We start from the raw sequence: 72089 nt of genomic DNA, 5'->3' as shown, positions 1-72089 counted from the left end.
TGTTGCACTAGTTCTTTTATCGTATCGCGGGTTGTTGTATTTGTCCGGCCGGTGCTGGTCAAATCAATTATGCAAACCAAACACAATTATAAAAGCTCTATTTTTTTGTAAAAATTACGTATAAAGTTGGTCAACTCACATCTTTTTGTCTAAGATTGCTTTTTTTTTTTCATGAGGTTAAGCGGTCCAAGGTTTAGGACCTCGGAGTGGTAGTTCTGTACCTTATTACCACTGTATAACAGTCCGAGGTCTTCAACCTTGGAACACTCACTGGATCAAGTGGTCCAAGCTTTGGGACATCGGATTGTCCCCAGAGAAAAGATAAATAAATAAAATTCAAAACCGATTCGATATTAGAAAAAAATATGCAAAGAGACTATTTACCTTGGGTACAGTAGATTGCAATGACTTTTATCTGTTTGATTTCAAATCAGATGTTCTTAAGAGCATCATTGGCTATACTTAGTTCAAAAAAAAAAACTTGAATTTCATTACACAACCCAAGCCATCCAATTTGACATTAATGGCTAGGAGTAATTATGACCTATAAAAAAAATAAAAAGCCCCATAATACATAATCCCATATTAGATACCAAATTGAATGGTTTGGGATGAGTCATGAAGTCCCAATTTTTTTTTTATAACTTTGGGTCTATTCAATGACACTCTTACAACTACCTATTTTGAAATTTAAGGGACAAGAATGATTGTGACGTCCGTATATAAAACATAAATAGTCTCTTTGTAGACAATCCTTTTTGAGAAATGTATAGAATGAGGCCATTTACTTTTGATACAATAAGGCCACAATCATTATTGATCATTTGATTTGAAATCTGGTAGTTGAGAATGTATCATTGTTTAAGTACAAAGTCCAAAACAAAATTTCTTGAATATTGTGACACATTTTTATCTATTAGATTTCACATCCAATGGGTAAAAATAATTTTATTCTCCTTGTACTATACTAATAAAAGTTACCCCTATGTACCAAAATCTATGATGCAACTTTCATTCGTATAGTGGATTTCTGTTTGCCTTATTTATGGATGTAGTCGCATCTATGACAAACCGCGTAAATTTTGGTGTTCTTTTTGCTGTTATTTCTTTCCTGTTTTATTTTTCTTGCTTGTTGTTTCTTCTATTTTTCTCCTACTTTATTTGTAAAAAATAGCCTATCGGGTTTAGAACTTCCGCGCAAAACTAGTTATATCAAAACCTAGTTTAGGGTTGTCGGTATGACGGTAAATGTCTCGAATGCAAAGTTCGAGGTAAAGAAATTTAATAGAAAACATTGTCTTTCAATAAGAAGTTGACAAAAGATGAAAAAATTATAAAGTTATCCAATAAATGTTGGCATGGTGAGGAGGGGATTTTGATGTCAAAGTGGAGATTGTTTGATATGTTGATATCCAAAATCACCTATATGAGGAAATCTCATATTATGTGGATTGAGATTAATATTGACAAGTTTCCTAAAGGAAATAGAAATTTGAAAAGATCAGCACTTTTGGATATATCTCGTAGTTTTTAGATATATGTAACATATATTAGAAGTTTCACATTTATTACGGATTACTAACCTTATATATATATACATATATATATATATAGGATGAAAGAGGAAAGAATATGTGTGTCCTATCTGGGTCACCATATGGGAAATGCCACTTCCTCTAAAGAAAGGGGCAAGGCTTGCTGTGAATGATAGTAAGGGCCTCACCCTGAAGAGAAGAGAGCTTCTTATGGAGCCTCAAAAGGCTGGTTTCTTGTGCCTCCTCTTAGAGAGAAGAGAGCTTCTTATGGAGCCTCAAGAGACTTGTTTCAAGTAGAGAAGTGGTTTTTATGGAGATTTTGGATAGTTTATCTTGGTTTCTTGTGCCTCCTCTTAGAGTGAAGTGAGCTTCTTATGGAGCCTCAAGATACTTGTTTCATGTAGAGAAGTGGCTTCCATGGAGATTTTGGATAGTTTACCTTTTAGTCAGAGAGAAAGTCAGTTTCTCATTGCTTTCGTGTATCTTGTGTTGTTGGTAATGGTTTTCAAAAATAAAGAGAAAAAAGAACAACATGTGGTATTAGCCAATGAAATGCCATATGATAATTAATAAATATCATACTATTAGGTATCTCCATTTCCTTACCAAAGTCGCCCTTTTACACATGTTACAATTCTTCAAGTTACCACAAAGAATGACTGGTGCTTCGTTTTTTTTATGGGGCATGTGGTCAAATATGGATCCCCATCCCCTTCCCACTTGAGGTTGGTTCACATTGTTTTCGAATTTGGACCCCGTGGGAAAGAAATTTGAAAAGATACCGTGTTGTTACATCTCTTTTTCTCAAGCGAAACTTCGAGGAGAAAACAGTATTCAAAAAATAAAAAATTTGTTTGTAATATATTTTGGGATAGGTTTCTATGTTCTTTCTACAACATAGAAGTTCTATCCTCCCCCTACCATCCAGTCATCTATTTTTTATCAGAAGAGCTACTCACCGTTTGATCTTAGATCCGACGTCTCAAAGTATTTTATGTTTAATTTTTTTTAATATAAATTTTTTGAATATGAAATTTGGTATGTGTCATCTTCTCATTGGGACGTACCTATAAAAAGAATTAACAATAATTTTTTGATAAAAAATAATGATCAAAATACCCCTTGAAACTTTCAAAGGTATTTTGATCATTTTATTTTATCGAGAATATTTTTTTTTATATTTTTCATTAATGCGAGTTTAATATGGGAATGGACATACAAATTTGGTGTCAAAATAGTTTATAAAAAAAATTAAAAATAAAATAGTGTAGAGACGTGACATTGTGATTGGAGCAATCTTGCCCTCCATTAAAAATAGACGGTTGGATAAGGGGAGGATAGAACGTCTATGTTATAGGGGGAACATAAAAAGCTTTCCCATATATTTTTTCATGCGTTTCTATCATTTTTGTAAGGAAAATTGTTTGGTGCGGCCAAGCCCTCACTTGCTACTATGCGGGCTTGGAGATCTACATCATCCACCAAAAAGAGTGTAGATCTACACCATCCACCAAAAAAAGTGTAGATCTACCCCACAAATAATAGTCCTCCAAAAAAAATGTAAAATCAACCGTTCAAATATTTTCTCTAAAAAATGTTATTTCTAGTTTTAAAATTTATTTATTTTTGCATATTAATAATCCACATGTTAAAGATTATATATTCCCTAAAAATTATGATTAAATTCTATTTTAAAAATAAATTATTAAGGGGCCTGCATTTCTACATGTGATTACGTGAACTCATAGAAACCATGTCTTTTTAATAAAGATTGGTGGTTCTAAATGCTTTTTTTATATTTTCTATTATTTTTAGATTATTTTCAAAAGGGTACGGTTTGCATGAGGTTGCAACCTTAAACTATCAAATTAGAGCGCACTTCTAAATTTTATCACAAGATGTGATTTTCGTGTCGAAAGTTCTTAGGATGATTTGAAAATTCATTTTTATCTCTAAACATAAAATTTTAAACTTCAAAAATAGTTGAAACTAAGCAGATTTATAAACTCATGAAAATCTTGAAATCCAAATAATGTATTGTAAGATGCACTATGTTTGAGACTCAAAATCTTTTTATTTTTTATTTTTTTATATCCATACATTTAGATGTTGAGATGATCAAAGGCTAACATAAAAAAAGACCTTTCCGATGGATTTTTCAGGTGCACCTTAATTCTACATTTTAAAGTTGCAACTTTATATAAACTTTTTTTTTTTTAAAATAACTCTAGTTACAAGTTGGTTTTTTTCAAAATTTATTTATTTTTACTGTTTTTAAACTTCATTTAGATGTGTTTTGTTTAATTTACTTTAAATATATATATTTCCTATTTTATTTTTTGTATTTTTTTGTTTTTTTAATACTTTGTAGCTTGAACCGTACTCGACGCAACTCTAGCTGAGTTACTTAGACACGGACCGAGTACTCCGCATTGGTTTAATCAAACACTAAAAAAATGGAAAATTCAAAATTTTTTTATAAGTATTATAAAATGCAAAATTTAATTATTTCTTTAAGTAATTGTACACGTGATAAAGGATTCTTGGCATTGCTAGTCTCCCTCTTACACTAGGTTTCTTTTTTCCATGCATGAGGATGAAAAGAGAGAGGCGAATGAAGCAAACCAAAACTAGGAAGAAGCAAAGGAATTCAAGCAAGGGAGAGAGAAATGGCATTACGCAGACACGAAGAGCAAGAAAAAAGTGTCATGTAGGCGTACAAACTGCCGTCTCCTTTGTTTTTGGGTAATTCAGAGGGGAAGACATGCCCCTGTTGTTTCAAATAATTTAGGAGTTAATTTTTTCAAGGTGTTAACGGGGTGGTCTCAATGGGAGTAAAAGCCACAACATGATGACTAAGTGGGGTGCTACCACTAACAATCCCAGTCCCTTTTTCAATATGAGGTCTCATGACACTAATATTTATTTTTTGATGAAGTTTCCATAAGGCTTAGATTTTATAAAAATAAAATAAAGCGTTATCTCAAATCTTTGTCCAGAAAGCACTTTTGGTACAGAAATCTCCACGATGGCTCAAAAATCAATTTCCAACACTAATAATAAAATTTGAAAGTAAGGGATCTTTATTTTTTAGGGTTTACAATGTACACGATTTTTAGAACTTGAAATCCTAATTTTTTTCACAATCATAATTTTCAACCAAGATGATCGATGATAATGTTTTCCAATGCTTGACCTAAAATTTTCTATGAGTTATATGGTGAGGCTTTACTTATTTTGATAGAGCTGCAGCCCTATCAAATTAAGTAAAGCCTCACCTCATATCTCATCAAAAATTGCAATTCAAGCATTGAAAAGCCTTTAAATCGATCATTTCAGCTTGAACATTATGATTGTGAAAAACAATTAGGATTTTAAGTTTTAAAAATAGTTTATATTGCAACAAATCATTTAGACCATCCATTTCCTCCTAAAAATAAGTGTTAACAAATCCACAAGATCGATACCATTTTTTGAGTTTCAAGTTTATTTGTTGGTGTTGGAAATTGATTTTAGAGCCATCATGAAGATTTCTGATGTTCAAAGTGCTTTCCAGATGAGGATTTTGAGGTGAGGCTTTATTTTTTCATAGAGCCTAAGCCCTGTAAAAACTTTATCATTTTTAGTATGAAAAAAGTCTATATAAGGTTGCAACCTTAAAATGTAGAAATACAGATGCACCCCAAAAACCTATCGAAAAATATTATTTTAATATCGAAAAACCCTCTAAATGATCATCTCGACATCAAGATGTATGAATATATATATATATATATATATATATATATATATATATATATATATATAAAGATTTTGAATCCTAGAAATAGTGCATTTTGCAACACATTATCTAAACGGTCCATTTTCAAGATTTTCCTATATTTATAGATCTACTTGATTTTAACCATTTTTAGAGTTTAAAATTTTATAATTAGATATGAAAATAGATTTTCCGGTAATCCTTAGAAAGTTTTACACCAAAATTACATCTTATAATAAAATCTGGAAGTGCGCCTTAATTGGATTGTTTAAAGTTGCAACCTCATAGAAACTGGCTGCCCTCGTTTGATTGTAATTTCAAACAGAGAAACTGTCTGCCCTCGTTTCCCATTTTTCAACAGAGCCTGTGCACCGTTTGATTTAATGAATGGTGGATAGGGGTTGAGGAAGTAGTCGTGCAGAGTTCTATTGTGGAAACATGCTATACATGACCATTTTAAATAGAAATAATAGTATAAAACATAGGCCTATCACCAAATCAAGAATCGGTAGCCACATAGATTTCAATTCCCCGGGTACTCGTATTTCCTTATTACACCACCGAATGTCATTCAACAAATCCCTTCAACAATATAGGGAAAATCCCCAAATTATAGGAATGAAGGATCTTCAATCCTTGTAAAATAGCTACCATTTCTGCAAAATTAGCCGTTCCTTCCTCAACAGGTCCTGCAAAGGTGATAAGGATAACACTATTGGGGTCTCGAAACACACCCCCAATCCTTGCGATCCTTGTATTACCAAACGAGCGTCTATCAAAATTTAGCTTAATCATCCCTTGAGGGGTTGGAGACCAAACTCTTCTAGGCCTTAACCGAGTTGAACCCATAACCATTAAGTTGTCTAGATGAAGCACGACATCTATTTCCGATAAACCCCACCCCTCCTTTGAAGCAGGCAACTAGGGTGTGCTTGATCTTTACTAGAACTTGCTCTACGGACAGAGCCTCTCCTTCAAAAGTGTGTCCATTACGTTCCAGCCATATTTCCCATACAATAACTCTACGAGTGATCTTCCAAATGGTAGAACCAATCTTAGGCAGATTAAGAAAAGAAAGATAGGTAATAATACCCAGCATACTCTAAATCAGCGGAGTACTAATACCCAAAACATTGAAAAACCAGTGCCATATTCTAAATACAAAGGGGCTGTTTGGGAATCTAGAAATCTATTACATGAAAATAGATTACACGAAAATATGACATTTCCATTGTTTGGGTAGACTTTAATGGTAAGGATAGTTACTAGAGATTTCCCAAAAAATCAGAAAATCTATTAGCGATGAAGGGTAAAAAATCTATTACGGGTAATTCGGGGAAATCTTTTGGGCGCGTCTCTATTTTAGCTACCCAAAAATCCCGTTACTAACCTCCTAATAAAACACAAGAAAAAAGTTGGGTTGGCTTTCTCTCCATGTGAAGGATGGCTCAAAGTTCATCCTTTTTAAGGTGAAGCCCGTATGGAGTAAATCCCATATAGAGTAAGGGCATTTCAGTTATTTTTTCCATTATAGTTAAATAAGGATTTTCCTCATTCGTTTTTAACATGTGAGATTAAAAGAGAGAGAAAAGGGGAGAGGAGAAAATTCTGGGTTTTTTGAGGCATTGTGTAGTCATCATCAAGAGTTCGATCGGATGATCATTCATGGTCCGATCAACCTGAAATTTTGACAGCATGTTCGTAACTCATGGTTCTTCATTCTGAACAGTGTGATTGATGTTTAGAGTCCTTTAACTTAGTTTTGCAAAGCCGTCTTTGCTGCCTCTGTTTTGGTGACATCTCTTTAATTTTCTCTTTTTTGGAGTTCATCTTGTTTATGATATGTGCCAAGAATATATTGTTCTTGATGATTGGTATTGTTGTATGCCTCTAGTTTTAACTAGATAAGACTCTTATCTATTCCCATTATTTGTTGATAGTGGAAGCTTTGGGTGGACTACGGTCCCGTGGTTTTTACTCCTTACTTTGGAGAGGTTTTCCATGTAAAAATTGATGGTGTTTATGTGTGTGTTTATGATGCATTTGATTGTTGATTTGGAAGCTTAATAATTGCCTTTAATGTATTTGATATATTGCTGTCTACTTAATTACTTCCTATTAGGTTCACTTAAGAGGGGAAGAATTGTTTTGTTCCGTTGTGCTTGTTGATTGGGTATCACCTGATTTGTCTTTCTCCCCAACAAAGTGGTATTAGAGCATTGTGGTTGCTGAATTTAAGCTTTGTGATTGCTGAATTGTTTATCTTGGGTTTAACAATGGAAACTAATACAAGTAGAATGGTTACTTTAAATAGTTTAAATTATCATGTTTGGAAAGGAAAAATGGCGAACCTTCTTTATGTGAAAGATTATTATCTACCGGTTTTTGCTAGTGAGAAACCCGCCAATAAAACAGATGGGGAATAGAATATATTTCATCGGCAAGTGTGTGGGTGCATTAAACAGTGGGTGGATGATAATGTGTTGAACCATATTAGTAGAAAGACACATGCACACACTATATAGTCCAAGCTCGAGCAATTGTATGCTCTAAAGACTGGGAATAATAAACTATTTTTTATCAAACAGATGATGGCTTTGAGATACCAAGATGGAACTCTGTTGACAGATCATTTGAATTCATTTCAAGGAATCATTAATCAGTTGGCCGCGATGAGTATCAAGTTTGAAGATGAGATATATAGATTATGGCTTCTTGGTACTTTGTTGGACTCGTGGGAGACGTTTAGGACGTCATTATCTAACTCAGCTCCTGATTGTATAATTTCGATGGATTTGGCTAAGAGTACTGTTCTGAATGAAGAGATGAGAAGAAAGTCACATGGTTCATCTTCACAATCAGATGCTTTAGTCACCGAGAACAGGGAGAAGAGTAAGAGCCAAGGTTCGAAGAATAGAGACAAGAGCAGAGGTAAGTCCAACAAATGTGCAAATGTTGAGTGTTATCATTATGGTCTAAAGGGCCATATCAAGAAGTATTGTCGAAAGTTGAAGAGAGAGAATAAAAAAGAAAAAATTAAAGAAAAGAAGAAGGATGATGACAGTGATGACGATCGAGTTGCCATCACTATCAGGGATTTTCTCATTATATGATACTGATGTTGTTAACCTTGCATGCTATGAGACAACTTGGGTGATTGACAATGGTGCTTCCATTCATGCTACATCTCGGAAGGGCGTCTTCACATCTTATACACCCGGTGACTTTGGGGTGGGCAATGATGGTTTGGCCAAAGTTGTTGGCATATGAGATGTTTGTTTGGAAACGAATACTGGAACAAGGTTACTTCTCAAGGATGTGAAATATGTTCTTGATATCCGTTTGATTTTAATTTTTGTAGGTAGACTATAATGAGGGCTTCTGTAATACCTTAAGTGATGGCTAATGGAAGCTCACCAAGGGTGCTATAATTATGGCAAAATGCAAAAAGTGTTCAATATTATACTTATTGCAGGCAAAGATCTCCAAAGGCATTAAAAATGCAGTGGAGAATGAGGGTACAATTGAGTTGTGGCACAAGAGACTTGGTCACATCAGTGAGAAGGGAATGATGGTGTTGTCCAAGAAGAAGCTCCTATCTAGAATGAATGATACACATTTGAATGCTCATTGCTTGACAGGGAAGCATAACAAAGTTTCCTTCAAGAGTTCTCCTCCCTCAAGGAAGTCAAGTGTACTTAATTTGGTACATTCCGATGTGTGCGGTTCTATGAAGATAAGAACACTTGGTGGCTCTCTCTATTTTGTAACCTTCATTGATGATCATTCAAGGAAGTTATGGATTTGTACCTTGAAGAGAAAAGATCAGGTGCTAGATGTATTCAAGCATTTTCAGGCTTCAGTTGAGAGACAGATTGGAAAGAAGTTGAAATGCATTGACACAGATAATGGAGGAGAGTATTCAAGACCGTTTCACGATTATTGCAGAGAATATGGTATTCGGCATCAAAAGACACCTCTAAAGACTCCTTAGTTGAATGGTTTAGCTGAGAGAATAAAAAGGACCCTGGTGGAGAGAGTCAGATGTTTGCTTTCAAAAGCAGGGTTGCCTAGATCCTTTTGGGGTGAGGCTTTGAGTACAGTTGTACACGTGTTGAATTTGACACTATGTGTTCCATTACAGTTTGATGTGCCAAATAGAGTTTGGACAGGTAGGGATGTTCTTATGATCATTTGTGTGTCTTTGGAAGCAAGGCATTAGTGCATATTCCCAAAGACGAGAGGCCTAAACTTGATGTCAAGACACGATAGTGTGTATTTGTGAGTTATGGTCAGGACGAATTTGGCTACAGGTTATATGATCCTATTGAGAAGAAAATTATTAGAAGCCAAGATGTTGTATTTATGGAAGGTCAGACCTTACAAAATATTGAGAAGATAGAGAAGATAGTGCCTCAACATAGTGATGATTAGGTTGACTTGAATCCAGTTCCTCCAACACCGATGCTAGAACAGGTTGGAGATGAAGTTCAAAATGACCAGCAGGGTACAGGTGATGTAGGTGCTCCCATACAGGTTGAGACAGATGATGGTTCTTATGAGCAGTTGCCAGTAACAGAAGTTCCACCACATGTTCCATTCAGGAGGTCTACTAGAGACCGACAGCCTTCCACACGATATTCTACAGATGAGTATATATTATTAACTGACAGGGGAGAACCCGAGTGTTTTGAAGAAGCCATGGAAGATGAACACAAGAATGAGTGGGTTGAAGCCATGTAAGATGAGATGATGTCATTGCATAAGAATCACACTTTTGAGTTGGTGAAGTTGCCTAAGGGCAAAAGAGCTTTGAAGAATAGGTGGGTGCAATGGTTTAAAAAGCAGATCGATGAACCGGATCGAGCACCTCAAAAACTGATTCGGATCGGTCAATCGGCGATTCTGATTGGGAATCGGCTGAATCGGTCGGATTACAACTTAAAAAAAATCTGAAAAAGTTATTAAAATTCATTATAAATGTTGTTTTTTAGGAATCCAATAAGAAATGAGGGTACTTCATTATTAACTTTCATTGTTTTCATCAATTTATAAATATTGAGATGTTCTTTCCCTGTATGAACTTATGTTGACCATTAAATTTAGATCACACAAAATAAATCATAGAATTATCATGGATTAAGTATATAATCATATATGGACTACAATAAAGAGTTGACTAAATCGATGAAAAATTTACCACTAAAATCTCAAATTGGCAGAAAACCCTAATCTGCTAAAAAAACCCAAATTATTACAACCAAACTAACTATAATATTATATACCAACAATATTTTATAATTATTTTATTATATAAATAATAACAAACCCAAAATATTTTATAATATCATCTAATTTAAAATGTATTATTGACAACTATAAGAAAAATAGACACTACATGATTTATAATACAAAAAGTAATAAATAAAATAAAAGATTTGGTTATCAATGTAGAAATTATTAGAATGCGTACCAATTTTTTTTAATTTTTTAGGTTTCTAGAATAAATTAGTGGAAGAGATTGTTAGTAGAAAGAGAGAGATTTCAAATGGCCTCATTATATGAATCCTATCTTTAAATTAATATCACTAAATTTATGTTAAAGACCATCATGTTATAAAAATAAAAAATATAATTAGACTATTTATTCCTAGGTTGTATTGAGAAATACCTTTTATTTTTTTGACAAGAAATACTTATTGTGTTATCTTTTTTTTTTTTTTAACAAGAAAAATATGATACTTGTTGATTATCTTTTTTTTTTTTTGACAAAAGAAGAAGATGTTGTACTACTTTTTTTTTTGCTTGTTGTATTACTTTTTATTTTTTTTATCCTATGAACTAGTACTAATTTTTTAATCCTAATTAACTAATTAAATAATTATTACTCATATAATGAAATAATACCATGATATAGTAGCTTAATAGAGTTTTTATGTTTTTTTGGTAAAAGATAGGGGTGATGGGCACCTAATTATTATTTTTAATAAATTTTTTCTTTTGTTAGCATCAAATTTCATTGCCACATTCGGACATACAACTTTCTTATTCATGACGGGCATACACCGTCGTGCGTACACCATCGCGCGTACACTCTCTCGCTGCTTTATCCCAAGCTAATAACATTTGCGAGCGATTTTTCAACTCACAGGTATATCAAACATCGAAGGGATGTGAGAAGGGTGAGTACTATAAAAAACCCAACGAGCTGCTTTATGGTATGCGCTCTTGGCCATGTGAAGCTTGAGACTTTTTAAGCTGGGGTCAAGTGAAATGCAAGGTGTCAATCACGTGAGGGGTTGAGTGCAAGGTGTCAATCATGTGAGGTCAAGTGAAGTGCAAGGTGTCAATCACGTGGGGAGTTGAGTGTAACGTGTCAAGTGAAGTACAAGGTGTCAATCACGTGGGGGGTTGAGTGCAACGTGTCAATCACGTGGGGGGTTGAGTGCAACGTGTTAATCTCGTGGGGGGTTGAGTGCAACGTGTTAATCACGTGGGGGGTTGAGTGCAACGTGTTAATCACGTGGGGGGTTGAGTGCAACGTGTCAATCACCTGGGGGGGTGAAAACGTGGGGGGTTGAGTGCAACGTGTCAATCACCTGGGGGGGTGAAAACGTGGGGGGGTAAAAAGTGAAGTGTCACGTGGGGGGTTGAGTGCAACGTGTCAATCACGTGGGGGGGGGGGGGGGGGAAGTGGAGTGCAAGGTGTCACGCGTGGGGGGAGGGTAAGTGGGGAGGGAGTGCAAGGTATCAATCACGTAGGGGGTTGAGTGCAACGTGTCAATCACGTGGGGGTCACGTGTGGGGGGTGAAAAGTGGACTGCAAGGTGTCACGCGTGGGGAGGGAGTGCAAGGAGGTAAAACAATCACGTGGCAAGGGGGGGGGGGGGGGGGGGGGGGTAAAGTGGTATAAATCACATTTCAAAAAAACCAAGGTGGGTTCTTAAAAAAAAAATCGGATTGAAAAATAAAAAAATTAGGAATCGCCCGGTTTTACCGATAGTGTATTTGGATCGGTTATAACCGATACCCGATCCGGATCGCCCAATTTCGGAGCGGATCAACGATTTTTGAAACACTGAGTGGGTGTATAGGGTGAAGCAAGAACACACCTCACGTCCACGGTACAAAGCTAGATTGGTTGTCAAGGGGTGTATAGGGTGAAGCAAGAAGAACACACCTCACGTCCACGATACAAAGCTAGATTGGTTGTAAAGGGATTCAGTCAGAAAAAAGGCATTGATTTTGATGAGATCTTCTCTCTAGTTGTAAAGATGTCATCCATTCGTGTGGTCCTTAGTTTAGCAACTAGTCTTGACTTAAAGGTTGAGCATATGGATATGAAGACATCTTTCCTTCATGGTGATTTGGAAGAAGAGATTTACATGGAGCAACCAGAGGGTTTCAAGGTAAAAGAAAAAGAGGATTATGTGTGTAGATTGAAGAAAAGTCTTCATGGCTTAAAACAGGCACCGAGACAGTGGTATAGGAAGTTTGAGTCAATTATGGGGAAGCAAGACAACAAGAAAACTACTTCTGATTATTGTGTTTTTGTTCAGAAATTATCTGATGATGACTTTATTATCTTTTTTCTCTATGTAGATGACATGTTGATTGTTGGCAGGAATGCTTCGAGGATTAACAGGTTAATCAAGCAGTTGAGCAAGTCTTTTGCCATGAAAGACTTGGGGCCAGCAAAACAGATTCTTAGCATAAGAAGTATATCAAAAAAATGCTTCAAAGATTCAAGATGGACAAAGCTAAAGTGGTTAGCTCTCCTCTTACTACTCACTTTAGACTGAGCACCAAGTAGAGCCCTTCTACTAATGAAGAGAAGAAAAATATGGAAAGAGTTCCATTTACCTCAGCAGTGGGAAGTTTGATGTATGTCATGGTTTTCACAAGGCCAGACATAGCTCACACAGTTGGTATAGTTAGCCGTTTTCTCTCAAATCTAGGAAGAGAGCATTGAAATGCAGTCAAGTGGATTATGAGGTATCTTCGAGGCACTTCCAATTTGAGACTTTGTTTTGGATTTGAAAAACCTTTGTTAGTTGGCTACACAGATGCAGATATGGCCGGGGATGTAGATTCTCGTAAGTCTACTTCAGGTTACTTGATCACTTTCTCAGGTGGAGCCGTAACTTGGCAATCGAGATTACAGAAATTTGTTGCACTTTCTACCACTGAAGCAGAGTTCATTGCAGCAACAGAATCTTGATGAAGAGGCTTGTGTAGGAGCATAGCTTCAAACAAAAGCGGTATGTGTTGTTTTGTGATAGTCAAAGTGCTATCCACCTTAGTAAGAATTCCACTTTTCATGTTAAATCAAAGCATATTGACGTGAGGTATCATTGGATAAGAGATGTTTTAAATTTCAAGTCGCTAGAAATTGAAAAAATCCATACTGATCATAATGGCTCTGATATGTTGACAAATGCTTTACTAAGGGAGAAGCTTGAGGTTTGTCGTTTGATCACTGGGATGGCAAATCCCTCCACATAGTCGGGAGGGAGAAATTTGTTGGGTTGGGTTTCCCTCCATGTGGAGGATGGCTCAAAGTTCATCCTTTTTTTGGTGAAGTCCATACGGCGTAAATCTCATATGGAGTATGGGCATTTCAGTCATTTTGCCCATTATATGTTAAATGAGGGTTTTCCTCATTTGTTTTCAACATGTGAGATTAGAAGAAAGAAGAGGGGAGAGGAGAAAATTCTGGGTTTTTGGAGACATTGTGCAGTCATCATCAATAACTCGATCGGATGGTCATTCATGGTCCGATCAACCTAAAATTTTGACAGCAGGTTTGCAACATATGGTTCTTCATTCTGAACAGTGTGATTGACGTTTGGAGTCCTCTAACTCAGTTTTGCAAAGCCGTCTTTGCTGCCTTTGTTTTGGTGAGATCTCTTCAATATTCTCTTTTTTAGAGTTCATCTTGTTTATGATATTTGCCAAGAATATAGTGTTCTTGATGATTGGTATTATTGTATACCTATAGTTTTAGCTAGAGAAGACTCTTGTGTATTCCCATTATTTGTTGATAGTGGAAGCTTTGGGTGGACTACAGTCCCGTGGTTTTTCCTCCTCACTTTGGGGAGGTTTTCCACGTAAAAATTGATGGTGTTTATGTGTGTGTTTGTGGTGCATTTAGTTGCTGATTTGGGAGCTTAATAATGTGTTTGATATATTGCTATCTACTTGATTACTTCTTCTTAGGTTCACTTAATAGGGGAAGAATTGTTTTGTTCTATTGTGCTTGTTGATTGGGTATCACCCAGTTTGTCTTTCTCCCCAATACAAAAAAAAAGGTCTTTAACTAGCAACTAAAATGCGGTAGCCCTTTCTTCTGTAACTAATAGCTCCCTCACCTCATAAATCACACAACAACCCCATCTTCTTCAACTAGCAGCTAAAACCTGAAAATCACACAGCAGCGCCATTTTCTTTAACTAGCAGCTATAACCCGACAGCCCCAGCCCCATCTTTTGCAACCACAGTTGTAGCTATTGTTTATTTCCAGATATCCAAGATTTATTTTTTGGGTTCTGCAACCACAGTTGTAGTTATTGTTTCAAAAAAATAAAGGGATTTGGGTTCTCTGCTAAGATCATTTTTTCGGCTTTATTTATTTTTTTTTGTTGCTATTGTTTGTTGATAAATTCGAAATACTTAAGTTCACTCACAAAGAATCGTCAAATCAGTGTGCTTGAATTGTTTTTTTTTTTTTTTTTAAATTAATTTACATCTGCAATCTCCTCCAATGCCCCAACATAATTTCTCCTCTACATCTCATTTAGTCATAAGCCTTCTAGATTACTAGCCAAATGGAAGTTTTCTGGATAGAGATGATCGAAAGGCTTTAGCACAAGAAAAGAAAACATAAAAAATATGATGGCTTATCATAAGAAAAGTATGTTCCAAATTGTGAACATCTTGAAAGCATGTGATTCCAAGTCAAGACGCAAAGGCATACAAAAAGTGTGGCTAATTCTTATGCCTGATGCAATTATAAATTTTAAGCTACATATTAATAGGGATTGTATGCTCAACCATGTTTTGGATATAAAGCCAAACAAGAAAAAAAAATTGTTGGTAATGCATTTTTCATATTTCTTCTAGACATAGCCAAACAGTAACAATGTATTTCCCAGGCTGCATCTAATTACTACCCAAACAGTGACAATCCATTTGCAGGCAATGTATTACGCAGTATTGTATTACGCCAGTAATATATTTCACAGACAATATATTTCCAGGTATCCAAACGGCCCCAAATTGACAATGGATAAAGATATGGGATCCAGATTCTGTAGCATCCTTATATAACAAACAAATATTAGGGAGAATCTTCCTCTGTGTAACAAGATTATCTATAGTTAGGATTTTATCTTGTGCCGCCAGCCAAATAAAAATCTAAACTTTATGAGGACATGCCATTTCCATAGTTGAGTGATCTGAGGTAAAGATCATCTCCACCAGTCATGGAAGAGCAATCTATAGTAGGATTTAACCAAGAACACGCCATCTTTCTCCACTTTCCAAATTATCTCATTTTCCGCATTATGTGGTAAGAATATCCAATAATGAGCTCGGGTCACAAATTAAAGCATCCCTAACTCTGTTGTAAGGTAAGAGGACATTCCAGAAAGCTTTGATCTCCCACCCCTTTCAAAATCTCATCAACTCTAGCATTTTGGTTGGACACCCTTTAAAAATGGCCGGAAACTGGTGTTTCAAGGACCAATTCCCTACTCATCTGTGATGCCAAAAAGAGATTTGACTCCCATTACCAATCACCCATCTAATGTTTCTATCAACAAAAGGTTTACATGGAGCTATGAGCTTCCAAAAAGTAGATGCCACACCCCCACGACCAACTCCTAACCATAAACCTTGTCTATCTATTCCATACTTCGCAACTAGAACTTGATACCACAAATGATCCTTATAGAGTAAGCTATGCCACCACCATTTTCTCAACAAAGCCTGATTAACCTGTTTTATTGTTATAATCCCAAGTCCACCTTCGCTTTTTGGGGTACATACCTTATCTCATCTAAGTAAATGATACTTTCTATCATCTCCATATGAACCCCATAGGAAGTCCCTCATCATTTTTTCAATCTTCTTAACAACAGCTAAAGTCATATGTAGGACAAACATCTGGTAAATGGGCAGGTTAGCCAAGCATGATTGAAGCGAAGTAGTCCTTCCCCCCCCAGAGACAGACACTTTAGTTTCCAAAGGTCGAGCTTAGTTTGAACTCGATTCAAAACAGTGTCCTGAGCTAAAACAGATAATCGTTTTTCCGATATTGGTAACCCTAGATAGGTGATTGGAAATTTATCCACCCTACAACTCAATACATCTGCAATTCTTTGAACCTCCTCATCTTCACAATTGATCCCAATCACAGAGGTTTTATGAAAGTTAACTTTCAAGCCCAAGGCAACCTCACAAACATTTTAAAAAAAGTAGTAATGTTGCTAACCTGAAGATGATTTGCTTCACAAAAAATTAGACTATCATCTGCATATTGTAAATGAGATACACACTCCAACATTCCCAATTTTAAAACTATTAAAATGTCTCTTTCCCTCAATATTCTTATGCATTAAAATGAAACATCCAACATACAGAGTAAAAAGAAATGGAGAGCGAGGGTCACTTTGCCTAGGGCATCTAGAAGCTCGATAGAAGCCAATGGGCCTACCCTTGAAAAACACTATGAAATGAGCCGAGGAAAGACATCCAAAAATCCACCTCCTCTATTTATCTCCAAACCCTATTCCTTTCATAATCTTCATAATAATCCCCCATTTCACTCTGTCATATGCTTTTTCCATATCTAACTTTATGACTACCCCTAGCTCTAAGGTCAAAAGTCTTGAATGGATTCATTCTTGGGCTATTAAGGCATTATTCGTGATAAGTCTATCCTGAATGAAAGATGATTAAAGACCCAAGATAATAAAAAGCAGCACTACCTTTAACCTCTCTACCTGAATCTTTACCACAATTTTATACAGGCTTGTAAGTAATCTAATGGGTCTGATATCAGTAAGTTCCACAATAAATGATTTCTTAGGGATTAAAGCAATGTAAGTAGACTTCACCCCTTAGAAAAGCTCATCACGACTCATGAAATATTTTACCATCTCCAACGAACCCAACTTAGTTAGATCTCAAAATTTATGAAAAAAGATAAGTGGAAACCCATTTGGACCCGGAGCCTTATTACTTGGTAGCGCAAAGACTGCCCTTTTAAGCTCTTCCAGAGAGATATCTGATTCCAACTGGGCTACATGGGCATCCGATAAGTACTTAAAAAGGACATTATTCAGCTTAGGAGTAAACTCAACTTCAGTGGTACAAGCCCACTCAATGTAATTTACCACCGCACATTCCATCGCATTATGATCATCTAGATCAATACCAAGGATAGTAATGCCCGAGATATCATTTTGCCTCTTGTGAGCACTAGCAATAATGTGAAAGTATTTAGTATCGCGGTTCCCTTCTTTTAGCCATTTACTCCTAGAGCATTGTCTCCAATAAATCTCTTCCACTCTCTTGAGATCATTCAAGGACTTAAGCAAAGCATTCCTATCGACTACCCTCTCTATATATAAAACACTTTCTTGCTGAATATGAAGATCCAAAATCTCTAGTAGAGTCTCCTCAATCTTGGTATTTATAAGGTATCTACTCTCTTTTTTCCATACCAGCAATTTCTTCTTAACTTCAACTAGCTTCTTATGCATATGAAAGTCAATAGACCCGACCAATATAGTATTTTCCCATATATGATGAATGAGGCCTACAACTTCTTTTGCCTCCAACCACCCAATTTCAAGTCTAAAAGGTTTCGGTCCACTACGGACAACTTTTGAACTCAACAGAATTGGGGAATGATCAAGGATAATCTCGGTTATGCCCTCATAGAGGTCAGAGGGAAGACTTCCGACCAATCAGTGGATACTAAGAATCTATCCAGTTTAAACATTGAAAGGTGAGTACCATTATTTGACCACGTGAAAATAGTTCGAGATAGGTAGGTCTAATAAAGAATGTCTCGAAAAAAAACTATTAAATAACTATATTGAAGAGTTAAGCCTAAGCATAGAAGCAAACTCATACGGGCAACAAATAAGGTTGAAATCATCTCCCAAAAAAATAGAAAAAGGAAACTCATTCAAAAGAAGAGATAAATCATTAAGAAATTCTTATTTCAAAGTAGGTAAGTTCGGGTCATACACTTTCAAAAGCCCCCAAGAAAAACCCAACTGTGGTCCAATAAAGCCGACAAGCAAAAACCTATCTTTAATAATAGGGTTCCACAACAGCCATAAACCCCTTGAAGCACCAATCGAGCTCACCCCCAAACAACTAACTGCCCATAAGCCCCAAATTTCCCTAACTCTAGAGATAGTAGGGTTGGGCAATTTGATCTCTTGCAAAATCAAAATGTCAAGCCTATACTTAGCAACAATAAACAAAACATCACGCTTTTGTCTGAGGTCCCCCATACCTCTTATATTCCAAGAAGTTATAAGCATTAAAAGAAGGATTTAGAGGTAGAACTATGACCATCCACACAATATCTGAAGTATACCTCTTCCACCATTAGGGTTCCTTCAAGGTTGACGACTCCGAGACATCACTATCAGAGCATGAGACGTCACTACTAAGCTCCACCATAGTCTGATCTGAAGCCGCAATCACCTTCGGTTTGGGTACACTCGTGATGATACCCCTTGCTTCCATTCGAGCAGACGAACGAAAGCACAACACAACTTTCTTGTCCTTAATCTTTTTGTTTAATTTCTTAACTGGAGTATGAAGATCCTTATTATTTCCCTGAGCATCTGACTTCGCTGGCTGCTTGCCTTTATTATCACGAGCTTTCTTTCTAGCCCTAATCTCATTCACAATGATTCCCAAAAGCACGTCACTATCCATTCCCATATCTTCCATCAGAGCCCCCACCTTAGCTTCATCAGCAGTATCCATAGCATCAATTGACTCAGCTAGCAAAGGAGGTAGAGCCAACATATGCACCGGCTTTGACTGAAGGACCGAGGCCAGGGGCAATGCATCACCCTCAACCAAAGCTAGTTCCGGGTCAAAAAAGGCATCTTCATTCTCACTAGTTGTAGGAGCATTTTCAATAGCAAGTTACTCATCAAGAGTAGGAACAAAAACCTCATTCTCTAGATCTAATACCTCATCCTCTGGATTAAGAACCACAATAGCGAGAGGGTCAATGACAAGGGGGTCAAAATGAGACCGAGAATGATTGCATTGCCCTTTCACAGCTGCAAGACGGAAAGGCGAAGGGTGCATCTCTAGGTTTGTAGAGAAAACCAACACCAAACTATCCAGGCAGAGCAACTGAAAGGGAAGAACACCAAGCCTCACAAAAGTAATCCACCAAATGAAAATGGCAGCAAAGGTGAGCTTAGAAAAAGACTTGGGCATGGGAAACTTGCAATCAGGTTAGGGAATAAAAAGGAAGGCCACTTAGGACATGGATCCCTTTCCAAGATTTTCCCATCATTGACAACTGATGCAACAGGCATACTTGACAAATCAAGGTCATCGCCTTTAGAGGAAGAAACTTTTCTATTTTGTGTACCCAGAGGTCTACTAGGATTAAAGTGCACCTTTAAAGAAACCAAGGAATCCATTTGATTAGTTACCCTGACCCCACAAGATCCTCTGGAGGGATACCCCTTATCCAAACAAGGAGTCATTGGTGTCCTCATCCCGGTCAACGATTTATGCGCCTCTAAGAAGGAAACTTCTTTCTCCTAAAAAATAGGCTTGGGACTAGGAAATCTAACAATAGGGACCCGCATCTGTTTCATTTTTGAATTCTAAAATTGAATGCTTTAGCGTTACTCCTCCAATTACGGTTTTGTTGTTTCTGTCTGTTCCTATCGGAATCCTCTACCCTTTCACGGCCCTGGAGATGAGATTTCCAAGAGGTTACCCGCTTCCATTCAGAAGACCTTTGATTTTCAACTTGATAAACATTCTTCCCTTTATCAATCATTCTTATATCTGTGTTCTAGTGAGCAATACCTCTACCCTTATCACTAGAACGAGCATTGGAATCTTCAACTACCACTGAGATCTCAAAGGGTATATGGTCCACTTACAAGCAAATTTTCTTGAGAATAGTAATACTCTAAATTCTCTATATTTTCACTCTAACGGAACGAAAATCCTTTCCAATAAGAGAGTCTCAGTCGACATCAAAGTAGTCCCCACATAAGCTTGCAATTTTCTGAATAATAGCTAAGCTTCTAGCATGTAAAGAAATACCCTTTAAAGTGATTCAGACTGCTTCTCTATGAAAGTGGAACCTGTGGGCAGTGGGGCTCCATCAATCTAAAGACAGAAGAAGACCCCTAACTCTGACAAATCTATGATGTAAAGCTCTGCACATATCATCCTCAGATCTAAGAATGAAGACCACTTTGTTATCTCCAATAATCTTCAATACTGGTACATAGTCTAGACCCCATCGTCACATGGCCCAATCATCAAGACCAAAAATATCACACGAAGGTGGGGAAAAGGATCCCACCACATAAAGTTTAGACTTAAAAATTAACCCATCAACCAAAGATCGGTCAACAACAAGGAGAGGGTAGAAATCTCCATCCTCACCATCTTCCTCCATTTCCAATAGGATGACCAAATTTTAATAACCCATGAACCAAAGATCAACAACAAGGAGAGGGTAGGAATCTCCATCCTCACCATCTTCCTCCAATTGCCAGTCTCTCACATTTGGGCAACAAAAACAAAAGCAAAAACAAAAAGCCATTAATTTCAATTGTTTTTAGATGGACCCCCTATCACAAATGTGAAACGCGATCCCCATTGCATGAAACAATTTTCCTATATATTATCGGATGGACAACTGTAATGGTTAGTCCTTGGGCTGACCAACTATGGTTTGAGTTTTAAAATATATGCGTAAAACTATCGAATTCTAATTGGAAAATTACTTTATTTATAAATTTGGCCAAATGTGTTTTTTTAATAAAGGAGAAAGTTTATAAAAGGTGGCAACTTTTTACTTATAGTAATTTACACCATCTATTTTATTTTAATAGTCTGGATATCAGATTTTCTTAAAAGATATATAAAATTTATACCATCCAGCTAAAACGAAAAGTATACAATACGGACATTATAAGTAAGGTTGCAACCTTATGTAAATCTTACTCTTAAAAAATTGCCCACTCTAGTTCTATACTACATAGAATGTAGAATAAATTTCTCATGAGGCATTGTATATAGTCAAATTCGGGAAAATCTTGGCAAGAAATCAATTATTTATTTTTGTTTAAAACTTAAACATTTAATAATTGATATAGAATGTGGAATCCATCAGTGTATGAGAAATGGAACTGCAGAAATCGATATTCTCCTCTCACACTATTAGCAAAGCCAACTTGAAATCACTCAAAATCCACAAAGAAACAAAAAAAACAGAAAAGAACAAAAAAGAAGAAGAGAAAGACAATAAACTGAAAATTAAATAAAAAATTTATCTAGACAGGCCCGGGATGCCCCGAACATGGAGTTGGGGCTCATATAGGGTTGTGGGTTGATTTGCTCCATTCTCCCTCCTTTCTTTTTGTCTTGAAACATTTGTTCAATTATACCAATGAAATGCTTTTCCTAGGGGTTTAATTTCCTAGGGGTTTAGTAGGCTCTAGGTTTTCTCTAGGTTTTCTAACCTATGGGTTTAGGTTATGGGATTGCAACTATTCCAACTCAAGATCATGTATTTTTAAGAAAACCTATGGGTTTAAGGTTATGGGATTGCAACTATTCCAACTCAAGATCATATATTTTTTTATGGGTGGTTTGAAATCAAATAAGAAGATATGGATAAGATGTTAAATTGTTCATCTATCACAAGTAACTTGACAATTTTCCTTTTTCTTTTTTAATTTGTTGGTCTTCAAATTGTGACGTTCTAAGTAAGGTGAATATAATGTACTTCAGCAAGAGCAAATTATATGCTTGCTTCGTCAAGCAAGTCACCCATGAGGGAGATTTTAGATCATTGAAAACATTTAAGGCCAAATAAATATAAAAAAATATGAGTTTGAGTTTCTATCTAATTGAATCTTCCTGTCCATAAAATGGACTCTCTTGGAGGATAAGATCTCGAATTGGGTGGTTTTAAGTTCTAATTTAAACTTCTCTTTGTTTTCTATTCTTTCATTGTTTTGGCTAGGATGAGTAAAATATATTTAGGGCTAGTTATGGGCCAAACCAACCTTGGCCTGGTCCGGTTCCTTAGAGGACCGACACATACTGGGCTAAAGGGCCCCTGGCCCCTAGCAAGTGGTTAGGTGGCTCAGCCCTGGCCCAGTTAGAGTCAGGCAAGGCCTATATATAATTCTAAAAATTAGCAAAAATTATTAAAACCTGGCCTGGTGAGCTATGGTCTGCTTCTCTGGTCAACTTTTGTGACCCTTTCCTGGTTTTTCTGCGCTGGGCCAAGCTGTTAGGCCCATTGCTACCCCTAATTATATCATAAATTTTGTTGAGAAAGATATCCTTTAGGTAAATTTTCTCATGAGGGAGCAAGTTGGTGGATCATTAAACAAGAAGAAAATTCCAGTTAACTTCAGTAAATTAGCTTGAACATATATGCACATACACAACAGATTGCTCACAATATCTGACAATCTACGGGGTTAGGCAATAGGCTAGCTAGCCTAGCATGATCCGGTCGGCCCAACTTTCTATAGCTTGGGCCCGAAACCTAACATTGGCCTTTTGGCAAGACCCAAGCCTAATGGCCAGGCCGGTTCGTGCGTAATCCATGGGCCAATTGCTCGCCTAGCTGATTTTGGTTTAAACAAAATTTCCCCTTTTTCTCTAAACCAAGAGCATCGTGTAAATTGAAAGAGAGAGCATTCAGTCACACAACTAAAGATCAAACTAGGAATTAGGTGTAAAATTCAAAAATTTTGGTTTTGCCTACGTATATTGCTTAGTAAAAGTAAGCATTCTCTCTAGATATAAAAAGTTGTATTAATTTCAACTTTTAAGGTTTATTTCATTTGTGCACAGAGCAAAAACATTTAAATGAATCACTATTTTACATTTTAGATTTTTGTTGATTATAATCTTACACTTAATTTTTTTTTTTTTTTTTACTTGAAAACAATCCAATATACCAAGTTGTTATTTGTGTTATTTGTTAATGTAATTGTTGTGTCCAGTGTTGTTGTTGCTTCATTCTATGCTCCTAATAAAATCATTATATGTTTTCTATCTTGGTAGAGAAGGAAGCATACCGTGTTGCTGTGTTTAATAAAAAATGAGACAAATAAGAGAATCTTTATGCTACCAAGTCATGACATGAAATTATTGTTCCATGACCTCATTGTATCTTCAAAATAACTACAAACTGTGATTTAACTTTATATCATCTATACATATCTAACTTTTTCACTCCTTTTATTTGACACATCCAAAATATTCATGACAATTTAACTTACCTTATTTTAGCAAGCCATATTCTGCATCGACTTTTTTCCTCTGATTTAACTGATTTATTAATGATGTTTGGTTTGTTTATGTATTATTATTTGCAAACCTGCTAACTGAAACCTCCTCAATCCATCTCCAAGATGGTTGGTTGTGATCTCAATCAATCCATCGACAAGATGGTTGTTTTTTTTTTTTGGATAATTCAGTGAGGAAGACAAGCCCTACCTGTTTTTTTAGATAGATTTGGGAGTTAGCCTTTTTTAAGGTCTAAATGAGTGGTGTCGGCAGGATGTGATAACTGGGTATAAGGGTGCTACCACTACAACTCAGCCCCTTTCCTAGAAGATGATTGTTTGGGGTGCTACCTCCAAATTCATCAAATACCTATTCCAATAAGTTTTATAGTGCATTTAAGAAGGACGATATTTCTGCAATATCAAAAGTTGTTCCATTATGGATGGCGAAGAGCTAGTTGTTTTGCCCAAATAATTAAAAAACACAACCCATAGCTCAATTTGTATAGGGAATCGGTTAGGATCCACCTACAAGTATCATAACTGGTCAACCCCCCCTAAAACCGTCGTTGCTTTTTTACGACTTTTTTTTTGTTCTTTTATGATTTCTATGTGTATTCTAGTATTTAAAGCTCCCACAAGCCTTCTTTTATCATGTCTTAATTTTTTATTGATTTATTTTTTAATATATTCTTGAATCAGGGACGAAAATCCAAACTAAGATTGATTGGGGGGTGATCCCGCTCACCAATCTGGTTTCTAAACACTGGTTTAGTCCAATGCAATAGAAAAGAAAATTCCTGCTAATTTTGTAAAAAATGGAAAATGGTTGTGAGATTCTTTTTTCTTATTGTGATTCATTTACTTTTGGTACAAGAAGATCATAAATGTGAAATTAGATAGCTTGAAGCATGTCGCAAAGTTCTTAAAAATTATTCCCAAGCAAAATATTATTGTATGCTTTTTTGACCATATGAAGCGAAACATACTTGCTAAATTAAAACAAAATAAGGTAGATTCATTAAATCTCGGCATATTCTTGCCGATTCTTTTCTATGCCTTCCATCCATAACCAATAACCATGATGATTTCCCAATGGTAGCAATTGTACAATTTTCCCTAGAAGCAGCATGAAATCCTTTCCTAATTTGAAAGTATTTAGAGGAAAATTAATTTAAAATAAATTTATCAAAATGTATATAATAGACGAATTATCCAGAATTTTACTTTTTTATTTTTCAGAAATCCCATGAAAATATATATGATCATGAGTTGTATAGGTAAAAATGGGTTTCTTTTTTAGTCTCTAATAGGAAGTGCCTTTGGAGGCTCATTCACTTACATATTTCTCAATCTCCTTGTATACAAGTTTTTGAATATTTGTCTCTGATATTAGTGTCTATCTCTTTGAATATAGGAGTAAAGTATTAGCTACTAAAAAGTTTTTTTGGTTAAGACATAAGCAATATGATTTATATAAGTATTATAATTATATAAAGAAAATATACAAAAGATACCATTTACTTTTTGGATAATGAAGTCACAATCATTTTTGTCCATTAGATTTCAAATCGGGTGGTTGTAAGAGAGTTATTGACTAGACTTACAGTTCAGATTTTTTTTTTCTTTCGAACTTCATAACACACCTTAAGCCATCCAATTTGATATTAATGAGTAGAAATAATTGTGACCTCCTTGTAACAAAGATAAATGGTATCATGATATAAATCCCATTACATTGTTATGAGAGAGAAATAACATGATACTTTTTTTTAAATTATGAGAAATAATAGAACATTTTTCCATTAGAGTATGCTTAATAAACCCAAAAGAAAATTTTTATAAAAGGCATCAATCTTATATAAAAGGCATCAATCTATGCTATAAAAGTAAGCCACAACTCATAAGCCTTTAAAAAAATATCGCTTTGATGCTAAAAAACCCTCCAATTGATTATCTCAACCTCGAAATTTATAGATGTCCAAAAAAAAGAAAAAAGGGAGGAGATTTTCAAGTTTTAAAATATTGCATCTTATAAAATATTGTTTGCACCGTTTATTTTCAAGATTTCCAAGTGGTTATAGATACGTTTGATCCGCACCATTTTTGGAACTTTAAGTTTCATAAATAGGAGTAAAAATAGAAGTTTTAAGCCATGGTAGAGGCTTTCAACAATAGAATTATATCTTGCTTTACAATTGATGCCTTGTATATATCACAAGCAATTAAAAACAAATCAAAGGAGCAATGATTTTCTAATTGTTAAGATATTACATTTGGTATGCAATGATCACAAACACCTCAAGTCATCACAAGCCAGAATTGATGGTTGAGGTATATTATTCCTCCACACAAAACAAAGAAGAGAATCAGATTTTTTTTTTTTTTTTGATTTCTTAGATGAGTAAGTGGGGAGAAGTAGTCTACCCTTGGTAAGAATTGAGTCTTGAATGGAGCGTTTCAAATCGTCAAGCACTAACCCATTAAGCCCAGGTTCTTTTCCTAAAAAATTAGATTTTCTTGACGTTTATTGATATCCACCTGATTTTGTATATAAGGTTAGCAATGATTTAATTTCTTTCATGATTTATAATGTTTTTTATACCAAAGTAAATTAATTTATTGTACACTCTCCTGAAAAAATAAAGTATTTAATGCATCGAGGGAGACAATTCTACAGCTATGCCCCCGGCCCATCAAATATCCATCTTAAAGATGGATGTGAAAAAATTGTGGCCCACCAAAAACTAAAATGGATGGTGCTCAATATAGATCTAGAAATATTACTTCTCGTTTTAAATTTATATTCTTCTCATTTTCATCATGGTTGAGATTCTCAACCTTAAAAATGTGAAAAGAAAGTATATATTGCCTATCAAGTTAATATAGAAGGTGTATATAGTAATCTATATATTTGGGAAGGTGTATATTGTAATAAATATATATGGGAATAGTAGGTACAATAACTTGTATTTTATGGTGACTCTGGGTATGGTATAGGATTTATTTCTATTATTGTCATCTATAATTTGTCTATAAAGGCAAGTTTGTATATTTGTTTGATTAATAAACACTGAGTCTCTTTAGAGAAACCTGAGACTCTTCACATGGTATCAGAGCCATTTTTCGTCTTAGTTATGTCCATTCTTCTTCCCTGGAGCTATGCATTGTCGCCAATTTTCAAGACGAGTTTGTTGCTCACCTAGTCGGTGCAACTTATGTCGAGTCGTGTTTCAACTATCTGCTGAGTTGCATTTCGACTATCTGATCTGTCTTCTCTATCGAGTCGTATTTCGATTATCTGATCTGTTTCTCTGCCGCGTCGTTTTCAATTTTTTGATCTATTTTTCTTTCTAGGATTTTTTTTCTCAATAATTTTCCAGATCCGCTATCTCTTTGGGATTGTCCGACTGATTTGTAAGAGATAGGTGGTGCACATTCTTTTGTCTCCAACTCAAAGCTCGACGTACTATTGAAGATCCATGCACGTTTCTACAACTTAGTGTTCAAACTCCAGCTACTCTCTCAAAACATATTGAGTTTGAGGGGCACTGTGAAAGGAAAATATATCTTACGTATTAGGTTAATATGGAAAGTATATATTATAATCAATATATATGGCAAGGTTTAGTAGAGTATATGTACTTTATGGTAAGTCTGGGTATGGTTTAGGTATATGTGATTTAATTTTTATAATTTCTCATATGTAATTTATCTATAAAAGACAAGCCTGTATATTCATACGATTGATGGATATTGAGTTTCTTCAGATAAACTTGAGACTCTTCACATGCTATTAAAGCCAAATTTATCTTAGTTATATCCATTCATTGTCCCTGAAGCATTTTCGTTGATTTTCAAGACGAGTCTGTTGCTGGTCGAGTCGTGTTTCGACTCTCTACTGAGTTGTATTTTGACTCTTGGATCTCTCTCTACCGAGTCATTTTCGACTCTCTGATCTATTTTTCTCTCTGGGATTGTCTGCATTTTCTGGCTTGTTGATCTACTGCTGCTCCGTCGTTGATTTCTGTGCTTGTTGATCAAGCAATCTAAGTATGCATCTGAAGATCCAACTGCTCGTTTCCACAATTAGTATTCAAACTTCAACCACCCACTCTCATAGCATGTTGAGTTTAAGGGAAAGTGTGAAAGGAAAATATATATTGCCTATTAGGTTAATATAGAAAGTGTATATAATAATCTGTATATTTGGGAAGGTTTACATTGTAATAAGTATATATAAGAAGGGTAAATACAATATCTTATATTTTATGGTGAGTTTGGGTATAGTATAGGATTTCTTTCTATTATTGTGAGATTTTACACATAATATTTGGGATTCAAAATCCATTTAAAGATGGTTTTGGAGAGAGGACATACTTAAAATAAATGAGTATGCGGACTCACAGAAAAACGTCATCCGTTAAAAAACTCTTGATTCCCCTTCATAGAGACTAGGGAGATGTGGAATCTGTGTAAAAAGGGGCCATCAATTATGCAATTATTGGAATAAATTCACTCCAATAAGCAACCTACTTTGACATTAAAGTGGGCCCCCTTCTTCGCAAGTCACCACAATACCTTGAAAACAACTCAATTGTTGTTTTTAGTGCGGCTGCCATAAATCCTCTCTCAAAATAGGAATAGGGCGAGGGCGAGGGCCAGGGCGAGGGCGAAATTGAATTGAAAGAAGAATCTGTATGGCCTCATCATCAAAGTGCCCGCCTTTGGGATTTGCAGGTGAATACTATACTACGAATTCGGGGAGTGAGGCGGGTTGTGTGAGGCACAGCAGTTTCTTCAATGACGAGACCGTCCTCAACCAAGCCGTGGGCTACTCTGTCATCTTAGGTTTTGGGGCTTTCTTCGCTGTCTTCACATCTTTCTTGGTACTCTCTCTCTCTCTCTTTTCTACGCTTTCGCTTTTTTCTCGATTGTTTGAAGGTAGGGCTGACCTACTCCCTATAGGTATGCCCTGGCCTGGCCTTAGCCTATCACGCTAGGCCAAGCCAGGGCAGCTCGAGAAAAAAAAAGAAAAATAAAGCCCTGCCCTCGAGTCGTACTTAGCCGGTCCTCACGCCACTCTATTGTACTTTTTCTCTTAGGCTCATACAACTTTCTCCCTCTATAAGTGAATTCAGTGTATTGCACTTTTTTTCTTAGCCTCATACAACTTTCTCCCTCTATAAGTGAATTCAGTGAGTTGGGGCTTCAGGGAAAAACATATCCACTTGTCGCCTCCCATCTTTCTCTCAAGGAAAAAAGTTTATATAAGTATGCTACCTTATAATGTAGAACTATGGATGTCCCTCAAAATTCCATCAGAAAATATAGTTTTAATGTTGAAAAACCCTTTGATTGATCATCTCAACATCGAGATGTTTGATTATAAAAAATAAAAAGATTTTAATTCTAAAAAATAATGCATTTTACAACATATTATCTACACCGTCCATTTTCAAGATTTTCGTATGTTTATAGATCTACTTTATTTTAATCATTTTTTAAATTTAAAATTTTATAATTAAAAATAAAAATAAATTTTGAAATAATCTTAATAACATTTTACACCAAAATTATATATTATGATAAAATTTGAAGGGCACCGTACCTCTGTGCACCTACTTATGCGTACGTATGCCACTGCACCCCTCTCTCAAAGCCGATGCTTTTGGAGAATGGACCATAGAGCTTGAGTTCATATTGGAAAGCTTCATACTGAATGGTAGCTTACCTGTGATTGGCGCATCAGGACCGTCCATTTTCATGGATAGTCCAATCAAGCTATGCATGGGACGTGAGGCCCACATGACATACACACCTTTTGACGACTTGTACATAAACTAGAATATTCAGTTTTGTGTTTGGACTTTAGTGCCCTTTAGGGCTGGTAATAAAAAGGGTAGAAGAAAAATTAAAGAAAATTTGGGCAGGTCTAGGGCTGGTGCCATTATGGCCCTAGCCCTGACCCGTGATGCCTTTATCGGACCACATTTCATAGCTCAAGCCCTAATTTTTTAAGGTCGGGCCCCTGCCACCAGCCTATTACCTCCCTTACTCTCGGTTTACGATATGATGATTAACGCGTGGTAGCTTACTAGGGTCCTCGCGTAGATTGCTCTATAATAAATAAAGGACTTGGTTTCTATGCGGCTGAGCCCGCATAGGTAGAAATGCTGGCCTCTTAATGAATCTATTTTTGAGATGGATTGTAAGACTTAAATTTTAAAGACGTGTAATCTCTAACATGGAGATCATGAATATGAATAAATAAATAAATTTTAAAAACTAAAAATAACAATTCTAGCAAGAAAACATTGGATAGTTAGTTTCCATAGTTTTTAGATGGAACACCTACTTGCATCCATCTTTAAGATGGATGCTTTACACTTTTCTAGACCGTACATGTAGAAATGTGATCTAGCTCGCATGAAACAATTTTACACAAGTAAAAAGGAAAAGTTTATATAAAGCAGATGCTCTAAACAAGCAAATTAGAGCCCACGTCAAAATCTCACTCAAAGAGGTTGTTTTGATGCCCGAATATCATCAAATTGATCATCTTGACATCAAGATGCATGGACATGAGAAAAAATGGATTTCAAATTTTGAAAATAGTGCATCTTGTAACACATTTTTTGACCGTCAATTTTCAAGATTTTCAAGTTCTCATAGATCTACACTAAGTTTGAAGGTTTAAATTTTATATTTAAAGATGAAAATATATTTTAAGGCTATCACAAAGATTTTCAGTTTTGAAACCACATTTCTCGATACTATTTGAAGGTGAGCTCTAATTGGATTGTTTAGAGCCTCGGCTCTATACAAACTGCATCCTAAACATAAACTACCATTTCGTAATTAATGATTTGATACAAAAGCGAGAGTATTTCTTTCACCTCTGTATTCCATTTTTTACATTATGGTGTTGGTATCCTTTCAAGGGAAAGGAGAAGAGGGCCATTATTATTTCACTGAAAATGAGTGCAGATAAAGTATAAATTAACCTCCTTTTTTTTAACCAATGACACTTTTATTCCGTCAGTTTCTAAGTGGAAATTTACATAAATATCATATATGCTTTGGAAATTTAAAAAATATCATCGTTATTTTGTATTTTACGTTCATGTCTCATTTTTTAAGAACATATTTTAATATTTCAGTTTTATACTTTTTATATACATCAGATTGTTCTCAAACTTTGTTCTCAAACTTTGTGTGTCCATACTCCTACCGTCACAAATCTATAAAAAATACTATAAAAATAATTAAATAAAAATAAAATGACCAAAATTTTTATATAATTTATTGGGGTATTTTGTTTATTCTTATTTCATATTTTTAAAATAGTTTTATTTTATAATTTTTCAGGTGCAAAATAATGAAACGTACGGATTTCTAAAATTTGAGCTTAACTCGATGTATAAAAGATATTAAAATTAAAATATGAAACATGCTCCAAAAAAGTGGGACATGAACGTACAATAAAAAATATTTAAGACAATTTTTAAAAGAAAAGTATACAAAGAGACCATGTACTTTTAAAAGAGGTCACAAATCATTCATGTACGTTAGGTTTCAAATTAAGTGGTTGTGAGTGTGTCATTGACCAGACTCAAAATTCAAAAAAAAAAAACTTCACCAACTTTGACACCTCAAGCCATCTAATTTGACAATTTGAGTAGCAATTGTGACTTCCATGTAACAAAGATAAATGGTCTCACAGTATACAACTATTCTTAATTTTACAAATTATAAGAGATATTTACCAAAATTTCTCTTTTCTTAAAAATAATGGAAGTGTTCTATCCACAAGAAAATGCAGTTGAATGCTTGGTTTGACAATGCGTACAAAATGGTCCCATGACATTAGCAATTGTCTGGACTTTCATTCATTTTTGTATTGGTGCGGTTTATCCAGGGCCACAACTTAGAAATAAGGTTGCGATATTGTAGACTATCTATTTTAGTTGGACGGTATAAAGATGATATATTTTTTTAAGACCATATCAAAAAATAACACATCTTTTAAAATATTAAAATCGAGACTATCCAATTTAAACGGACAGTGTAAATTAGTGTAATACTAGTTTTACAAATAAGGTCGCAACCTTATATAAACTTCTTCATTTTTGCAATTATAGAAAAATGGATAATGTATGGCCCTTAAATAAAATGATAAGGCCAACATGATAGCAGATTTTAATCCTATGGTTTTTCCCATAATAAAGTTGCTAGAAAACCAAAAAAGGCCCCTTCGGGAGGGAAATCAGTTCCTCGCCTACAGAATAAAGGCATTTATGTGATTTATATAATTCTTTATTCCTTTTTAATTATATATTCATAGAACTAACCCCTATTTAATCCTTCAAAATCCAGGAAAATTCAGGTTTTCATTATTTATTAATTTTCTTATTGCTGGGTATGTGTGTTTAGTACATTGGTAGCATTTGAAAGTTGGTACGTACTGTTCAATTCTCAACACCTTAACCAGTTAACCAAATAAAAACCTGATTTGCATAATAAAAAATATTTTTTGAGTATGGCTTCTCTATATGGAGGAGAGCAACATAGATGCAAACTGAAGTAATCTTCATTTGTGATGATGGCTGGGTTTCCTCATGCCCTTTAATGTTTCCATATACATAAGATTTTTTGCAAATTTTTAATGTTTCAAATTAATAAATTTCTGGGTTTTGTGCTTTATGCCAATAGGTGATAATTGAAGATGGTTGAGCTTTTCGACTGTAATTTTAAATTTAAACCCTTTAAATAAATTGAAATTTCTTGTGCTTCTCCTTTTTTGTTTCTCTCTTTTTTTCGTTTTTTTTTGGCAAGGTTAATAGAGATTTTGTTTCATCAATACAAAGTTACAATCAATTTGGTAATAGTTACAGAGATTGTAACCATAACCAGTACAAAGAATAAGAACAAAATCAGCCCACAATAACAAATCTCTCCCTCTCAACCATATACATGAATTACATATCTCTAAAAACCAGAATCAACATCAAGAAATCAGCAACCTCTGACTATTTGCTCCTCCTTTAGCCAACTTATCAGCAACAGTGTTCTCTCTCTCTCTCTCTCTCTCTCTCTCTCTCTCTCTGTTTTTTTGTTAATATATTGTTATTCAGTTTTTCTTTCTACATGCGCAGCAACCATGGTTTAAATTTGTTTTAGATAATTGGTCCGTTGATGTGCATTTTCTTGTTGAGTTCATGGAGAACACTGAACTGTGATGTCTAAGATGCAGTTTGGAAATATGTGCTTTGTCGATAATCTTCAAATCCATTTTCTTGATTGAATGCATATGTTTTGATGGTTATTCCCAACTAATGGTAACATTGGTTGGGGTTAAAAATTGAAATTTTGATGTTTTAAGTTTTGTACAATCTAGAGATAAATGCTCACTGATAGAAAGAACTCAAAAACACAACCAAAGACAAATTTAATTCAAGGTTTTTTTTTTCAGCCTTTTCAAATTCTTTTGCATTTTTCTAATTGGTATTTGAAAAATTAGTGTCAAATTTTCCTTTGCTAGTTGCATAATTGAGCATAAGTGTTATTTATGTACCAGGTATGGCTAGAAAAGCGTTATGTTGGATCCAGTCACACATCCGAATGGTTCAACACAGCTGGCAGAAATGTTAAAACAGGGCTCATTGCTAGTGTCATTGTATCACAGGTAACAAAGATGAACAAGTGATTTTAATGTCAATGTTAGACTCACATACCTTCCCGGCCCCCCTCAAAAAAAAAAAAAAAAAACAGTCGGCATTCTCGTCATGGAAACCTATGTGTTCATATAATTTTTTGGGTTTCCAAGAATTATTTTCATATGACGAACTTTGATTGAGTTCTTTTGCTGTTTCATGACATTGTTATGAACAGTGGACTTGGGCTGCAACAATCTTGCAAAGTTCCAACGTTGCTTGGGAATATGGTGTTAGTGGGCCTTTTTGGTATGCTAGTGGTGCCACAATCCAGGTAGCTTTCTTATTGTTACATGTTTATTCTGAGAAATGCAATTTTACCTTTGGAACTTAGTGTTGAGAAACTGCATTGTAGTGCTTGATTTGAATATATATATATATATAAATAAAAAGGGTGTGGGTTCCATAAGGTTGCATCTTCAAGTTTTATCATAATAAATAATTTTGATGTAAAATATTATTAGGATTATCTCAAAATTTATTTTTATATCTAATTATAAAATTTTAAATTTCAAAAATGGTTAAAATCAAGTAGATCTATAAACCAATGAAAATCTTGAAAATGGACGGTGTAGATAATATGTTGTAAGATGCACTATTTTTTAGACTCAAAATCTTTTTATTTTTTATAGTCATACATCTCGATGTCGAGATGATCAGGGTTTTTCAACATTAAAATAACATTTTCCGATGGATTTTTGAGGTGCATCCATAGTTCTACATTTTAAGGTTGCAACCTTGTATAAACTTTTTCCATATAAAAATAGCATAGATTTAAGAACTAAATTTCTCTCGGCGATAGCTCCTCTTAAACAGAGGAGGTTATGGTCAGTAAACGAAATAATAATATGAAGAAGGTTATTGATCTTCCATAATGTTTTATATAGTGTAATTTTTATTTTCTACACTGAGTATATGTTACATTTGCCTTTCTAAAGAGCAATGCATTGTAATATTGCCTTAGCATTCAACTAACGATTTCATTCTCTGGTGACTTCCCCTAGGTTCTTTTATTTGGGATCATTGCTATAGAAATCAAAAGAAAGGCACCTTATGCTCATACTGTTTGTGAAATTCTTAGAGCCAGGTAAGCTCCACTATATTATCTAATCAAATTTGTTTTATACATACATATATAGACTGGCACCTTTTCTTACAATTATTTTACATCTCTGCTTAGATTAGAGTTGTTTTATTTAAAATTATTCTCAGATTAGAGATTTTTTATATAAAATCTTTGACATATAGACATGCATATAATACATTCACTAACATATACAACACGGATCAATAAACTTGTCTTCTACTACTTTGACCTATACATATCCAAAAAGACCCATAAAATCATTTTTATGTATAATTGATTTTCTGCAGATGGGGAACTGCTGCTCATATTGTCTTCCTTGGCTTCTGCTTCCTGACAAACATAATCGTGACAGCTATGCTGCTTCTAGGTGGTTCGGCTGTTGTAAATGCACTAACTGGAGTCAATATTTATGCTGCTAGTTTTCTCATACCTCTCGGTGTGATTGTATATACACTAGCTGGAGGACTCAAGGCCACCTTCTTGGCAAGCTACATACACTCAGTTATTGGTATGAACTTGGATATCTCTTTAGGTTATCAAGTCATATTTATAGCATAAATCATTTCAATGGGGTGACAAGTTCCCTTACATTTTTTTTTTGTTTCTATTTTTTTAAAATTTTATAGTTTCTCTGGCTCTATCCATATGATATAATGATATTTACTTATGGGAAAATATTTGGTACACCATGATCTTACTTGTGCGGTTTTAGCTCAGAGCCCAAATATCTGATTTAGGGTTTTTTTGACCTGAAATTCACAAAACAACTTTGATTCACCATATGAACAATTTGAAAAAGAGAGAGGTTTTGAGTTCTTAAATCCTAGATCTGACTGTCCATTTACAAATATTCATGTCGGCCATGAGCTAACATTTGTACAAGTTAGTTCATGGGGTACTGAATCTTTTTTCCTCTATATGTTTTTTATACTTATTTTGTACAATTAAGGCACAGTTGAAGAACCATAACTTGTTCAAGTCTAATCTGAGTTGCCTACTGAACTTGACTTACTGGGGGTTCAAAGACTCCATGTCAAGTCCGAGTCATGATTTTAGAACTATCCAACTAATATACGCAACCAGTGTTTTTAAATTTGGTCAAGGGCTTGGAGCCATGCGGGGTCATAAGTTTGAGTTGGCCGTCAGATTTGGCTAAGTCTGGTGTCCGACTCGGCCACATATTCTAAAGAAACAAAATAGAAACTGGGGAACTGGTGAGACTCTGCAACCGGTTCCCGAGGTTTCTCATGAGGGCCAAATCTGAGTGACTGTGCCGATCGGAGTCGGACTCGGCAAGTTATAAAACACCTTATGCAACTATGAAATAGAATATAGTATAGGTTATCAAATTTATGGTTGTGCTCTGAGCTTTTGCTCTTCTACTTTGTTGAATATGCAGTGCATCTGGTTTTGGTAATTTTTGTCTTCTTGGTCTACACTACAAGTAGCAAGCTTGGGAGTCCAAGGGTTGTATATGATCACCTTTTGGAAGTTGCTAGCAAATCAAGGATTTGCCAAGATCCTTTTTCACATGAGGGTCAAGCGTGTGGGCCAGTGAATGGGAACCACAACGGCTCCTACTTGACAATGTTAAGCTCGGGTGGCCTCGTTTTTGGAATCATCAACATTATTGGCAACTTTGGTACTGTATTCGTGGACAATGTGAGAACCAGAAACTGTATTTTAAATACGTTTAATGATGCTGCTTTGGGAGTTTATTGGGACAATTAGAACACCTCTGAGTATAATGAAATGGTTAAGTTGTATTGGCATTTGTGCCTTATGTCAAAAAATATGCTTAGCATGATATACAAAAAATTTTGTTTTATCAACCATGTAATTACCTGATTATGAGTATGTATGTGATCTTTCATGTATTACAAAAACACCTGTTCATAAAGATAGCAATGTTAAGTGAAAATCCAAACCTACTGTAGTCAATGTTTCTTTCGTACTTTGTAAACGAATGGTGGCACTTATGCTTTCTGCCAAAGGTATCAGAATCATATTTAAAAAGCCATGGGTATCCAGTATCTTGATTGTCACTAGAAAAACTAAAATTGCTTTAACTTGATGTCAACCTTTTGATCTTGTTATGGTTCTTTTCATCACTTTCTCAAATTTAATTCTACTGTTGAAATGACTTCAATAAGATCAGATGGCTTTCTGGTTATTCTAAGTGTAAAAAGATTGCTTTGGTCTTCCTCTTGAAATCCATGTCATTTTATGATATTCCTTAGTGACAGATCTAAAATTCAATGGTCTGACTGCTCCTTTTTAATGCTATAGGGGTATTGGGTTAGTGCCATAGCAGCTCGCCCATCATCAACTCACAAGGGCTATTTGTTGGGTGGCCTTGTTTGGTTTGCAGTTCCATTTTCATTGGCAACATCATTGGGTCTGGGTGCCCTAGCCCTTGATCTCCCATTAACAGAAAGTGAGGCTAGTCATGGACTCGTACCACCTGCTACTGCAATAGCTTTAATGGGAAAAGGGGGTTCAATTCTCCTCCTTACGATGCTATTCATGTAAGTTTACTTATTTCATCATGCTTAGAATCTTCATCGCAGGCAAAGTCTTATTTATTTTGCCCCACATTTTTGCAAATAATAGAGGTAAGACTTGTTTGGATGGTGCCCGATTTCTTTCTGCCATTTCTTTTATGGATGAGAGTGACCTTTTGCCTTGAAAAGCACACAAACAATTAGAACTTTATTAATTTTCTCTAACTAGAAATTGCTCTAATTGTCGATAAATACATTAGAAGTTTTATGTACTTTTTACAAAATTTCCTCATTTGTTAGTTTTATCTATCCTTGGTTTTTATTCTGCTACTTTCCCTGAAAATTCATTTTTCTCCGATTTCTTTTTATAGAAAACTTTTATGTCAGCCAAGAGAGGACCGAGTGACTCGTTGTGATTATGTTGCCTTTGTGAGCTCTCCGTCCACTTGACCCAGAATATGGGTCCTAGTGAAACAAATATACACTTATTTGGTTTGACTGTTGGCCATTGAATTCAAGTATCTCTGAAACACATGCTGATATGCCTATCCCCATCTATTCCTCAGGGCTGTGACATCCGCCGGTTCCTCCGAACTCATTGCAGTCTCATCTTTATGCACCTACGACATCTACCGGACCTATGTCAATCCAAATGCAACTGGAAAACAAATCCTCAAGGTCTCAAGAGCAGTGGTCCTCGGATTTGGATGCTTCATGGGTGTTTTAGCAGTCATACTGAACAAGGCTGGAGTTTCACTTGGGTGGATGTATCTTGCAATGGGTGTTCTCATTGGTTCTGCGGTTTTACCCATAGCTTTTATGCTTTTATGGAGAAAGGCAAACGCTAAGGGTGCCATTATTGGTGCCCTCCTAGGTTGTTTTTCTGGCATTATAACATGGTTATCAGTGACAAAAGTTGAATATGGTCGTGTAAATCTTGACACCACTGGTCGAAATGCACCAATGCTTGCTGGTAATCTTGTTTCCATACTATTTGGAGGGCTTGTGCATGCATTGTGTAGTTTCATATGGCCTCAGAATTATGATTGGGAAACAACCAAGCAAATAACTGTGGTGGAGAAGGATAAGGGTGATTTGCCAGCCGAGGAGTTCAAGGAGGAAAAACTAGTGAAAGCTAAAGCTTGGATTGTGAAGTGGGGGGTCGGCTTCACCATCGTGATTGTCATATTGTGGCCACTGCTCTCTCTTCCAGCAGGTAACTCTGAGCTAGCTTCCTTTCTTTTGTTGGATTTGTTTTTTTTTTTGTTTTGTTTTTTTTTTCAGACATAATTATTGATTCCTCACTCATATAATTTGTTCAATCCTATATCCTATCTGTCCATCTATATCTCTATGCATGTACTTACCATTACCATACGTTCCCCTTGCAATGAGTTTGTCCCCCATGACCTCAAAGCTGTTCTAAGGATGTTTATAATAAATCAATTTTTTTCAATGTCTTATAGTAGGGAATTACAAATGTATGTTTATTTGCTTGTAGCATTTTTTAACGTCTACAGATCTTTTCAACTGTATGAATCTTTCTTCCTCTATTTGTACTGCTCCATTTGAATTTTATGTCAATAACTACTTAACATAGGAGAATAGCAAAGTTTTTTAGTTATTTTTCATCATCTTAAAAAAAAATCTATCAAAATAATATGTCCCTTTCTTGATTATGCCCTCAAAACGATTGTAGACTCTGCATATCTAATAGATAGCAAAAATTGTGGATACACCATTTTACCTAAATTTGAAATTTCAATCTTCAATTGGACAACATGTGCTGATTCTACAATTTACAAGGAGTTGATAACCTTCTTTCTCTAGTAGATATTATGCATAATATGCACATTTTAGTCAGCTTATGGCCCCTCTTGAAATTCCTCATATACTGAGTGATCATCAGGTTATATTTGAAAATATAATCTAGACCAGTAGAGGCATGTTGTTTTCCTCTATTGCACCTCTTCAGTTTTACATCACACTAAGATTCAAATTGGAAGTCTCCATCTGGGCTATTGTATATTTCTTGAGGCTCGCATATGCAACTAGGTAGAGTTCATGGTGCGATTCTTTTCATTCTATAGATGCTCCTAAATAAATCTTCCTTCAAGCTTACTGCTGACCCTTTTGTTAAGATTATTGTGGCAGAAACTGACAGCCTCTCTCTCTCTCTCTCCCCAGGTGAATTCAGTATTGGGTACTTCACATTTTGGGCAGTTGTTGCAATAACATGGGGCACAGTTGGTTCTGCTGTGATCATAGTTCTACCATTGGTTGAGAGCTGGCAAACACTCCAGATGGTTTTCCTTGGCATGTTCACAAATGACAGATTAATGGAAAAACTTGAACAAATGAACACCAAAATGCAAGCCATAATCATGGCTTTACCCGAGGCAGAGCGGCTTTATTTGTTAGAGAGAGACAATGCAAAGAAAAAAGATATACTGGAAGAGAAGAGCAATCTTGTTTGAACTTCATCAGTTCAGTTAATGCCATTGTCATGAAATTCCAAGGAATGTGAACGTACGATAGCTCAAGGCATGTTAATACCATTGTAATTAAATTATAAAGAAATGTAAACTGATGCTCTAGATATCAACACCATGGGACCTGAATGGTTCAAATTCTCCGATGAGTAAGGTGTAATTATGTTGAATTGACATTGTTATAAAATTACCTACTTCATATTACCATATATCATGTTAATGGGCCCATTTCTTTCACTTAGCATCCTTGTGGCCTTGACTTTTAGCCTAGCCACCAACGGTCAAGTTCGGCCCTATCTATGTGCACCAATTCTATGTACACCTAGTAGGACCACACATAGCACACTCACACACAATGCAAGACAAATGGGTCAAGGGCCGTAGCTTAGTTTATTCAAGTTGAATGGTTACAATATATACTGCCACGGATACCCAAGGATCTGGGTCAGGGTATGTATAGACCCAAGTTACAACTGACTTAATTCAAATGGATTTTACACATGATAATCAGATATTGCGCATGGACTAGTCCAGGGCACCTGACAGCTAGCTATGCAACCCACGTCCTGGGCGGTTACAAGAGTCCATCAATCTGTCACTTACAAGTTACAACAGCTTGTAGGTTCAGCCTCCACCCCAAGCCACACCCTATAGTGAGGTGACCCGGCTGGTCAGCCTGGGCCAAGTCCTATAATTGTCACCACCTTTCTAAGGGCTCACGTCTTGGCCGTTTCACCCACATCTTCAGTCTAGCATGCATCGTTAGTTTGAATTTGAACTCAAACTTGGCACCCGCCCAGCCCGGGTGACTCTACCTTTTGCTCAGCTCACCATCGATTCATGCCACTGCATGGTGTGGAGACTCATGCTCCCACACACTATCAGGTTGGTGACTAAGCCAACGAGGAAGGTTCTCTTACTGCATCCTTAACCAGCACCCATGCACTAAGTTGGGGCCCTAACAATTCCCCCCCTACTGTGTAAAGTTCTGTAAATTCTTTTTTTTAGTGTTATTAAGAGATATTTCTCATTTTTCATATTTTATGCCCATGATGTTCTTTTATTTTTATTTTGTATTTTTCCAGAGTACTTCAGTTTAGAACTTCAAGTTCTGATCCAACATTTTTAAAAATTAAGCAGCCAAGTTGAGGGGTTTGGAAACCACTTCAAGTTCTGAACTGCTTATTCACTCAAAAAGAATGCGGAAGTGACCCGAATCAAGGTTACTTGTGTACTTTGAATGAATAAGTTGTTCAGAACTTCAAGTACTTCAAGTTGTGTCGCTTAGTAAAAAAGACACTAGTCCGAACCTTGAAGTTCGGAACTATGGGTATTTCGAAAAATTTTAAAAACTCAAAGAAAAGGGACATGACAGTAAAAATGGAAATATTATACATTTTTCAAAGAAAAGTATATATATATATATATATATATATATATATATATATATATATATATATATATATATATGTATATATATATAAAAGATATTTATTTTTAATACAAAAAAGTCGCAATCATTTTTGTCCATCAAACTTCAAATCGAATGGTTATAATAGTGTCATTAACTAGGCTCAAAGTTCAGAAATTTTTTTTCAAACTTCATAACAGACGTCAACCCATATAATTTTGCATCTAAATACTAGAAGTAGATGTGCCCTCCTATAACAAAGATAAATGGTGTCATGGTATACACTCCGTTCCTTAAAAAGATAAATTTTAACTCATCTCTAATTTTACTGTTATTTAAATAATTACCTAATTTTTTTCTGTTATTAATTTAAAATGACCAAATTGTCCATATTATGGATCTTCCAGATCCGAAATTTAGTCAGACGGAAGTTTGTAAAATAATGGATCTTGAAGATACAAGATGTAAAAAGTCAAAAAATTCCAAAAATTCGGATTTTAAAAATCCGAAATTTGAAGTTGTTCAGATTTTTCATATTTTCATCCAGAATTTTCGTAATCAAATTTTAAAAGATCCAAATTTTCCAGAAATTCGAATTTTTGAAATCCAAAATTTTAAGTTTTTGATTTTCAAAATTCTAAATTTCCAAAATTTCAAACTTCGAAAATCCAAAGTTACTTTTGTTGTCACAGGACACTTGTGGGTTTGAACTAGATAAACTTTCGGATTTTCAAAATCTGAATCCACTAGAATTTCGTATCTTGAAGATCCAACAAAGGGGTATTTTTGGGGAAAAAAACTGGAGGCATGAACGTAAACTTAAAATTTTAGAAAGGACTTTTTTTAAAAAAAATAATTATATTTAGGGGGATATGGGCTTAAGTTTCTCGTTTAAGTACTTAAAAAAAATAGATACCTATTAATATTCCCTACTTTTTTTCCTAAAATAGGTAATTAAGTATTTGAAAATATAAGAAATTTTTTGGACAAATTTTATTTTAATTGTATGTATTTTTAAGTATGTCATCTAATACTATGGTGATTCGAATATTATATTTGCTACGACTTACTGTTACTACCGTTTTATTTGAGTCTTTTATCTTGTATAATTAAAAAAAGATTATGGCAATTATCTCCATCTTCAATTAGGCAGCTTATTTTAATTTAATACTAGCATGTGTCTGGAGCATACTTTATTTCCACTCCCTCACTCATTTGACCTGCTTGGGAGGATTTTTTGAATCTGAAATTTTGTGAGCTTTTTAAATTACTAAACGAGAATTCTAAAAAAAAGTGACTTTAAATTTTCATTTAGAATTCTATTTTTTTTTTTGGTAAAATATCTCTATATTTTTTATTTTTAAGTGTTTTTTTAATATAAACTCAAGGTTTTTAAAGTTCTAACCAATGGTTTAAAAAAAGGATCGGTGACCCGGATGGGGCACCTCAAAAACAGATCCGGATCGGTGAATCGGCGATCCGGATCGGGAATCGGCTGAATCGGTCAGATTAAAGCTTCAAAAAAATCCGAAAAAATTATTAAAACTCATTATAAATGTTTTTTTTAGGAATCTAATAAAAAATGAGGGTACTACATTATTAACTTTCATTTTTTTTTATCAATTTGTGAATATTGAGATGTTCTTTCCCTGTATAAATTTATTTTAACTATTAAATTTGCATCACATAAAAGAAAAATCATAGAATTATCATGGATAAAATATATAATTATATATGGACTATTATAAAGAGTAGACTAATCAATGAAAGAATGGCCATTAAAATCTCGTTTTGGCGAAAACCCTAACCCGCTAAAAACACCCAAACTATTACAACCTAACTAACTATAATCCAAAATTATTACAACCTCACTGATTATAATATTATATACTGAAATTATAATTATTAGTTTACATTTTATAATTATTTTATTAGACAAATAATGACAAATTTAAAATATTTTATAATATTATTTAATTTAAAATATATTAGTGACAACTGTAAGAAAAATATTACATTACATGATTTATAATGTAAAAATTCACAAATAAAATAAAAGATTTGGTTATCAATGTAAAAATTAATAAAATGCGTACAAATTTTAGAAATAACACTTCAATTTTTCAAAAATTTATTTTTTTAGGTTTCTATAATAAATTTAGTAAAAGAGATTATTAGTAGAAAGATGGAGATTTCAAATAGAATAAACTTTTTATTTTCATTTTTTTATACCTTTCATATTATTTACAAAAATAATTATACCACTATATACAACAAAAATTAACGGTTATATAAAAATTTCATTTTTTTAGTTTTCATTTTTTTTTGTCTTTTATATTATTTACAAAAATATTTATATTTATTCCAACCACTATAAACACAACAAAAATATTTATATTTATACCAACTACTATATATACAACAAAAATATAACACATGCCCAAGGGGATTCGAAAACAACAAAAATATTTATACCAACCACGATATACACAACAAAAATGCAATACATGCCCAAGGGGATTCGACCTTGGGACCTCAAGTAAAAAAATTCAAAGCCATAACCATCAAGCCATCTAACTACATGTGGTTATAAATTGCTGATTAATAGACTATATTATTTCGTTTTCATTTAATGATGTTTGGGAATTATCCCATATCGAAAGATGGGTATTCAAATTTGGTATATAAATATCTATGCAATATGAATTATAAAATGTGTATAGAAATATTAAGGCAACTTTACACATGCGCTCGGACACATGTGTACACGTGTGAGTGTGCGTGGGGCACGCTCTCACGTGCGCTCGGATACACGTGTGCATGTGTGAGTGTGTGTGGGGGCATGTTCGCACGTGTGCTCGTACACACGCGTGCACGTGTGAGTGTGAGTGGGGGCACGCTTGCACGTGTTCTTGGACACACGTGTGCACGTGTGAGTGTGTGTGGGGGCACGCTCGCACGTGCGCTCGGACACACGTGTGCACGTGCGCTCGGACACACGTGTGCATGTGTGAGTGTGTGTGGGGCATGCTCACACATGCGCTCGGACACACGTGTGCGTGTGGCACGCTCGCACGTGCGCTTAGACACCCGTGTGCATGTGCGAGTGTGCGTGTGGCACGTTCGCACGTACGTGTCATGTGTTACGTGTCTGAATCGGGCTGAACCGGATGGGAACCGGCGGTTCCACTCTATAACCAGGCTGAACCGGATGGAAACCGGCGGTTCCATTCTAGGACCGAGCGGTTCCCGGTTTTCGATTGGAACCGGCAAGGGCAAGCGTGTTTCCGAGTCGAACCGGGCGAGTCCGGTTTTTAAAACACTGGTTCTAACCTTCGGGTCACTTTAAACGTATTTTTTATCTTAAACAAACGTAAGAAAGACATTTTTCTTTTAAACTCAATCTTTTCTCTCTTCATTTATACATCCTAACCTACTTCCGGGTCACTTTAAACCTATTTTTTATTATAAATAAATGTGAGAAAGATATTCTCTTTTTATACTCAATCATTTCTCTCTCTTCACTTATATACTCCAATTTTCTTTTTTTCTCTCTTCATATATCTCTCACACACTCTCCTCTCGTTAAACGTAACAAATGCACATTTTTTTTAAACCCTTCTCTCTCTTCCCGTTCCAAACTTCTATCTGTCTCTCCCTTCTTGCATCTCTCACTCTCTCTCACTTCCTTTTAAATTTAAAAAATACACATTTTTTCTAAAGCCTTCTCTCTCTTCCCGTTCGCTCTCTCTCCGTATTTCCTTATTTTTTCTCTCTCAATTCTCTCTCTCTCTCTCTTTCAGTATTCCACTGTTTTTTCTCTCCCAATCCTCTCTTTTTATGTATTCCCCATTCTTTTCTCTCCCCTATCTTTCACCTCTCTCTCTTCCCGTGCCCTCTTCCAGATCTCTCTCGTCCCATCTCCCAAATCCCCTCTTTTTCTCTTCCTTTATATGGTCCCTTATTTTTTCTTTCTCTATCCTCTCCCTCTTTCCGTATTTTTCATCCTTTTTCTATCCCTTGTCTCCCTCTCTCTTCACACCAACATGAACATTTAAAATTATATGGAGAACAAAGATGAAGCACAAATCAATATATATATAGTTCTCAAAAGACGTTCTCTGAACTTTCAAAGGTTACCAAAACATATCCTCTGTGCTTTCAGATGGGTTGGCGTCAAATTGAGCTTTCAGATGGGTTGGTAGTGGAGCACAGGAAGAGTGAGAGTGAGAGACACGGGGAGAGAAAATGGAGAGTGAGAGGCACGAGAGAGAAAATGGGGGATATACTGAGAGGGGTTTGGCAGATGGTTTGGCAGAGATGGTTGGTAAATTGGAACTTTCAAGTGGGTTGGCATGGCAATGGAGCATGGGAAGAGAGAGAGAGAGTGAGAGACATAGGGAGAGAAAATGGAGAGTGAGAGATAGGGAGAAAAATGGGAAAATACTGAGAGGGGTTTGGCAGATGGTTTGGCACAGATGGTTGGCAGTGAAATTGGAGCTTTCAGATGGGTTGACAATAAAATTGGGTTACGCAATTTGTCTATCAAATTCATCATTAGTTGGGTTGTGTAATTTCTCTATCATGGGGAGAGAGAAAGAATTGGGAGAGCACGGGTTGGGTTGTGCAATTTCTCTATCATGGGGAGAGAGAATGAATTGGGGGAGCACTTGGGTTGTGCAATTTCTCTATCATGGGGAGAGAGAAAGAACTGGGGGAGCGTGGGTTTGGTTGTACAATTTCTCTATCATGGGGAAGCAATTTCTCTATCATGTGGAGAGAGAAAGAATTGGGAGAGCAAATGTTTGGTTGTGAAATTTCTCTATCATGGGAAGAGAGAGAATTTGGGGAGCATTGGAAGAGAGAGTTGTCTATCAAATTGATCATTGATTGGGTTATGCAACTTTTCTATCATGGTGAGAGAGAAAGAATTGGGGAGCACGGGACGAGAGAGAGTGAGAGACACACAGAGAGAAAGTGAGAGAAATACGGAGAGAGGATTTGCAGATGGGGAGAGAAAAAACATTGGTTTGATAGATGGGGAGAGGGGAGAGAGAAAGAATTGGAGGAGAAATACGGAGAGGGGTTTGGCAGATGGAGAGAGAGAAAACATGGGTTTAGCAGATGGGGAGAGGGGAAAGAAAAATAATTGGAGCAGCACGAGAAGAGCGAGAAGGACACGGGGAGAGAAAATGGGAGAAATACAAAGAAGGGTTTGGCTGATGAGGAGAGAGAAAACGTGGGTTTGGCAGATGGGGAGAGAGAAAACGTGAAGGGATAAAGGTTTGAAAAGAGATGATGGCTTTTAGAAAATGCATGTTTTTTTAGATTTGTTTGACCTAAAAAAACAAGTTGAAATTAACTCAAGAGGTTAGAAGAAATAAAATCTACAATTTTTATGCCCCAAGATAATTTTAAAACCTTGGATCTATTATGAAATGAAACCTAAAAATAAATATTATGGAGATATTTTTCCTTCTTTTTATTTTTTTTACCATAGAAGGGTCTAATATTAGCTGAAGGAAGAGAGTGTCTATGTACTTCTTTAGTTGAAGAAGAGGAAAGTAGAGTAAAAAGGTGAAAGCGTGTGCGCAGAGAGAGAGAAAGGGGGGCTGATTTTGAACTGATCCAGATGAGACAGAGAGAGGTTTTATTGGAATTTATTCGAATCTAGATTCAAATCTAGATCTTATAGGTAATTTAGATTTAGATCCGGATCCAAATATTCTAGATCTCATCAGATCCAGATCCAAATCTTATTTATACTTTTTGGATCCGGATCTGGATGAATCTGAATCCAAACAAAAAAATACTCCTTAACTTACAAAAAGAAGACAAATTATCCAAGACGACAGGCGTTTAACTTACTGAAGCAGATGCGGACCATTCTTGGGGATGGAAGGAAAGATTTGGACACTTCTGCTTTTTGTGTTCTGTCGTGTCTTGTACATAGTTAGCAAGTCGAGGAATAATAAAATATCCACATACCAAAATATCAGTAATAAATTGGACTGTCACCTCCTCATGGCAGTTACAGAGGCCCCTTACGTCTACAAAAAAAAACTCCCTCACTCGGTGTTTTGGACTAGAATTTTGAGGCATGATCAGAAACCCTATCGAACTAATTCTCTGCCCTCTAAACCCTAACCAGCCTCAAAATAACCCTTAGCTGTTGTTTCAGCAAACTTTAGAATTGCTTAGTACTAGAGAACCTAACTTAATCTCAGCCATAGCCCAAAAATACAAAAAAGCTTCGAAACCTAGATCTTGGACTACCTTAGACCACTAGTGTCCACCCAGCTTCAAAGGCTTCACTTGGACCCCAAAGAACTCAGACAACTGAGCATCTCTACCTCAGCCCTCCAGAAGGCGACGGTAACAATTCATTGCTCCATTAAAAAAATAGTTCATTGCTGACAAAAATATGACTAGGGCCTTAACACTAGTGTTGAGCTTGTTGGCCCGACTTCCAAGTAGGCCCACTTTCTATTTTTCTTTTTATTTTCCCTTATTTGTGCACTTTACTTTAATGATTTTTTTCAAAATCTCTTTCATTTTAGATTTGGTGATAATCAAAATCACTGTACCTATCTTTTTATTAAAAGATAAGGGTATTATTGTAAAAGACAAAGGATTTCTTGGAGAACAAGAAAGCAGCCAAAGTGATCTCTATAAAAGATGGCTAATGAAGACATAATACTCATCTTTTGAGGGTCATCCCTTTTGGGGTTATAAGAATGGATTTTCAATATGGAGAAGTGTCTTAAAAAAGAGGTACACGAGCACTGAGAGAGAAGTAGTATTCTTATGAGTTTTGAGTTGGTTAGCTTTTACTTCTAAAGCGAGAAAGTCTATCGGTTGCTCTCGAGGTTATCTTTCCAGTAGCGGTATTGCAGTAGAGAAGAAGGTATTGATTGACGATATTGTTCAGTCGGGAGAGCAAGTTTAGAAGGGAAGATCGACATTGGTCTTTTACTGATGCTTAGATATATATATATATATATATATATATATATATATATATATATATATATATATATATATATATATATATATATATTATCTCTTGTAACCCAAAACTGTAATCTTCATTGAGATAGTAGATTTCTACTTGTCGAGGCCGTGGATATAGATCTATGGGGTAAACCACGTAAATCGTGTGTTGTGATGGTGTATTTAGGATCCCGATACCACAAGCTAGGGGTTCTCGAAAACCCTACATTTCAAAAGCCCTATCCCTATTTTCCCAAAATTTCATTATAAATTTTTTCATTGGTTTTGGAAATATTTGATTGGCATGGCCGGTTGCCTACAAAACAGGAGATCGTGAGGTCGACGAAAGACATAATTTGATAACACCCGATGACATGAACCAAGGGGGAGGTATTTCACTCCTCTCGCCCAAATATCGGCATATAAACAAGTCATTTTGGATGAAAAATGACCCTCTCAATCACACACAAAAAAATTTACGTTCAAGGGGAGAGTTCTTGGAAACGAGTCTGGTCTAGCCCTCTAAGGGTCAAATCGGCCATACACTTAAAATTTTGTGTTGGACCATAATGGGTATTTTCATCCAAAATAAACTAAAAATTTCACCCAGGGGGGTTGTAACAAGGTCAATGATGAGAATTAGAAAGTGTTGGAGGGGGTCTGTATGTAGGAAGTTCAGTGAAAGGGGTATACATGATTTTACCCACTAAAAATATATCCCCTAATTTTTACAGCTTACACTCATGTCCCTTTCTCTCTTTTTTTTATTCTCTTAAAAATAGCAGCATGTGGGCACCTCCAAATACTGACCCAACTTGAACCCCAGGTCATAGGGGTACAAAGTGCGAGGTCGATTCAGAACTTGGAGAGCTTACTTACAGTGGATTTACTGTAGGGCTTCATGAGAGAACCAATAATTTGAAAAAGGAAAATTGTTTCATGCTTGCTGGACCGCATTTCTACATATGCCGTCTAGAAAGTGTAAAGCATCCATCTTAAAGATGGATGCAAGTAGGTGTTCCATTTAAAAACCATAGAAATTAACGATTCAAATATTTTTTTATTAGAATTATTATTTCTAATTTTAAAATTTATTTATTTATTCATATTCATGATCTGCATACATGCCCTTAAAATTAAATCTTAAAATCCATCTCAAAAATCAATTTATTTAAAAAACCCACATTTCTACATGTGCGGGCTTGACCGCATCGAAACGGGTCCTTTGTTATATCTTCACCAACAAGGCCCCAAAAGACAAGGGGCATAAAATGATTGGGTGACGTGACACAACCAAAAAAGATATTTATTACTTCTTGCACAAATATATTGAATTAATTTTAAAACCCCTAATATCTTCAACCCATAGAATAAATTCAAAAAAATAAATAAAATAAATCTAATTTTATCCTCTATACACTAAAAAAAAACAATGTCAGGTTAAATAATGAGATCTAAGAGTTAGGAAACTCAAATTTTAAATTTTTTTTTCAAAAATAATTATCTAATAATTCTTAAGTAGTTTCCAAAATTTCTGATAGATAAAATCCTCACATATAAATCTTTTAATCGAGGGAGAAGAAATAGACTATGCTCCTGAGGAGCATAAAATAAGTGCTCTTACTTCTTAGCAAGGTGGAGAATAGAAGCCATAGAGACTGTGTAAAGTAAAGTCCACCACTTTGAGCCCTACAATTAAGGGTGGAGTTGGCATACGGATGCATCCGTATAGGTAAGGTGCACTTTCAAAATTTATCATGGTATATAATTTTGTTGTAAAATATTCTTAAAATTATCTCAAAATTTAATTATAAAATTTTAAATTTTAAAAATGGTTAAAATCAAGTAGATATATGAATATATAGAAATCTTGAAAATAGACGATATAGATAATATGTTGTAAAATACACTGTTTATGAGATTTAAAATCTTTTTATTTTTTATGGTCATACATCTCGATGTCGAGATGATCAATCAAAGGGTTTTTCAACATTAAAACTACCTTTTTTTCAATGGATTTTTGAAGTTCATCGATAGTTCTACAGTATAAGGTTGCATACTTATATAAACTTTTTTTTTACAATTATGGATGGATGGGTCCCGCTATCCATAACTTAGACTAACCTGTACTTGACACGTGTCATGTTATTCCTGTTAAGTCACCTATATCTGCATCTTCTTATCTACGGCTCTTTTCTTAGCTAAGTGTCTATTGCTGTTTTGGACATGTGTATGTATTTAGGGCTGGTAACGGTTGAGATCTAGTGAATGACATAGATATGGTATCTCAGCCGTTGCTTTGCTCTAAAGCTAAATTTGGGTTAGATGACTGACGATCCATTGGAAAGGGCCTCGCTTTTCTGGCCTGAACCGATTTTTAAAAATAAGATTTCTTTAAATGACCAAAATGGTCATGAGATTTCTTTAAATGCTCAAAACAACCTTGTCTTTGTAGATGCTAATAATTGTGAGGAAAATTTAGTCAAAACTTTTTTTGCACAAATCATTTGCCGTGGATTTTATTTTTAGGGATTGTATGCTACGAGACCGTTTATTATTATAAGGAGGTCATAATCATTTTTAGCCATTCGTTGACAAATTAAATGGTTTAAAATTATTTTTAAGAAATTTATTTTTAAACTTTAGGTTTAGTCAATAACACACTACAACCGCCTGAATTAAAATTTAACAGACAAGAGTGATTATGAGCCCGTTGCTTTAAAAATAAATAGTATGTTTGTATACTTTTTTTTATTTTTAAAACAACAAAAAAATGATTTTATTTTTTAAATTATAAAATCGATCTTATAATATAAGATGATCACAATTACTTTTAATCACATAAATAACGAAATATGGTAGATTGGGGTGTATCATAAAACATAAGATACATTTTATTTGTTATGTGAAATATGATAAGATTGGGGTGTGTCATAAAACACAAGATACATTTTATTTGACTCACCTAGCACCGGCTCGAGTCTGCATCTAATGGATCAACTAAAATAGGCATTTTGATTAAATTTTGTTTAGAAAATTGAAAAATTGTAATCTCCATATTACTTTCCATGATGCAATAACTATTGTACATAAAAAAATAAACGCTATGGAAATATTGCAAAATGATAAAGATGAAACATATGATTTTTTAAAAAGTTGAGTGTTTATTCTGAAAAATAAAATATTATAAAAAATTCAAAATCTGCAAAAATATTGTTTTACATAATGCAATGCCCGTAGTGGATTGAAAATAACGGCCTCTACTGAAGGAATGGCATGGGTGTTTCTTCACTAATTTTGTAAAAGACTCGGAGCGATTCTCGGGCCTTATTGACCGTTTCTCTAACATAGATGACCGATTATAAAAAATTCACTCCGGGCCTGGACTCTTTAGGGGACCCAAACCAATCACTCAGTGGCTCCTAGCTGGCTCGTAGTTTTTAAAACATTAGTTTCAATATTACGGCGACTACATGACGGGTTGCAATCTTGGGCACTAACAACATTTTCATCATTTTTTAAAAACTAAAGGAAAAGTGTTTGGTGAGTCAGCCTTATTTTTAATCTAAAATTTTAGAGTTCAATGAGATCTAATTTGGAATTTATCTTTTTCAAAAAATATAAATGATATATTTTGAATTCCTTTCTTTTTCCTCCATTTTTTTTATAAGAATTGGTTAACTTTGTCGTCCATTTTAACTTTTAGGGATGTAACATTTTTTTTTATATCCATCTTAGATATGGACGTTAGATAGATAAGGGACTGCACGGTAATTGATGAGTTAGTTGACTCACCAAAACCGTGTCCAAAACTGAAATGAAGGCAACTAGTATTTTATCGGCTAAACGATTATTGGAGTTTCCGTTCTCACAAGATAGGCCATTGTACAATAATATCATTTATTTAAGTTGAAAGGGCTCCCAATCTTTGATTGTTAAACAGAAAATCAAGCTGGTAGAGCTATTCAAGCTGTCAGATTTCACATTTGATATCACGTTTGATAAATATGAGTAAGTGTGAATTCCTTTTACAACACAAAATGAACATTCAGTATCAACACAAAATGACCATTCGGTATAGGGAAAACTTTATATAGATTCAAGGCTCTAAACAATCAAATTAGAGCCCACCTCAAAAATTTTATTAGAAGATGTTGTTTTGATGCTTAAATATCTTTAAATTGATCATCTCAACATCAAGATGTATGGATATGAGAAAAAAAATGGATTTCAAGTTTTGATAATAATGCATCTTGTAACGCATTTTTAGACCGTCAATTTTCAAAGTTTCCAAGTGTTCATAGATATGCTCGTTCTACACTATTTTTAAAGCTTTAAATTTTATAATTAAAGATGAAAATATATTTTAAGGCTATCACAAAGATTTTCAATATTAAAACCGCATTTCTCGATGCTATTTGTAAGTGGGCTCTAATTTGATTGTTTAGAGCCTCGACTCTATACAAACCGCACCCTTCAATATATCACTAATTTTAATATAGAAAATGATTAGATAGGGCTACAACCCAATCGAAATAAGTAAAGCCTCACCTCAAAACTCATTGATACATGCATTATAATATCTTCAAATCGATCAGCTCAGCCTTGATCATGCAGTTATAAGAAAAAAAAAAAAGATTTCAAGCTTTAAAAATACCGTAGATTGTAACACATTATCTAAACTATCCATTTCACTCTAAAATTAAGTGCTTATAGATCGGCATGATTTATACTTCTTACCTTCAAATTTCATAATTAGAATTGAAAATTAATTTTAGAGCCCCCATCCAAATAACTATAATGATATAAGGATTTAAGGTGAGGCTTTACTTTTTATTAATGAAGCCAAGGCTCAAAAGGGCAATGTATTTTGTGCTCTTTAATCATTAGGGTGCGTTGTCCATTGTGTAAAAGATTAGAGCAGTTCAATTACCCTCTCATCCATAGTAAGATTCTGGGGCTTTTTCGCAAATTCGACATATTATTAGGTCATTTTTACCTTGTTGTGGTATAAAACAGTTTCCGTTGCTCTGCTTTCTCTGAATCAGAGCTTTCCACAAACCGAAAGAGGCATAGGTGGAGAAGAAGGAAATGGGATTGAAGGTACGTTCCATTGACGCTACACATCTCTGGACCGTCAGATTCCTTTAGATTTACAGTACATGCAGTGGAATTTGAGCTTTAATGGCTTTATTTTGTTCCTGATTGCATGTTAGTTTCTAAATAAATGTTTCTTCATTTTATCCACGGTCCAGTTCTCCCAGTTGCTGTAATATCAGATCTGGACCGTTTATTTGCAGCTTTATCATAAAGTTTGTGCTTTAATGGATGATTTTCCCCTGATTCCATCCCAGTTTCAAGAAAATGAGCCCTCATTGAACGAAAGGTCCAGATCTCTCGGTCGCACGGCTCGATGTTCGATCTGGACCGTCTGATCATCTTAGACTCGCTTTGTTTTTTGAGTTTTGGTCTTCTTTTTTTTACTTCGATTGAAGGATTTTCGAGTCAGATTCTAAAATTTATTCATTTCGCAAAAAATATTTCCTTTAATTTCAGTTTTTGCTTTCGTTAGACACTGCTATTTACCTTTTCATAATGCCGGAAAAGTAAACCGGAAAAGTAAAAATTAAACACAGGTGAATTCTAAATTTTCAGATGAACTATTAATCGGCCTGATTATGAGACAATTCCAATGATTTAAAAAAATGATTCATTTTAAAAGTGCTTTGCTTTTTCGTATTAACTTAATGGTTTTATTTTATTAATTTTAGTTTATTGTCTTCTAATTTCGTCCTTTTCCCAGACTCGGTGAATTATAGAAATGCAGTTCGAGAATAAAAAATACTAGCAAGGGTTTATTGAACTTAGCTTTGTCCGCAATTTTTCCATTTCTTCTTATTTCAATTTTTTTATAATTTTTTGTTTCAGTTTATTATGATATCTTAAATAAATGTGAAGCAGAAATCATGAAAATAGAAATGGTCAAATTTTTTGACACGTGTTTTTTTAATGTATTGGAGAAGCATTATATATTATTTGAAGCATAATTCGTGGCATATTCTTTACTCATGTTAAAAGGATTTTTTTTTTTTGAAAAATATTGGGATACCCCTTATTTTGAGGTTTAACCAAAGTTTTGAAAGATATCTTGAAACATTAAAATATAAAAATTGTATATTTTATTTATTTTCACCTCTTAGCTACTTCAAACGTGTTTTTGGGGCTAAACAAATCTAAAAAGACATACATTTTTTTAAAGGATGCCGTTGAGCCTAGGTTTGTATAGAGCTCTATATAAACTTTTCCCTTTCTGGGTGCGGTTTGTATAGAGCATAGGCTCTAAACAATCACATTAGAGTGCCCTACCCTTCAAATAGTATCGAGAAATGCAGTTTCGATATTGGAAATATTTGTGATAGCTTTAAAATATCTTTTTATATTTATTTATAAAGTTTAAAGCTTCAAAAATAATATAGGTGGATAGATCTATGATTTATAAAGTTTAAAACTTAAAAAACAATGGACAGATCTATGATTTATAAAGTTTAAAGCTTAAAAAACAGTGTAGATCGACATATCTATGAAAATCTTGAAAATTGACCGTCAAAAAATACTTTACAAAATACACTATTTTCAAAATTTGAAATCTATTTTTTTTCTCATGGCCATGCTTCAAGATGATCCATTTGAAAATATTCGGGCATCAAAACAACTTCTTCTAGTAAAATTATTGATATAGGCTCAAATTTGATTGTTTTGAGCCTCGTTTTTATATAAACTTTTCCCTTTTTAAAAAGCCATCATCTCAAAGTTATCTCTTTTTTGGGTCAAACAAATCTAAAAAGATGTAGCTTTTCTAAAAGCTATCATCCCAAAGTTATCTCATTTTTTGGGCCAAACAAATTTAAAAAAACATACATTTTCTAAAAGCCATCCTCCCAAAGTTAGTTCTTTTTTGGGCTAAACAACTCAATATATGCTTTTTCTAGAAGTTATCCTCTCAAAGTTAACTGGAGTTATCTCTCTCTCTTTCCTCGCATCCCTTTTCTTCTCTCTCCTCTCCATAATAACTATATAGAGAGGAGAGAAAGAGATGTGTCGCACCCCTTTTTTCTCTCTCTTCGATGTGTTTAATTTGTTTGGTGGTGAAAGGTTACTGGAGAAAAAAAAGAGGTATTTGGATAAACATAAGAGAGAGAGGTGTTTGAAAAAATATGAGAGGAGAGATATAAACAATAAGAGATGTTTGATATGTTTGGTGGTGAGAGTTTACCATAGGAAAGAGATAGATGTTTGGATAAACACAAAAGAGAGAGGCTTTTGGATAAACACAAAGAGAGAGAAGTGTTTAGATGATGAGAGAGAGTGAAACACTCACCAAGAGAGAGAAAGAGAGAAGTTGTGAGAAGTTTGGGGTATATAAATGAAGAGAGAAAAAGGATTGGGTTTAGAAATAGCATGTCTTGGTTAAAAAATAAGTTTAAAGAGAAGTTTGAAGTATATAATTGAAGAGAGAAAATGGATTGGGTTTAAAAAGAGCATGTCTTTTTTACTTTTGTTTAGGTTAAAAAATAGGTTTAAAGAGAAGTTTGGAGTATATAAATGAAGAGAGAAAATAGATTGGTTTTAGAAAGAGCATGTTTTTCTTACTTTTGTTTAGGTTAAAAAATAGGTTAAATATGTTTATTTTTGTTTAGGTTAAAAAATTGGTTAAATATGTTTAAAATGACACTTTTGTTTAGGTTAAATATGTTTACCTTTGTTTTGGTTAAAAAATACGTTAAATATGTTTAAAGTTGCACGTTAAAATATAGGTTAAATATGTTTAAAGTTGCACCTTTGTTTAGGTTAAAAAATAGGTTAAATATGTTTACTTTTGTTTAGGTTAAAAAATAGGTTAAATATGTTTAAAGTGGCCAAGGGTTGAAAAAAGCTTAATTTTATTAAGAAATAAACTCTAAAAATAAGGAATATGGAGATATTTTCTATTTCACTTTTTAATGAGATGGACTCAGAAATCTCTCCATAATGAGAATGGAGTCAGATACCTATCCACGGGGCTCGACAATACTACTACCAAGGCCTCAAACCATTCTCCTCGTGTTAAAGGACATATTTTTTATAAAATGAACTACATTTCATAATTATTTTTACTTTTCATTTTATAATCATACATCTCGATTTTGTGATGATCAATTTGAGGTGTATCCATACATCTCAGTTTTGCGATGATCAATTTGAGGTGCGCCTTACCTTAAAAGTACAAGGTTAACTTCTTATATTTTTAGGTGACATTTGTATAAGGTTGCCTCCTTATACCCTTATAGTGTAGAAGTAAGTTGTACCCTTAAAATTTGCTTAGAGATGTCATTCCAGTGTCGAAAATTATATGATGGCTTGAAAATCTATTTTCGACCTAGTTATGAAATTTTAAATTTTAAAAATCATACAGATCGAGCAGATAAATAAACACTTAAAAATCTAAAAAATAAAACTTCTATTTAAAAATCTTGAAAATAGACGGTCCATATATCTTATTACAAGGTATACTATTTTTTGGACTTGGAATTCTTTTTCTTTTTTTCTCTCGGGGTCAAAGTGATGAATTGGGGGTTCTCCAATGCCGGAACAATTTTGGAAGTGCATCATACTTCAATTGTATGAGACTGTATCCTTATATAAACATTTTCCTAGATTTCTTTCCTCGTTATTTTATTCTACTTATAAATTTTTATTCAGCTTATTTCAGTTTTAAAGTCTCCTAAATTTTTATTCAGCTTATTTCAGTTTTATGTGGTATAATTTAGGAGACTTTATTTCAGTTTTATTTATGTTTTTCTTTGGATCTAAGTGAATCTTGAATATAAAAAAAGATGGAAATGAAAGATAGGTTACTCTACGTTTCTATTTATTTATGTACTTTTCATGTGAGACAAAAAAATGAGAATGAAATAAGAATGATTTCAAAAATTTTAAGCACTTTTCATATTTTATGGCAATTTAATGACTTTTTATTTTTTACGATATTTTCTTCCAACAAAATTATATATCCCAAAATGTGTTTACAAGAAAAGAGTGTGGTTGACACTTTAAAAAATCCAATTGCTTTCAAATAAAAAAATAAAATGATTTTTCATTATCTCAATTGAAATAATGAGTCTCTTGGGACGTTCATTATTTCAATTAGTCCCATGTTCCTCGAATGGATCTTAGTCCCCCATCTGTACATCAATTAGACGTTTATTCAGTTGGGAACAACTTTGTTCGTCGGACTTTTTTTAGATTTGGTGAAAATAAAAACCTCACACTTATATTTTTCTCAAAAGATAGGCTTTCTATACTTCCCCTAATATACTTCCCCTAATGTATGGTAGTTCTATACTTCCCCTAATGTATGGTAGTTTTATACGTCCCTTTATCTAGCCGTTATATTTGAATGAACGGCTGAGATGGATCAATTACAAAGTCACGCTTCTACAGTATTTTATTTTTAACTTTTTTGTACAAAACATTTTGACATCACCATTCTTCTCCTGAACTTGCAATGGTAGAAAATATATATATATAATTCTCAATAAAATAAAATGATCAAAATAGCCTTAAAAGTTTGTTTATACTTTTTTTAGGTACGCCTATAGCATATACCAAATTTCATATACATATAATTTGTAGAACAAAAACTAAAACTAAAATACTTTGAGGCATCAGATCTAAATCAAACAGTCAATGGTTTATTTCATCTGTGGTTGGACGGGGAAGTATAGAAATGGGGATGGGGAAGTATAGAAATTTTATATAGTAGGGAAGTATAGAAACCTTTCCCTCCTTATAAAAGGGAGTCAAAGAAGTCATTGTACTCCTTTAATGTCACTTCTTTTAGGGATGGGCAGCGATGGGTTTCCAAGAGAGACACATGGCTTAGGCGGTTTTCCTATGAGTTTTGAGTTGGTAAGGTTTTTATTTTTGAAGTCTTTTAGTTGCTCTCTCTTTTCAGTAGCAATGTAGCAGATAGGGTTTTTTTTTGTGATAGTGAATTTCTACTTGGCCAGACCGTGGGCATAGCCGTACGGGATGAGCCATGTAAATCGTATGCAGTTGTGGTGTGATTTTAGTTTTTGTTATATTTCTTGTATTCGATGGTTAGATGTATTCATCTATTTTCCATTCAATTGTGTACACAATTTTGGATGGAATCCAAATATTTGAGATTTCCAATTCCACAAGCGATGGATTATGAGAACCCTACACTTTTAAGAAGGCGTGCCTTTTTTCTTCAGCCGCAACCTTTTATAAACTTCTTCCTTTAAAAATAAGGGAAGCCTAGATTTATGTTGAAGCACCTTTCCTCTTTCCTTTCTTTAAATATTACTATGTATTTATTATTCATTTTTTCCTTTTAAAACACAATGACTAATGAGCGAGGCTTTCATTCTTCTTCCTCTTATGGATGGCACTGCCATAAAAATATATTATTTTCGGTTTTTCAGTTTAGAAAATGTAGTTGTAATCTTGCTTTCCATGTACGGATTTTTAATTAGTTTCCATTTTTAGCTTTTTTTAATGCTTTTCCCCTAATTCTTTTACTGCTTCGATTGGATAAATGCGCACAATGTTATTTTTGTAAATCTTCAAAGGTTTAGAATCAAGAAAGCGTCTTTTTCACTTATCCTAGTTTAAAAAGCAAGGTTGGTTTCGTCATTTACTGAAAAGGCTTATGCAGCTTCACTTATTACTTCTTTTTGAGGTTTTTATGCGTGTTTCATTCTTGGATGAGGTTTGTATAAGGTGTGAACCTTAAACAATCACAGTACGGATCTCGTTATAATTTTAGGCTCGCAAACTCTTATGATCATCCTGAAATATATTTTTACCCTTATTATGAAATTGAAAGTTCCAAAAAGTGGTGTAAATTTAACAAATCTATGAACATATAAATATCTTGATAATAGATGATCTACATAATACGTTACAAAGTTGGGTATGATTAATACTTGAAATTCAATTTTTCTTTCATATTCATATATATCGAAGTCGAGATGAATGATCAATTGGAGGGATGAAGCAACCTTTTTCACTTATTTATTTTTTAGGTGTACTCTACTTATACAGTATAAAGTGGACACCTTATATAAACTTTTTCCTTTAATTTTTTTTTTCTTAATACTGTAGTAATTTTCACCAAAAGCCGAGTCAATTTCTCCTATTCCATTTCTTGATAGTGGTCTTTCTTGAGCTAGTGGTGCGGAGGTTATTTTCGGGACAGTTTTGGGTCTTCTTCCACATGGGCTCAAACTCTTCTTCTTCTTTTTTTTTGTCTTTAACAACCTTTAAAAAAAAAAAAAGGGAAAGGGAGTTTTCGGGACAGTTTTGGGTCCACTTCCACATGGCCTCAAACGTTTTTGTTTTTGTTTTGTTTTATTTTATTTTATTTTTTGTCCTTAACAACCTTTAGGAAAAAGGGTAAACGGAGAACTAGTGCAGCCGGTCTGGTTTTGCCAAAATATCGGGACTAGGAAACGGCTGGTTCCAGCCTGAGCTTTTATTTTTTATTTTTTTTGTTCTCCAATCCATTTTATAAGACCTTGGTCTTTAGAATCCCAATTCCTAGATTTATTTCTCAAGACCGAGAATTCTCTAGTTTACCCTTTTCAATTTCTTCGTGACCCCACGGGTCTCTCTTGAGACCATACCACGCAATATTGATTTGACTTATTTATTTGCTTGTTTTGGGGAGGTTAGGAAGAGTTTGAAGAATATGCAGAGAAAGCCAAGAGTCTGCCCCCAACCACCACCGATGCTGATAAGCTTATTCTCTATGGCCTCTACAAGCAAGCCACTGTTGGCCCTGTTAACACTAGTAAGCTCTCATCTCGTTCTACTCTTGTTATGTGTTGCATTTTTCTTATTAGATTGCTATGCATTATCTCATTTTCACTTACTAGTTTGTTGTGTTCCTCTCTCAGACTCTCAATTTCTCTTGCTATTTTTGTTTGTGCGCTCTCTCTCTCTCTCTCTCTCTCTCTCATTTAGATTGTTATTATTATTAATTTCCTTTTTTTTTTTGTTGGGGTTGTTGGGCGATATGATTTGAATGTAGGATGTAGTATTACATGTACTGTAGTCCTTTTTTTTTAATTTTATGGTGAAAGTTCTGTTTCAATGAGTACAAAAACTAATTTGTAAATCATATTAGCTTCCTCTTCATGACTAATCATTTTGATGTCCAAAGTTTGAAGTCGCTCCCATTTTTCCTTCTTTCAAGGGTTTGAACCCCTGACCTCTTCCACCCAAACGATGTACATCTGCCTCTGAGCTTTGGCCTTCCTCTCAATTTTTCTTTTTAGATTATTATGCACTTGCTTGCTCTGTCATCCAAGATGGTTTTATTCTCAAAAAAAGTTCAATTGATTTCCTGAGAATATGAATGGAAATGATTTCATTTTAAATTTTTCTATTAAATTATCTTCCTTTTTTATTAAATTATTTCACAGGCCGACCTGGGATGTTTAATCCAAGGGACAGAGCAAAATGGGACGCATGGAAGGCTGTTGAAGGTATTGAGTTTAAAAAATAAAAATAAAAATAAAAAAATACCTCGACCTCAGGATATTCAAATATTTGTTTTTTAATTCCATTTATTAAATTTGTTGCCCCAAATGGATAAAAAAAGTGATGATGTTGTTTCTTTCTTATTTTGACAGGAAAATCCAAGGATGAGGCAATGAGCGACTACATTACCAAGGTAAAGCAATTACAGGAAGAAGCAGCTGCTGCTGCTTAAGTTCATTTCCTCCAATAATGAAAACGATAATTCCACCATGGTATTTAGAGAAAAGACAACAAAGACTTATTTTCTAGTTCAGTTTATGTCGATGAGACTTATAGTTAACCTTCATTTCTACTTGCAATAGATGTAACCATGTTTCCATTTCCTTTCTGTTTCAGTTGGAGGTGGTTTTATTTCATTATTTCGCAATATGGTAAATTACATGTAGAAGAAGTCACTAAATATCCCATATCAAGGGTAGCATACCTGGGGCGACCCCCAAGTACTTGGGGAACTTCTGAATATCTGATCCAGGGTATATAAAAAAAGCGATCCGGATTGGGAATAAGAGGGAGGTCAATCCAAGTCCCCCAAAATATCAGGAACCGGCCAATTCCCCTTATGAACATCCTTTTGGACGATTCTTTAACATAACTGCACATATTATTTTTAAAAAATTTTGAGATTTTTTACTAGACGTTTTGGTTTCCAGATGGGCAATCTAGGTCACCGATCTATTTGTTTTTAACCTTAATCTGATCCATCGTAAACCTCCCAAATTTGTAAAATCTTACCGGGGCAAAAAGCTAAGCCGCTCTCTCTCTCTCCACACACAAAAGTACCAAAAATAAGAATTGTATACAATGAGACTTTTTACCTTTTATATAAAGTAGTCACAATTCTTTACAACCATTTGATGTGAAATTTGATAGCGCTTGGATGTGTTACAAAATTTGAAAAAAAAAATTTTGAAATTTGACCTTGATCAATAGAACAATTGCAGCCACCCAACTTTACATCCAATGGTCAAGATTATTGTGACCACTTTGAATAAAAGGTAAACGGTCTCATTCTATACTTTCCCGGCTTCAAAACACACACACTCTCTAACTTTAGAAAGTATCAGAGGCCACAAAACTCTTTTTGATGAGATAATGAAAAACACCTACCCAATATAGATAACAAAATTCCTTTAGCTACCTCTCTCTCTGATAAAATCACCACTTTACCTGCTTTGTAAGAGAGCGTTGGGAACATTATAATAGCCAAGTGACATAAGCCATACATTCTCTCTTTTGAGCTTCCGGTCTAAATTGAAGAACACAATAACCAATATATACATGCCAAGATACAGGGGAAGAACCTATCACTCAAGTGAATGGTGCTTCTTGTTACAGACACCCTTGAGGTTGCAGGTTCAAACCAAATTCTACGATTCAAACCAAATTCTAAGATTTACATACGTACAAATACATTTGCTTCTGCAAATTCATCAATAATTATATGAATATCTCGAGAAATAGGGATCACTTACATGTGACATACCATCTTGAGCTAGCATTCCCTCTAGATCACCTGTGATTCTAGCCAGCCTAATCTCAAGAATCCTCTGAATTTCCTTGAAGTTGTTTTTAGTGGAATCAAGAGAGCGTCTTATGCTAGGCTTGGCAAGCTCAGCCATGCCTTTATTTAAACGACTTGGAGTTGTTACCGATTCTATAGCCACCAATCTATGCCCCGTCTCAGCTGCCCACTCTTGAATATTGGCAACTTCACTCAAGTACTCAGTTTGTCTATGCTTTCGGCTTCCTGAATCGAGGTTAGGTTCACAAGGGTCGCTTGCCTGCTGAAAATATGAGCATGCTCGATATAGTAAGAGAGAATATATCTATATATATATATACAAAACATGATAGAAAACGATTAAAAGAAATGTGTATAGAACATGACAAATGCCCAAAGATAAGCATGAATGATCAGGCAGGGCTTAGCGCTGATTGAAACTGTTCTCCGGATCAATTTCACAATTGAATCTTGCCAGGAAAAATGATCAAGCAGTGATAGTCTTGGAATTGACAATAGGCAAGATAGCAATAAGTCCTACCTCACATTTCCTCTTCGACAAGAAAGTCACACAGCCATCTTTAGTTTACCTCCCTTGAAATGACCATAAACGGTAAAGTTTACTATAATCCTCACAACCATAAGAAATTTACGGTCATGAGGATCAAAATTTGTCCAATCAAATGGGCTGGATGGTGATGGGCTAAGAGTCAGACATGATGGTGGATCCCACTAACTCTTCATCAGGAGCCAACTCATGGATTGGAAGGTGGCGATTGCACCAAATATGACTAAACATGCCCTATAGTCATACTCATGGAATGGATGGTGATGACTGCACCCAAAATGATTACATATCATGCAGTCATGAAGACTCAATATCCTGGATAATTCAATCAATTACCCAAACTAAGCAAAGTTATCCAAATAAATAGAAGGCAGCAGCAATGACTTACCATTCTCTTGCATAACTCTTCGACCTTGCCCACAAGTGCTTGGTATCTCTTAGCCTGCTTTCTCATCATCTCTGAAACACAAGCCGCCTTACCTTTATCGGCACCACTTTCCAAATTTACTAAATCCTGTTCAAGAAACTTCAGCTTAGAAGAGAGGCCCATCGACTCTCCATCAATCTTCCAAGGAGACTCCCTCCTGGAAAAGAAAGCCCTAAATTACAATGATAATTTTTATTGAGATTCAAAATGTAGATATTATTCCGAAGAATAACCAAATTCTACTTAGACAATGCACTTCAGTTACCCAATAGTGAAAAATCTTTTAATAACAATGCAAATTATACCTGGGTACAATATGCTTCAGGTCATATTGTGATTCGTGAGATGGAGGAAGCGTATCCTAACAATCGGAAAATAGAATTTAGTAAATAGATGAAGCCAACGAGAGAGCACAACGATAACTGTGCCTCCCCTCCCATTAAAAGAGAAAGGGCATGTCTCAATTAGAATTGGAATATGCCTTTATTGAATTCTTTTAACTATGAGCAGTTCAAAGAACAAACAGAACTAGAGAGAAACAATCAAAACATAATTCCATGTGGTTTCCTTGAAAGGACATGAAAGCTCAATACCTGCCAGTTGAAGGCTCTCTCGCTCCAAAGCTTGGAAGCAGAGGGAGGGTAGCAATAATCCCCATAGTAAAGAGCCTCTGATAATTCCTTTAATGAACATATCACCTTCTCTTCATCCATGCCCTCCGAAGTTTTAATGTTTTTCTCCATCTGCAACCAATAACAATTGTCACAGAGAGAGATTCTTGGTTCTTTACAAAGTACATATCTTGACACTAATGGGTGAAAAACACAGGAAATGGCCGGTATCATGCGAATGAGTTCTCAGGCTAGTGTTTTGAGAGGAAGAGACAACATAGGAAAACAAAGAAAAGTACAATGACAAAACGCAGAAAATGAAAGAAATGGGGCCCAGTTCAAAGAACAAGAAAGTTCATACCCTTATACAATCAAGATTAAGGATCTAAGGTAGGAAGAAAGTCAAGATCAAGAATTAATGGGAGCAGAAACGCATTAACAGGGGAGAAAAAAAATAAAACACGCGCTAAAGACGAATAATACAATAGACTTCAAATGAATAAAGCCAAACCTAAGACGAACGATATTGCAGACTTCGAATGAATAAAGCCAAATCAACCAAACTAGATAGATATGTGACTTATTCTGGACAAAAATAGGGGAAAGAAAGAAACTTGCTTTTACATATGGGTTCACTCAAGTCCCGAATTTCTGAAAATGAGAATTGACAAACAATTTTTTAAAGCAGTTATACAGATTATTGGTAAATTTTCAACAAGGCAAAATAAATCGACACCAAGAATAGTAAGACAAAGAAAATAAGTTCCAAAAGTGACAGAAATGCATATATTAATAGCTTATGATAAATATAATCACACAATCACATACAAAAATTCATTCTATAGTGAATAGGAATAGGCAATTTTAAACAATTAAGATAAATTTATCAGAAGACCCACAAGAGATGCATTATTTAACATTTTACACCAGCATTCCATGACTTGCCCGAGTCCACTCGGACCCAATCAAGTTAATTAGAGTGGGCAAGGCCGAGTAGGGGCGAGTACCACAGCAACTCGCCCCACCTTTATAAACCTCTTAAAAAATATAAAATTTGCAAGAGAAGAAAAGGAACTCCAGGATATCAGTTAGAATTAAGTTTTTTGGTAGTTTAATAGTTTTTAAGATAATTTAGGAACTTTCCTATCTTTTCTGCCTTTTTAAATTTTTTTAAAATATTCAAGTTCTAAACCAAAAATTTCAATAACCCATCTTTTATAGAATTTTTTTCCTCTTTTTCATCTTTTAATGGATTCGATTTCCTCTTTCGTTTTCTTTTCTTTCTTTTTTTCTTATTTTAACTATTTATTAAAATTTATGTACTCTTGTTTTCTTGATTCTGTGTAGTGCTTGAGTCAGACCAGTCCACTCCACTCGTACGCGGTCGAGTTACTCGGCTGAGTCAAGGCCCGAGTACCTGAGCCGAGTCAATTTTCAAAAGACTCTTTCACGCACTTGGAACCATTCTAACTCATGATCGTATAGATTTTTTATAGGTATTTTAAAATTAAATCAAACCACGCACAGGTAAAATGTTAAAATGTTCATCTCTCACATGTATTTTAACAAATTGCCCATAAATTACGCAGCCCACATCAAAAGGCATCGTTGTTAACATTAGATATACGGGTACATATTCTATCGATTCAAGAAGAAAAGGGGTTCTTATCATAATCCACTACGTGGGGAATCCTTTTATTTGCATTTGGATTTAGTGGTTTTCTGCATTCTCGGAGTAAGAGCCACTGGACTAGAGTCCAAAGCAGAATCCATCACGTTACCCAAACGCCCAGACACAAACAAAACGAAATTCACAAAAAGGTCAAGCGTGTTTTGGCAATGTCTAGATGTCTGCACGCTGTAGCTTGTCAACGTCGTTTCCAGACAACAAATATGGGAGATGAGTGGGTAGTTTTAAAAAAAAACTAGAGAGAGAGAGAGAAAGAGGAGGGAAATGCCTTAGAAAGAGAAAGGGGGGAAATGGTTTGGAGAGAGAGGCAGGGAGATGGTTTAGAGAGAGAGGAGGCAGGGTGATGGTTTAGAGAGAGAGGAGGCAGGGAGATGGTTTAGAGAGAGAGAGGCAGGAGATGGTTTAGAGAGAGAGAGAGGTGTCAAAGCAAAACGAAGAGAAAGAATGAAGGGTGCGTACACACAAAACAGAGCACTAAAAAAGCTGGGTAAACAAAACAAAGATAAAAAGAAAGAAAATAGTGAAAAAGATTGAAACAGAGAATTAGGGAGATAATGAAAACAGGGGAGATGGAGAGAATGAATGATGAGTAAAAGTAAAACAAAGAGCGATACAGGTTTAATTGCAGAGAGGTTAGAGAAAAGAAAAAAGGAGAAGCCGCAAGCCGAGAGAACGCACCAGCCAATTGTTGTACCTTTGAGGACAGACCCTGAATCTCTTGCCTTCACGCCATTTTCCTACCTCAAATTCATCGCCAACACTTTCAGAAGCCCTAAGTTCCTCATTCAAAGGCGATCCCACTTTTCCAGAAACAAACTTTTTCGGAAATCCTTCTGTTACACTAACCTCCCCTTTCTCAAACCTTAATTCCTCGTTAAAACCCTCAGAGACCTTAATTCTCCCCTTCTCTCTGAACCCTGAAACCTGAGACCCATACGGCCTCCTTGTGAGAGGCCCCGAATGTTCTTCTCTCTCCCCAACATCTCCCTGCAACGCGCCCGCAAAAGCTTGAGACTCCATGTTCTTCCCGTTCTCAAACTCGATTCCCCCTTTCTTCAACCCCAACTCTCCATTAACACCATCCAAAACCCTAATTTCCACATTGTCAACCTCTATTTCACCATTGCACCCTTGTATCACACTCATTGCCCCTTTCTCGAACCCTAATTCACCATTGAACCCGTCCGAAAGCCTAATTCTCCCATTCTCCCTTGATCCCAGACCCTGCAAATCACTCGATCTCTCTCTAACCACACCGATGAACTCTTCTCTCTCTTCAACATCTTTCTGTAACTTCTCTGTGATCAGTTTTAGCTCGGACAGCCTCTGAACTAGAGAGTTTTTCTCTTGCTGCCACGCTTGTCTCTGGCTTGCAAAAATCCCCATTACCTTAGCATTTGCCTTAGAATCCTCAGCTCTCCTCATCTTCATCTGTTCAATTAGGGCCTCAGCTTCCCTGAGCTTGGACGAAAGCTTCCTATTCTGAAGTTGCAGAGACGCCATTAAAGACTGGTAAGAGGTCGGAAGAAACCCTACGAAGAGGGCGAAGCTCAGGCCAATGTATGTAGAGAGAGACTCAGATGAGAGAGATAACTTGGTTTTTAGGGTTTGGTTTGATTCACCATCCATGGTTAGTGAGAGAAAGAGCTTAGAAAGAGAAAGAGCGACTGTGTTTTCTATACAATTTATAAGAGGGGGCTAAATTACCGAAAAATACCTGTCTCTGCAGATGAGGCGTAACTCTCTGGGTCCTTTGCTATACAGGGACCACGAATCCACGATACCATACCCTTACTTAAAATACCCTGCTTTGAGTTAAATTGTCAAAATAGCCTTTAGTTCCCAAAGGGCCAACCACTTGACCGTCATCGGGCCCAAGAGGCCTTGGCCCAACCCTGGCTCTACCCCTAACCGGGATCGGGCCAGGCCGGGTTGACAATGTTATCAAATTCGTTTCGTTTCGGCCAAGCTTTTACATTTTAACCATAAACTGAAGCGTGGTGTTGTCGCTGTGGTTAGATTCAGGCCGCTTTGGGATGCTTAGGCATTTTTCGGTTTGTTTTGGGTTTTGCTTCGATCGGAAAAGAAATACCTATATACAAGTATTTTTTAAAAAACATTTGTATTATTTTTTATATATTTTATACATAATTATCTAATTTATTTATATTAAATTATTAAAAAATCTGAAGTTTTCTCGTTAAGCACCGAATTGCTTCATTGTTCTCAATAAATCGAAAAAGACTCCAAAGCGAATTTAACAACATAATGGGTTGGGCCAAACTAAATAAAAAAAAAAAAAGAGGGGATTTGTCTGGGCCGACCTTAGCCTAATCTCAACACAGCTTTACCTTGAGGTTGTTGTCTAACCCCCTAATCTTTTAGGGACGGGCTGACTTGGTTTGGGCAGGTACACACAATGCTTGCCACTCCTAACTATTTTTTTAATGCAAAAATTAGAGAATTTACTATTATCACAATATCAATTAAATGATGAGCCTTTAGTGTTTGGATAATCATCATCATAACTTTTTTTCAATTAATTGGGGCCCTTGGTATTTAGATATTTGAATAAATTTGGCTTAGTTTGGGCCTTTGGGGTGGTTGGATATTTTAGTAAACTTTGCTTTGTTTGGGCCTTTGAGGTATTTTACGTATACTTGTTGGATATTTTAGTAAACTTGGTTTAGTATAGGCCTTTGGGGTATTTTAATACTTGTGAAGCTAAACTTCACAGCTTAATGATTGCAAAATCTTTTAGCCCTTCCACGTTAATTTCCAGGAGCCTTTTTTGTCATTTGTTATCTTTTTAACTTTTTGTCTCAGAAAAGGTTAGTGAAAAAGGCCGTCCAATCACCTGGTCGTCCCAAACATATGAAAAGGCAAAAAGTTGCAATAATGCCTCCCCTTTTATTTATTTATTTATAAATATTTATCAAAAATAGGGTATCTCTCTGCTAAATGATAAAATAAAAAAATAAAAAAAATATAGAAACTAGGATTTCCCAGTATAAGTGGAATTGCTCTATTTTCTTTATTTTTAGCTTATATATATATACATTTGTAAAATATAGCTTCATCCAACATAATTAATTAATCATCTGACTTAGTACTTGCACGAATTGGACGAGGCAAGGTGGAATTTGGACATAAATGAGTCCACACCATTGAAGGAAAATCGGGCAATCTAAAACGTGACCGATGTGATGTGGTTATATCGGAGCCGGCCACTAGCTGGTTTTGGTTTTGATGGATTTTGATGACCGACTGAGTATTTTTTAAAAAATATTAAAAAATATATATAATTTAAAAAAAAACAAAGAAGTTTGTTTGTAATGTATTTTTTATTTATTTTTATCATTAGCAAATATTGAAAATTATTTGGTAATTAATACTTATTTTTACATTTTCCCATTTTTTTTGAAACTTTTCAAAAAAACCTTTGGGCACAATTCTTTAAAAAAAAAAAAAATCATTAATTTTGATGTGTTTTGTTTAATTATTTTTTAAATATATTTTTTATATTTTATTATATTTTTTATGTATTTTTTTTTTTTTAATACTTTTTAAACTGCTTAAGACTTGTCTTGTTGAACCGGCCAGTCCATCAGTTAGATTGATTGAACCGCTTCCAAGACATGTTTGATTAACCATTTCGGTTCGATTTTTTCTACAAGAGTCGACACCCATTTCATGTCTGTCAAAGCACCTGACAGAAATATATCATGCAGATAGTGAAACCTTGAAGTCATTAGTTGAAGTTGGGCCTTATTTGAAGCTGCACCAAAAGAATGAACTAGATTTGGGCCCTCGCATTAGGCCCTAGGCATTTACATGTTTTTTTATTTTGAAAGAATGATTAATAGGAAGAGGCGCTAGGTAGAGGTAATCAGGTAGCCCGTGCCACAGCATGATGTCAAAAGCAATGTTTGATTACTCGGGTTGACCAGCTCAGACTCACCCGAGTAACTCGGCCTTGTCACCCAGGAGAGCCCAAATATCTTTGAGTTGGACTTGGGTGTCCAACTCGGGAATCTAAAAAATAAAATTCAAAAATAATTTCAAAATTATAAAAAAATAAGAAATTTATTTTTAATATGTATTTTTTGTGTTTTTTTTATCATTTTGATAAATATTGGAAAATATTTTGACTATTAATACTGATTTTTACACTAATACCATTTGTTACAAGTTGCTTTTTTTAAAATCCATTTCACTACTTTTTTAACCTCATCTAGATTTGTTTTGTTTAATATTACTGAAAGGTTTTTTTTTTTTTTTTCTTTTAACCCTTTTTGGCTTGACAAGGATTCAGGCTGAGTACTCAGCCCGAGTCAATCATTCAAACACTAGCCAAGACGTTTACTCTTAGCATAACAAATTCATATTCCCAAAAAAACAGAAGAAGGTAAATGGATTCACTCACCACAAACATTTCGAAGACTCTAGTATACCATATTCTCATGGCATCAATTTGACAATATTTTGGAATAATGGTTCAATGCGCAATACACACCTAACCTGCTCATGCAACTTGACATATAAGAACATTTTGCCTTGCATTATAACCAACCAGGCTTTTAGAAATCTCCATTTCGAATGAGTCCACAACTCCAAAATAGCCCAATTCCCATTATTTAAATTTTATTTTTAAGTTTTTTGAATTATTTGACTCTAGAGACAACCGGCGCAACCTGTAATCACTGGTAAGGTTTAAAACATCATTAAGGGGTACTAATCGCTCTTCGGAAAACCACATCTAAATTTTTTTGTATGTATTTTTTCCTCTTATCACCTATCGGAACCACATTTAAGCTCCCTTGTATGTATTCATTCCAAATTCTAACATTTCTTGTCTTGTCACTCATCCATCTCAACATCTTTATCTCATCTTTGCTCATATTATAGATATGTTTATTGAGCGCCCAACATTCCGTCCCATAAAAGAATCGTTCCTATACAACTTCCCCTTCAATCTCTATGCTATGCAATAAAATCCAACTTGTCCATCTTGGAGATGAATTTTGGATCTGAAACTTTTAAGATTGGAAATCTCCACCATGATGAACATAATCATAAAAATAGCTAAATACATTTTAAAAATAAAATTATTATTTTTTGATGTATTTTCAACACCATCTATTTTAGATTTTGGTGGGACCACCATTTTTCCACATCCATATTTAAGTTAGAAGTTTGATGAGGCGGGGCGCGCACTTATGTAGAACTCTATCTGCTTGACGATGAAACAATTTTCCATTCATGAATATTAGCTTTAAATTAGACCAGCTTTATTGCCATATTTTTGGAAGTGGAAACTAATTGGAACAAGTCATTCTGGTAAACCAAGTGCTCTCTCTAAACATCAATGACGAGTTTATCAACATATTAACTCATAAGTGAAATTTATTAAAATATATCTGATTTTTAATAATTTAGTAATGTATCCTTTTTCATCTATTCCGGCAATGGGTATTTATTTTAATGGAGTTTTTGAAATTCAATAAAAAAAGATGATGGACAAATTTTTAAATAGTTAATCGCTTATGTGTATTACAATGACATGTAAGGTTTACATAATGTGCCCTATACAGGTAAGGGCCACCAATAAATTTTATTGGAAGATATAATTTCAGAGTTGGAAATCTTATGACTTTAAAAATCTATATTCAATTTCAATCATAAAATTTAAAATTTTAAAAATAATGTATATTTATAAACACTTAAAATATTGAAAAAAAATAGTCATTATAATTTTTTATAAGATGTCCAGTCTTTAGAACTTAGAGCTCTTTTTTTAATTTCATGATACATATATAAGGGCATAAGTCATATAATGATACGTGTCAATGTCATAAAATTTGTAATTTTTGTGTGTATATCTCACATTATGTTTTTAAGAATCTTAAGCAAAATATTATTAGTAAAACATTTACCTTTCATGATGTAGGAGTAGGTTTAAATTTTGGCATCTTGTAAAGTTGTGGACAAATGGGAAGGCCCCGTAGAAAATAATAGGTTGACAGTACGAGCGTGCTTCTGACATTTTTGTGAAGTTCCAAAATCAAGTCTGCAAGCCTTGCTGAGGTTTAGTAGGAGTCGGTCCACTGTGGAGTTTGTCCTTTGTAAACAGTATCCCTAATATTATCACAGTCTCACATTTTTTGATATTGTTAAGGATGATACTTGTCTCATGTAAGCCTAGCCCCGGCCCTAATCCTTATAGTCGAGGCTTGTGATTCAAAAAAGTATACCGAAAATTGTTAAAAACCCTCAAAAATTTACTTTCTAGACACTCTACCCCGACTCTAAACTTCTCTCACTTATTTTTTTCAAAAACTGTATTTTCTAACTAATATCTCAAATCTAAAAAAAATAGAAAAAAAAATCAAAATTACCCTACTTTTTAACTTTATCTTTTTCCTTTTCCACTTACCCATTTTTTCCTGCGTTTAGTCTGGCGGTTTATGTGCTCAGTCCGGTGAGTTGTTTACTGTAATGTGGGTAGTCCGACGATCGGAAGTAGTGCTCCGGTAAGTTACTTATTGGAGTGGACTCAGTCTGGCGTTTATAATGTGCGGTCCGGCGTGTGGTTCTGGAATGATGTTAAGACCGACATTTCACAGCTGCGCTT

The 72089-nt window shown here is 34.9% G+C and overlaps 4 protein-coding genes across 9 annotated transcripts; 2 read left to right on the top strand and 2 right to left on the bottom strand.

Moving 5' to 3' along the window:
• Positions 1 to 17483: 17483 nt before the first annotated feature.
• LOC105421405 (uncharacterized) lies at positions 17484 to 18827 on the bottom strand. Its single transcript, XM_011628711.2, has 2 exons — positions 18556 to 18827; positions 17484 to 18258 (listed from the first exon to the last, which is right to left on the bottom strand). The coding sequence occupies exons 1-2, from the start codon at positions 18825 to 18827 to the stop codon at positions 17484 to 17486; spliced, it is 1047 nt and encodes a 348-aa protein (XP_011627013.2).
• A 9664-nt stretch (positions 18828 to 28491) lies between these two features.
• DUR3 (urea-proton symporter DEGRADATION OF UREA 3 (DUR3)) lies at positions 28492 to 39852 on the top strand. Of its 4 annotated transcripts, none has more exons than XM_006854111.4 (9): positions 28492 to 28735; positions 33427 to 33534; positions 33741 to 33836; positions 34567 to 34649; positions 34937 to 35157; positions 36049 to 36311; positions 36939 to 37177; positions 37720 to 38369; positions 39341 to 39852. In XM_006854111.4, exons 1-9 carry the CDS (start codon positions 28547 to 28549, stop codon positions 39628 to 39630), a joined length of 2139 nt encoding a protein of 712 aa, XP_006854173.1. In that variant the 5' UTR covers positions 28492 to 28546; the 3' UTR covers positions 39631 to 39852. The 4 variants fall into 4 exon arrangements, 3 of the variants coding, with proteins under 3 accessions (XP_006854173.1, XP_020529101.1, XP_020529102.1); XM_020673442.2 differs by lacking the exon at positions 28492 to 28735 and adding an exon at positions 31992 to 32140; XM_020673443.2 differs by lacking the exon at positions 28492 to 28735 and adding an exon at positions 32316 to 32432.
• A 13238-nt stretch (positions 39853 to 53090) lies between these two features.
• On the top strand, positions 53091 to 60981 carry LOC18443932 (acyl-CoA-binding protein). Its single transcript, XM_006854112.4, has 4 exons — positions 53091 to 53152; positions 59789 to 59906; positions 60541 to 60603; positions 60751 to 60981. The coding sequence occupies exons 1-4, from the start codon at positions 53141 to 53143 to the stop codon at positions 60828 to 60830; spliced, it is 273 nt and encodes a 90-aa protein (XP_006854174.1). The 5' UTR covers positions 53091 to 53140; the 3' UTR covers positions 60831 to 60981.
• Positions 60982 to 61889: 908 nt separating this feature from the next.
• On the bottom strand, positions 61890 to 67105 carry LOC18443933 (Ribonuclease P protein subunit P38-like protein). 3 transcript variants are annotated; one of them, XM_088860886.1, is made up of 5 exons: positions 66134 to 67105; positions 63748 to 63897; positions 63460 to 63515; positions 63116 to 63311; positions 61890 to 62994 (listed from the first exon to the last, which is right to left on the bottom strand). In XM_088860886.1, exons 1-5 carry the CDS (start codon positions 67082 to 67084, stop codon positions 62974 to 62976), a joined length of 1374 nt encoding a protein of 457 aa, XP_088717012.1. In that variant the 5' UTR covers positions 67085 to 67105; the 3' UTR covers positions 61890 to 62973. The 3 variants fall into 3 exon arrangements, with proteins under 3 accessions (XP_088717012.1, XP_020529063.1, XP_011626962.2); XM_020673404.2 differs by having other exon boundaries at positions 61890 to 62442; XM_011628660.3 differs by having other exon boundaries at positions 61890 to 62439.
• Positions 67106 to 72089: the final 4984 nt, after the last annotated feature.

This window comes from Amborella trichopoda, chromosome 3, assembly GCF_054954075.1.
Source record: "Amborella trichopoda isolate Santa Cruz 75 chromosome 3, AtrichopodaSantaCruz75HAP2 v2.0, whole genome shotgun sequence".
NCBI lineage: Eukaryota > Viridiplantae > Streptophyta > Magnoliopsida > Amborellales > Amborellaceae > Amborella > Amborella trichopoda.
Note: the sequence above shows the minus strand (reverse complement) of the source record. Positions and strands in the feature narration are given on the sequence as shown.

Coding starts and splice junctions, on each gene's coding strand:
- LOC105421405 (XM_011628711.2), bottom strand. CDS start 18,827: ATGGGGGACCTCAGACAAAAGCGTGATGTTTTGTTTATTGTTGCTAAG. Junction 18,259..18,555: donor TCTTGGGGGCTTTTGAAAGT/GTATGACCCGAA, acceptor ATTGGTCGGAAG/TCTTCCCTCTGACCTCTATG.
- DUR3 (XM_006854111.4), top strand. CDS start 28,547: ATGGCCTCATCATCAAAGTGCCCGCCTTTGGGATTTGCAGGTGAATAC. Junction 28,736..33,426: donor CTGTCTTCACATCTTTCTTG/GTACTCTCTCTC, acceptor TTTATGTACCAG/GTATGGCTAGAAAAGCGTTA. Junction 33,837..34,566: donor CTAGTGGTGCCACAATCCAG/GTAGCTTTCTTA, acceptor GACTTCCCCTAG/GTTCTTTTATTTGGGATCAT.
- LOC18443932 (XM_006854112.4), top strand. Junction 59,907..60,540: donor TGTTGGCCCTGTTAACACTA/GTAAGCTCTCAT, acceptor ATTATTTCACAG/GCCGACCTGGGATGTTTAAT. Junction 60,604..60,750: donor CGCATGGAAGGCTGTTGAAG/GTATTGAGTTTA, acceptor TTATTTTGACAG/GAAAATCCAAGGATGAGGCA.
- LOC18443933 (XM_020673404.2), bottom strand. CDS start 67,084: ATGGATGGTGAATCAAACCAAACCCTAAAAACCAAGTTATCTCTCTCA. Junction 63,516..63,747: donor AGAGAGCCTTCAACTGGCAG/GTATTGAGCTTT, acceptor TCCGATTGTTAG/GATACGCTTCCTCCATCTCA. Junction 63,312..63,459: donor CTGAAGCATATTGTACCCAG/GTATAATTTGCA, acceptor TTTCTTTTCCAG/GAGGGAGTCTCCTTGGAAGA.